Consider the following 63,446-nt stretch of genomic DNA (forward strand, 5'->3'; position numbering starts at 1 on the left):
CAGTGGAGCTCCGATACGCGAAAGTGCCTTAATCAAGTCATTTACGCGTAGTCCAATTGAAAATGCTCAAGTACGGCGCATAGGGTCTGACATAAGGATTCCAAAGGTGTTTCTTACCCACATGTAGGCAACTAGGTTTATAAACAAAACTTTTGTCTAACATTCACTGGGGATAGACATGCAATTCAGGTTAAGAAGAAATCCTCTTCTTGGTGACACATTGCGTTTACTAAAATCCTTAGGCCCAAAATGGGGCAATGTGAACCAGCAAATATGCATAAAGTAATGATAAAACAAAAAAGTGCAAAAGACACCAAGAAAACTGGAGACCATTCCAAGTATGACTCAACATTTTCTCATCCTTAATCTGATCAATGCATTAAAGCAAATCTGGGGCAAAAGGTTTTTCATGGATTCAGTACCTAGTGTCATGAAGGAAATTATTTGAGAAACTAAGTTTATTAAGCAACATAAGACATGCATTTAACAATTAAATGGCGGAAGCATGCTTGTATTTACTTTAAAACAAAACTTAAACCATGAAATCCAAAGCCTAGTAGTGGTGGTGAACCATGACTCAATTCAAATCACAAAAGAGTTGAGAAACTTTTATACCTTTGAAGCATCGCTTTGCTTAGCAATTCATGGGCCTTCATTCCTTTGTCTCCATGCTCATTGGCTCCATGGGTGTGGATGGAGGAACTTGTTTCTTGGATCCATGACTTCTTGGATTTGGGTGGAGGAATTGGATTCTCCTCGACTGGTATAAATACATTAGAGTTCATTTCTAGTAACATAATAATTGCACACTTATTCTCTTACCCACTGCTTGAGTCTCTTAATATTGCTTACTAACTTGATTGTCGAAGAGTTTTTAGCCAAGACCACCTTTAGTCCTTGGCTGCTTACTGTTGTTTGTTGTTTTAAAGGTTAAATGAGTTTGTACATCTCCTCCACATACGGTGGTGCGCAAATTTGGTTCTAATTGAGTCTTTTAATATTTTTTTTGGTTCCAGTTAAACATTTTTTATTTAAAAACAAAATAAATAAATCATGGTCATGTCGAGACATCTTTTAGATGTAAATAGAATTTTTCTATAATTTATTCTAGGGTAAATTACATAGTAGCCCCTCAGGTTTGAAGTCTATTACAACCTCATACAACAACTTTAAAACATTTCACTTTCATACCTCCAGTACCATTTTATTTCAAAATAACACCTTCGTTAGATTTTCCATCCATTAGTCTGTTAAATGCTGACGTGGCTGCCACATTTGTGCTGATGTGGCTGCCACGTGGCAAAAAAAACCTAAATCTTCTAAATGTTAAAATTAAAAAAAAATTAAAAAAAAACTAGAAAAACCCCATATACTGAGTGCAAAACCTCTCCATCTCTTCCCCTCATTTGTCCCTGCACGCCTCCTCCTTCATCTCCGCAAGGACGTCATCCCAGTTCCTCTGCCAGCCCAGAAGCCATCCACGTCTTCCAATACGATTGCGTCCACGATCCGACGACTCACATTTCTCCTCGCTTCCCTTACCGTGGGGTCCGAGTCCAGCTTCAACAGCAGCCGCATCAGGGACTCGTTCATCCTCAGCTTCTCGCGCTCGCTTGTCCTGACGGAATCAACAGTTTCTTGCCGTTGGATCAGGCCCTGGAACTCGTCGGCCTCGGAGTGGACGGCTGCGATTGTTTTGAAGTGGGTGCGGATGAGGTGGGCCCGGTAGGCCGATTGAATTTTGATGGCTGCGGTGGATTGCGGTAAGTGAAGGGTGATGGGAATTGGGGCATTCGAGGACTGGATGGGAATTTCGGTGGTGGCGGGAGGGGTCTGCAACTGTGAGAAGGTTTCATCATCTTTGGCTAAGCCCTGGTGAATTTGAGTGAGTGAAAAAGGGTGGGGGTGTGTAGAGAAGGAAAGAGGGTGGGTGCGGAGGGAGGGAGGGAGGGTCGCGGGTGGGGGTGTTCTGGGTTTCTGGTTTTGGGGTGGGGGACGCAGGTGGGGTAGGGTAGGGTGGGGGAGGGGTTATCATTTATGGATTGCAGGGAAGAAGATGAAGATGGGGGATATGGGTTTAGGGGTTGCGGGGAGAATAGAGGATTTTGGGAGTTGCAGAAGGGTGGGGGGAAGGAAGGGAGACAAAGGAAGGGTTTTTCTAGTTTTTTTTTAATTTTAATATTTAGAAGATTTAGGTTTTTTTTGCCACGTGGCAGCCACATCAGCACAAATGTGGGCAGTCACGTCAGCATTTAACAGACTAATGGATGGAAAATCTAACGGAGGTGTTATTTTGAAATAAAATGGTACTGGATGTATGAAAGTGAAATGTTTTAAAGTTGTTGTATGAGGTTGTAATAGACCACAAACCTGAGGGGCTACTATGTAATTTACCCTTTATTCTAAATAAAAAAATAATATTTTTTAACCAAAACTAGGTTGAGCCAAATTGAACTTATTCGGGCCAAGCCATGATTTAAAACTTTATAAAGCTCAAGCCTTGACTGCCCACAAGCGCAACAAAAAGCTGGGCACCAAAGCACTAGCTCATCGGGTCGTAGCCAACCCACCTCAAGCAATGGCACATGAAAGATTAGCGCTAACTAAGAAAAACCTTGGGTGTTGGCATAGATTAAAAGAAGTCAAACAAAACCAAAAGAATAGAAGTAACACGTGGTGTATCAGCTCAAGTTCTAAATACATGAAAAAAATCTTCCAAGTATTGAGAGGGAACCATGGAGTCCTATGATCGCCCATCATGTCTTATGTGGCACTATCAAAACCAATCAAAGTGAGCCTCTTATCCAGGACAGAAAGGCTACCAATCAGAAGCCACGTGTCAAATACTCATTTAAACTCACAGATTTCACCGAATGAGATTATATCCCTAAAAGAAAATTTTTATTTGAACCCTTGTAACCTTTTTCTATACCCAACTTACTCTTTCCACCCATATTACTTTTAATTAAACTATCAATATCTCTTTAAATTCAAATTTACTACCTAAACTACCCTCACAAACCTAATTCAATTTATAAATTTATCTCTACACCCATTTTAAAAATACAAATCCAAAATTTGCAAATAGAAGTCCATTTCAAGTTAGGACTACGAAAAAGTAGACAAATTCATTATCTACGCAATATGATCGTCCTTGCAATCATTTTATGATAGGGTCACCAATCAATAATATTTCAACTTCTGTTTCACTAAACTAAATCGTGAAACTATAAGAACCATGCATTGGGTTTTTTTGGAGAGAGCTCATCAAAGTTGAAATCAAACCACCTACTGAAGTACAGCCTTTTTCTCCATGGATATGACATAGGGTAATTCAAGTTATTTTGTAATTGTATGGGATACAACAGATTTACTTGAATTTAGTAATGTCTGAAAAAGTGCTTGTTTGATTTAATGTGTGTTCATATCTTTCCTCAGAGTTTAATCAATAATCATTTTTCACAGCTTCAGACCTTGAAGACTAGTGCAGATCCCGAACGCCCTGTACGGTTGATCAACACTTACTTGCGTGAGGTTGACACAATCTTATCCAATTGATAGGGGAAAAGTACCCCTCTATCCATACGAGAAGCAGATGATGTTTCAATGATTGCCAGTTTCATGGCTTGAATGAATCTTGTCTCATCCTTAATATTGTATCGAAAGAACCATGCACTAGAAGGCCGGATGAAACCATTACATGGATTATTTGGATGAAACAAGGTGATGGTAGGCTTTAGTTATAGAGTGTGGGTTTATTGATAAGTTTTAGTTTTATTGTTAATTTCATTTCGTACTTGATGGTAATTATACAATAGAGTAAAAAAAAAATTAAAATTGAAGTTTAAGTTAGGTGTAGAAAACGGTTATATGAGTTCAAATAAAAATTTTCATCCAAAATCCAGTTATATGGTCCGAAAGATAACTCGCTCACTCAACTCACTCACTCACTCAAGCCCAAATTCAATTCTCGTTTCTACTATTAAGTTGTTACCCTTAGTAATTCAGGCACCCTCATTCGAGCATAAACCATTACCAAATCATTTGAAGTACATTTTCTTGGGAGACCAAGAGACTTTGCCAGTCATAGTCTCTTCTATACTCACGGCAGGAGAGGAGGAGAAATTGGTTAGGGTATTGAAGGAGTACAAAACGGCCATTGGATGGTGATGTGAAAATTATGTTGACACACAAATTAAAACCTCTTGTTGACAATTGTAGTATGGATAAGTAGGGATCGTTCTAGGCCGGGGATTAGGAGGGATTGCTAAATCACTTGAAAACTGACTCAAATACGTAAAAACAAGTTTAAAACACTAAACTAGACTCAAAGAATGCAAAACTATACTTTAAAACACTAAAACAAACCAAAAGACTCAAAACAGCAAATAAACACTCAAAACTGTCTTAAAAACACTTTCTGGGCAGTTTTGAACACTAAGGAAGAAATTGGTTTTAACTTGACTCAAGACACTTAAAAACACAAACTAAATTGATTTCTAACTAATATGACTCAACAAAGTAAAGGGGGATTGATTTTGGACGAATTTAAAAACAAAACAAAACTTTGTAAACTAGAACAGATTTTAAAACGAATTTGGTGAAAGTGAATGGATGGAAGGCTAGCTAAGGGGTTCATCTCCACACATGTTATACTTGCATTCAAAACGATTTCCAATTGCTTTTCAATAACCCATGAATTCTCAACGCCCCAAGTTAATTAGGTCCGCTTAAATTAACCTTCAGATTTTCCTAACGTTATTGAATTGGATGATTGCATACGACAACCCAAAGCATTCCCCACAAGTCCCCTACATGATTGCATAATAGAGATACAAGCAAGAATCATTAAGTTCTATGAAAACCATAAGCATTGACGAAACACTTGTTACTATGATTGCATGAAACTTATGCCAAGAATTTACTTAACGCGATTGAGATCATCAACCTTTACTACTTATGAATATAAGTCCATAACGATTAGGTGAAATTTCCTTATATCCTAGCATTCAATTTATGCATGATAATTAAGCGTGCACTCTCAACCAACACACACAAATCAATGTAATTCACATAGATAAGTAAATTGAATTCACAACTTATGAAACGCAATTAGAAGTAATCAAATCATATCGCAAGCATAAACATGTATTTCGAATCCCCCCTAGCCAAGGGGGGGTTTAGTTCCTCATACACACAAAACAAAGATAAATAAATTTAGACATTGAGAACAAACGAAAGAAAACACCTAGATGCTCCAACTTGGACAGCAAGTGCATCCACGAAATCCTCCTTCCTCCTTGCTGCGGCACTTGGACTTTTAACAGGTTCTTTGGGTTATTAAATGGTGTAGAATGGATGGGGGATGTATGGTGGTGTTTAGGGTTGATGGGTGGTGAGGCTAGGGATGATTTTTGGCAGAAAATATGGAATATGGTGGTGGAAAGGTGCTGCAAAGAGAGCCTCTTTGTTTCTGACGTGAATGATGTATATCGGAGGTGGTACTTCGGCCAAAAGGGTTTAATGAGTATATATAGGCACTTCAAAACCCTAGCAATCAGATTAGGGTTTCTAGAAACCCTAATCCACCAGAAATTAGGTTAAAACAATCAGATTTTTAATGGGAATAAAGCCTAAGGTGCGGCTGGTTTGCTAGGGTTAGAGATGGGCCTTTTAGAATGCCTTGCAAGGCAAGGAAATCAGGTATTCTAGAACCCTAGGTGCGGCAAGGATTAGGGTGATCAGATTAGGCAATGGGCTAGGGTTTAGGTGCGGCAAAGGGTGAAGATCCACAAAGAATTAGGGTTTAGGTCCACTTAGTTTTAGAAAGGGATTTGTATAACCCAAATCCACAAGGAAAGGGCCTAATAAGTCAGAATTCAAGAGAGAATGGGCTAGGAAGGTGCGGCTCAAGTCTAAGAGGTAAGGATAGGTCATCCAAAAGCCCAAAGCCAAGAATAGAAACTCTCGAAAATGGAAACCTCCAAGAATAGAAACTTCCAACTTTAGAAACTTTGGTTTCCCATTCCGAATTCTTTGTTCTTCACTTTCATTTCTTCATTTCTTAAGCTCCTTTGACCTTCAAACTCGTCCATTCCTTATGCTCCATAAGCATACACAACATTCCAGCTCAATTTTGCTCTAAAATGATCCATTTTGCACTTCTTTGCATACTTTGTCTCTAAAACCTGAAATGGCACGAAAATGACTTTAAACACTGAAATAACTAAAGAAAAACAACATAAATGCACAAGAACAAGCCCACTAAGTCGCATAAATCTGCTCCTATCAGATGGACCTTGGCCAATATAAAAGGAATAAGTCCTACAACATGCATGCATCGCATACTTTTGGAGGAGGGGGCTAAACCATCTCGAGAGGCTCAACGCTGACTCAACCCTCCAATGATGGAAGTTGTGAAGTAGGAGATTATCAAGCATCTTGATTGTAGAGTGATCTACCTAATTTCGGAGAGTCGTTGGGTTTCATCGGTTCAAGTTGTTCCAAAGAAATCGGGAGTCACTGTGGTGAAGAATGTAGAAAACGAACTTGTGCCCACCCATATCGAAACAAGTTGGAGAGTTTGCATCGATTATAGGAAGCTCAACGCCACCACAAGAAAGGATCACTTCCCCTGCCATTCATTGATCAAATGCTTTAAAGGTTAGCTAGTCATTCATTTTATTGCTTTCTTGATGGTTATTCAGATATAACCAGATTGTTATAGCTCCGGATGATCAAGAAAAGACCATTTTTACTTGTCCATTTAGTACCTTTGCTTATCGTCGAATGCCATTCGATTTATGCAATGCACCAACCACGTTTCAAAGATGCATGGTAAGTATCTTTTCAAATTTTGTTGAGAATATTATTGAAGTCTTCATGGACGATTTTATTGTTTTTGGTGATTTGTTTGATGATTGTTTAGCTAATCTCACATTAATCTTGAAACGATGCATCGGAACTAGCCTTGTTTTAAATTGGGAAAATTGTCACTTTATGTTAAAACAAGGCATAGTTTTAGGTCACATAGTTTCAAAAAAAGGAATTGAGGTTGATAAATCGAAAATAAATCTTGTATGCTACTTACCCTCTCCCACTTCGGTGAGAGAGGTTCGGTCTTTTCTTGGACATGCAAGATTCTATAGACAATTCATCAAAGATTTCTTGAAGATCTCCACACCCCTATGCTGACTCCTACAGAAGGATGTGCCATTTAAGTTCGACGATGAATGTGAGAAGGCCTTCAATCACCTCAAAAAGATGCTAACTTCGGCCCCCATCATAGTTCTACCAGATTGGAGTCTTCCTTTTGAGCTTATGTGTGATGCCTCAGATTATGCAATAGGGGCTGTTTTGGGCCAAATGAAGGACAAGCAGCCGCATGTCATCTATTATGCATCTCAGACCTTGGATGACGCTCAATTGAACTACTCCACCACTGAAAAATAACTCTTTGTTGTTGTGTTTGCTTTAGATAAGTTTCGTTCTTATTTACTTGGAACTAAAGTCATCATTTATTTTGATCATGCAGCTTTGAAATATTTACTCACAAAGAAAGAGGCCAAACCAAGGCTTATTCACTGGATGCTTCTTCTCCAAGAGTTCGATATCAAAATCCGAGACAGGAAATGAAGTGAAAACGTGGTGGCTGACCACTTGAGTCGTTTGGTACACGATGAGGAGCCATTACCCATCCCAGAAGCATTCCCAGACGAGCAACTACTGTCCATTGAGGTAAGTGAGCCATGGTATGCCGATTTAGTGAATTATTTGGTGTCTAAACAAGTTCCAAGCACCTTAAACAAGCACCAACATGACAAACTTAAAAAGGATGCACGGTTTTATGTGTGGGATGACCCATACTTATGGAAATATTGCCCTAATCAGATTCTTCGTAGGTGCGTGCATGATTCTGAGTTTAATTCAATTTTAACTTTATGTCACACTTATGCATGTGGGGGTCATTTTGGCACTTAAAGTTCTAGAATGTGGATTTTATTGGCCTACTATATTTAAGGATGCTAGAACTTTTTGCATAACCTGTGATTGTTATCAAAGGACATGGAATATAGGTCCAAGAGACCAAATGCCGCAAGCCCCAATCTATTCTGTCAAAATTTTTTATGTTTGGGGTATCAATTTCATGGGTCTTTTTCCTTCATCTCATGGTTTCAATTATATTTTACTTGCGGTTGATTATGTATTGAAATGGGTGGAAGCAAACGCCACCTGTACTAATGATTCCAAAGTGGTTGCAGATTTTGTCAAAACTAACATATTTGCCAGATTTGGGATGCCAAGAGTACTTATAAATGATGGGGGTTCCCATTTTTGCAATCGAACCATTGAGGCACTGCTCAAGAAGTATAACGTCATGCATAAGGTTTCAACACCTTATCATCCTCAATCAAGTGGGCAAGCTGAGGTTTCTAATTGAGAAATCAAGCAGATTTTGGAGAAGACAGTTGGGCCAACTCGAAAAGATTGGAGCTTGCGTTTGAATGATGCACTGTGGGCGTATTGTACAACCTACAAAACGTGCCATCTTCCAGTTGAGTTGGAGCACAAAGCGCATTAGGCAGTCAAAACGTTCAATATGGACATAGATGCGGCTAGCATTCATAGGAAGCTTCAATTGAATGAGCTTGAGGAGATTAGGAACGAGGCTTATGAGAACGCTCATATTTACAAGGAGAAAACGAAGGCATTCAATGACAAGATGATTCGAAGAAAAACATTTTTTATGGGGCAGAAAGTGTTGCTTTTCAACTCCCGCCTTTGATTTTTTCCAGGTAAGTTGCATTCTAAATGGGTTGGTCCTTTTGTTGTTACTAATGTCTTTCCTTATGGTGCAGTCCAAATTCAAAGTTTAAAGACAAGACATGAATTCAAAGTGAATGAACACCGTTTGAAGCCCTACTACGAGAATTTCGAGGAGCATGTCATGGAGGAAATACCCCTCCATGTCGTGAACCCTAATGGAGCCTAAAAGGAGGTATCGTCTGGCTGGAAGACGTTAAAGCAAGCGCTTATTGGGAGGCAACCCATGCGTTCAAATAAAGAAGACCTAGGAATCTCCGGCTCCAAAACCAATTTTGCATTCCTTAACCCTACTCTTTATTGCTTTTACTTTTCCATAATTGTCATGTATGTTAGTTGTGTTGTTTGATTGCTTGCGTGTGAGTTTATGTTTGAAACATTGAGGACAATGTTTGGTTTAAGTGTGGGGGGGGTAAACAAAGTGTTTTTCATGAATGTTCATTGGATTTCACCACCTAGCACTTCTAGAGTTGTTACTCACTATTTTTAAGTGTTTTTATTGTGTTTTGAAGTGTTTTAGTGTGTTTTGAAAGAAAAATACGAAAATTTGAAAGAAAAAAAAAAGTTTGAAAAACCCAAAAAGAGTCGTTTTTGTGTGTTTGTGTCTTAGGGTACCTTCCAACACAATAATGAGGATTGGGTTTTTAATTGCATGACTGTTAAAGAAAATTACAAACATGGGTGGAAGTTTGATATGCTCTTTGGTTAATACTTGGTTGTAGTTGTCATTAACGAATTCACATGTAATCACAAAGGAAAAAAAATTAGTTTTTGTAACATGCTTAAAGGAAGGAACTCGAACTAACGCTACCACCCTGAGAGACTTGAGCCTATTCCTTGTTTGGAGAGTTATTAATCTGTGATATTCTTGTTTTCTAAAGTCGTTGCATGATCTCATTATTTCTTTGTTTGGTTGCCACTTGGAATGCTTTTTCATCATTTAGTTCTAAATACTAGAACTGATTGCCGTTTCATTCAAACCTTAAAATTGATTGCATAACAAGGACAAGATGAAGTTGTTTAGTTACCAGAGCCAAAAAACCTTATTCCCTTGCATATGTTTTGTAGGTTTAACCCCTTTGAGCCTTATTTAGCCTATTTTCTTTGTTAGCCTACATTATCCCTACCTAGCCTAGAATAGGACTATCCATACCCTTGTTCTTAAAGAATAGTGAAGCATGACTTGTTGGGAATTCCTTTTTATCGACGTTATGCAGGAAAAACAAGTGTGGGGGAAGGTTTTTCATTGGAAATCTATAAGGGTGTACGTTTTGTGTGCCAAAGAGAATGGCACGAGAAGAAAAAGAAAAAAAGAAGACGTTGAAAGAAAAAAAAAAGAGAAAAAGTTGAGAAAAGAAAGAAAAAGAATTCAAAATAAGTGAGAATGAGCTCACAAGTATTGGTTGTTAAAGGAAAGGTTCGAAAGTTTGAATCTGACCCTAAGTGTTTTGTGAATCTCCCATGGGTGTTTAAAGTTGGTTTCTGCAATCAAAAGTTGAATTCTAAGTGTTGATTTTATTACTTTGCTTACTATCACTTTAAGAACCTTTGCTTATCCTTGACTATTCTTTGTTAGCCAATACCTTAGCCCTGTTACAACCCTTAGACTTCAATCTTGATTGTTGTGTGTTCAATATGTGGAGTTTGAAATTGGTACGAGCATATGAAATCCCTGGTTCTCGCGTCTAAGTAGTGGCATTCCATTCATGAGATCATATATACTTGCATTAATAATTCCAAAAAATGCCTTCTTTGATTATAGCATATGTGAGTGCTAGTCTACATGTTTACATCAATCTTCTCACATATACTTAGTATAGGGAGTGTAGTCAGAAAATCTGTGTGAAAATAGAAAGTATATCCAGTGAGGAATTGAGGGAATTCTCTAAGGCATGTTACTACATTCAAAATGTTGTTTTAATTGATTAAATGCGAGCTAGTGAGTGGTGACTGCAATTAAGTATGAGCTCGGGGGTAAGGATAGCAAAAATTTATATGCGTAGTGATTTTTAACGTGTCATGTTTCATTGGAAATCCTTGAGGCGATCGTTGGAATGTTTAGGTTATGTTTTGTTTGTTTTGTTTTGCTCAAGGACTAGCAAAAGCTAAGTGTGAGGGAATTTGATAGGAGCATATTTATGCGACTTAGTTAGCTGTTTCCTTGCATTTACATAGTTAGTTTCTACTTTTTAGAGTGTTTTAAGCCATTTCGTGTGTTTGTAGGTTCAAATGGAAAAAGTGGCAAGAAAAGGCAATTTTCATTTTAGAGCAGTTTTGGGCTTGGAATGGACAGCATATGAATGGAACATAATGGATGGACGTTTTTGAAGTTTAAAGAGGGTAGGAATGTGCTACAAATCAGGAGGAATCAAATCAAGACTTGGAAGATAAGGAATCAGCTAAAAAGAAGGAACATTATCCAAACTAACCTTATCTTATCCTATCCTATCCTAATCTTATCCTACCTTATTTCCAGCTACAAGGGGAATTCCTTTTCATATTAAACCACATGTTATCTGGTTCTAGAACCCCTAAGATTGTGTCGAACCACCTTATCCCTTTCCCCCTAAGAATCTGCCGCACCCTAGATCCTTGTCCCTGTTGGTTTGTGATGTGCAATCCCTTTCCAACACAACCTTTGGAGTGCCAAATCCTTCTCCAAAACTACCTTGTGCCTTGTGCCCTAGCCCTATAAATACACCACAATGCCGCACCATTCAGGACCATCACACACAAGAGCCTAAAATCAGAAAAACAAATTTGTGTTACAGCTTTGCAAGGAAGGAGAAGAAGAAGCTTGGAGCCGTGCCTTCCATTCAAGACCTTTGGATTGTTGGAGCGTTTCTAGGTGTATTCTATCTTTTATTTTCAATGTTTAATTTTAATTGTCTTTATTTAATTGCAAACATGTGGAACTAATTTTGTTTTAGTTAGAAGTGAATTCAAAGCCATGAACATATGTGTGATATGAATTGATTACATTCAGTTATTGTTTCATAAATCGTGAATGCAATTTACTTATCTGTTTGATTGATAACTTATTCTTGTATGTTTATTAAGGAGGCCTACTTAGTTTGCATGCAGGGATTTGATGCTAAAATATAAGGGAATTTCACCTAATAGTTATGAACTTATATTTACAAGTAGTGGAGGTTGCTAATCACGATCGCATTAAGTAAATTCCTAGCAGGAGTATCATGTAGTTCATAGTAACGAATGCCATGTCAATGCTTATGATTTTCACATAACTTAATGATCTTTGATATGTATCTCTATTATGCAGTTCATGTTGGGAACTTGATAAGAATAATTTGGTTGCGTCGCTGAGTCCAACTCAATGAATTTAGGAAAATCTGATGGTTAATTTGTGCAGGTCACGGTTAACTTTGGGCATTGTCATTCATGGTTTATAGGAAGAATAATTGGAAATTGATTTGTATGCATATGTGTCATGTGTGGAGAATGACCCTCTAGCTAGCCTTTCACCCCCCTTTAATTCACCCAATTCCGTACCCTTTAGTTTGTTTACGCAAGTTTGTTTGTTTAAGTCTTAAATTCGTCAAAACAACCCCCTATTTAGTATTCTGAGTCTTTTTAGTTTAATTTTCGTCCAAACATCCCTTTAGTTCTTGTTTCGAGTCAATTTAACTTAGTTTTCTGTTTTTTAGTCTAGTTTAGTGATTTAGAGTTTAATTTGTGTAGATTAACATCCCTCCTAATCACCGGCTTAGAACGATCCCTATTTACTCATACTACAACCGTCTAAAAAGGGTTTAATTTGTGTGCTATTGTATATCACATCAATAATTTGTAATTAAATTAATTTTATAGTTAGGGTTCATTTGAATCAAAGATTCAAAAGGGGAACTGGGTTAGGGTTCTTTTGAATCAAAGATTCAATTTAAAGTCTTGGATGTGAAATCGAAGTTGAATCCATTGAATCTTTAATATGGGACGAGATGAAACTATGTTTATTTCTGTTGTAACCACTGAGCATAGGTCATAGTGAATGGGCTGGAATAACATTAGCACTTTCTTCGAGTGTTCTGCATACCACATTATATATTGATAGCAAAAACAAGAATTTTTTAATGCAGTTTTTCTTACTCATAGGACAATGAAAACTCTGAAGTTAAGCAGCTTATTCCACTTAAGAACTTTTTCCTCTCTTTCTTCCTTGTTTTGCAAATTGTCTGTTATTGATTTTCTGTTTTCATTGTTCTTTTGTTCTTTCTTGTTTTGGAGCACTGTTGCGTATGAGTTCTTTTGTTCTGTTTTCATTTATTTTCTGTTTTGTTGTTCTCTAGTCAGTAGTCAGGTGTAGTTCTAGGTTGCAGCAGAAAACCGGTGGATTAAAGTAATTTTATGCAAGAGGCTTGAAAGTCGTCTTTCAATTATGGTTAAATTCCACATGCCAATCTGACAAAACAAACTCATTAATATTATGGCATTGAAATTCAAAGTTAGGACATTACTTTGGTAAGTATTAATATTAATCAAAGTTAGGACATTACTTTATTAATTACTATTAATATTAGGGTACCAAATTTATAGGTTGAAGTTGAACTGAACCGCCCCAACTAGGGTTGAAATAAAATGGCATAATTACATATGGTCAGAGAGGCTTTCTTTAATGCTTGTGTTGTGTGTTGTAGATTATGTGCATTCCATTCCTTTAAGATAATGAGCATTTCATGTTTTATTTCAGTCAAGATATAAAGAATCCAGCAAGCATAGTGGGATTGGTCACTCTTCTACAGGGAACTCCCCTGAGAAGCCGGAGGACGAGGCAATAGAAATTGACTCAGAAAATGAAATAGACGTTGAAGGTGACCTTGAAAATGACAGTGAAGAATATGAGGGCGAAGATGAAAAAGTATGTAACTAATAGGAACATATTTATGCGACTTAGTTAGCTTGTTCTTATGCATTTATGTTGTTATTTCTTAGTTAATTTAGTATTTCAAGCCATTTTTGTATGTTTGTAGGTTTAAAGAGCTAAAGTGGCAAGAAAGTGCATTTTAGTGCCTGTTGGAGCAGTTTTGGGCTTGGAATGAATATCACATGCATGGAGCAAGGTGATGGATGAAATTGAAGACCAAAAGAGGCTAGGATTATGCTAAAGTTATAAAGAAGTCAATTCAAGAAAAGAAAGTCAAATATCAAAGCTAGAAAGAAGGAATGTTAGCCAAGTTACCTTATTTGGTTCTAACCTTTCGTAATCCTAATTCACCTAAGTTCCAACTACAAAGGGGTGTCCTAAATACTTTGGGACCCTTAATTACATGTTCTAGAAACCCTAATCTCAATCAAGGAGGAATGCCGCACCTCTCCTTTTCCTTTCACTTCCTTGCCGCACAAAGGAGATCATTCCCTTTCCTATTTTCTGCCATAAAGCACTTTCCCTTTCCCTAAACATCCTTGCCGCATATCCCCTTACCTTTTCCTTAGGATTTTGACTTTAATTCCTATTTCCCTTTATGTTTTGGTTTAATTTCTATTAACCAAAATAAGTTAGGGTTTTAATTTCCTAAAACCTTAAATATGACCTTTTTGTTGGAAATATGCCCTGAAAGTCAATCTTTGGAAGAAACCTTTCAGGACAAATGAATCGATGTATGGATGACTCTTATACATCAAATGGCAAAGACACGAATTAGGATTATCTCAATAAACAATATATGTCCTAAATAGTGTATCCATGGACAATGGATCGATTGAAGAAGTAATCTAATGATGTTAGACTACAGAGACCTTCTTCACATAACCATTATGTCCAAAAGGTTCCTAGTCATTGGATTGTCGGAGGGAAACTGACAATGCTTAAACCGGTACATACTGTGTCCGCTTCAAATGGAAGGATGGAAAGTCTCATCCCATTCGTGTTGTGACACTAAGACAAGTATGTAGGTGCTCATTAAGGGAATGAGTTCACTGAACACAATCGAACGAGAGTACTTGCATGGAGGTCTACTCACATGTCAAGCAAGTAACTCTAATGGTTGGAATAATGTAAGTAGTCCTTTGACCTGAGGCATCGTCGTTGTCTTGTGGCTAAGTACTTAATCTTTGATTATGTCAAAGTCACCCCATTCGCGGATGTCCACGGCATAATTGGGGTTAAGCCACTTAGTCATGAAGGCAAGTGAATGCCCAACAAGGAATCTCTAATCCTCGATTAGAGAGGAAGAATACTCTAAGATATGATTCGGGAATCTTCGGCCGAAGTATCGAGCGTAATAAAGGAAAGCGTTCCTATACGACTCAATAGAATCACATAAGAAGGAATAATCACATTAGGGGTTTGACATAATATATCCATACCCTAGTAATGTGATTGAGAGTATTGTTTTAGAGAATGATCGAATTACATTGTAATTCCAACTGAATAGGTTCTCCGAACAACTTCTACATTAGCTTGGGTAGCTATGACATATGGTTAGATGTCACTCATAGCTTGTGAGTTCTTCTAAATGATTAAATGTAGTCATCAAAGAAGAAAGGTGAATTAAAATGAAGTTTTAATTCACTAAGTGATTGAATTAAATATAATCAATTGGATTGAAGCCAATCACCTCACTGCCTTGCTAATTAGAACCTAAAATGATTGTACACCGATACACTCTTGTAGTGAGTAATTAATGGATGAAGGAAATAATTAATTGGATTAATTAAGTGTTGTGATTAATTTAGAAAGTCTAAAGAAATCATAAAAGCGATAAAAGATCGTTTTGGGCTTAAAGAAACGTTCGGGTTTAATTGGCCCATTGGGCTTTTATTCAAGCATAGGATGACTTGAAATAATAAAAGCCCAAAGGCCAAACCAAACACTAAAGGGCCGGCCACTTAAAGGGTTTGTGAGAGATATTTAGTCAAGTTGTTGACTAGGTTTCTTTTTGTCTATATAAGGAACTTTATAGCACAAAGTTCATTAGGGTTTTTGTGTGTTTTTGAACAACAAAGAGGCAAAAGAAAATAGCTCTCTAAAACCACAAAGGCTGGCCACCTAGAGGGTGAATTTACTAACAATCTTTCACCCTTTGGTTACTCCTCCATCCATCTCACTACACTAGTGGGTGTGGATCTTTAGAGGTCTTCTCCTTTGGAGACTTAAGGAGAACCTTGGAGCACTCTTACTAACAAAGTGGATGAGGCAAGGAAGGAGGCTAGGCTCAAGGACTTCAAGGAACAAAGGGCTTGGAGGTGGTCCATCCTTGGTCTCAAGTCTAGATCAAGAGGTATAAGACTAAACTTTCACTTTGTTCTTTTCTAAAATGTTTTGATGCATTATATATAAACCTATGAACCTTGAAGGGGATTTGCATGACTATAGCTTCCGTTGCTCATGTATATAAATTTTGAATTGTATATGCATGCTAGTCATTTAGAAATCCCACATGTTAAGCTCATAATTTTCCATTCACTTTTTGCCGCACACAAGGGGGGTCATGCACCATTCATCATCAACCATTCCATACACCATCAGAAACCATCTCCATACACCCTTGCCGCAGCCTTCCATTCATCCACTCACCACCATACATATTTTCAGCCATTCTTCCATACTAACCACCCCCCAAACCATCAACCACACCTTGTGCCGTAGCAAAGAAGAAGAAGGAGAGCCCTTGGACGTGATTGTCATTCAAGTTAGAGTTGCTGGAATGTTTTAGATGTAATCTTTCTTTTGTTTCTAATGTATAAATCTGTTTATCTTTGTTTTGTGAACATGAAAGGCTAAACCCCTTTTGGCTAGGGGGCTATTCAAAACCATGATTATACTTGCATTATGAATTGATTACCTTCAGTTGTTATTTCATAAGTTGTGAATTCAATTTGCTTAACCGTTTAATTAATAACTTATTCTTGTATGTTTATTAAGAGTGCACGCTTAGTTTTCATGCAGGGATTTGAAACTAAAATATAAGGAGTTTCACCTAATAGTTACAAACTTATATTTTCAAGTAGTGGAGGTCGCTTATAAACGATCGCATTAAGTGAATTCTTGGCAGGAGTATCATGCTCATCATAGTTACAAATGCCTCGTCAATGCTTATAGTTTTCATGAAGCTTAATGATCTTTGATTGTACCTTTATTGTGCTTTTCACGTATGGGACTTTTAGAGAATGTTTTGAATTGTTGTATGTGCTTTCCCATCCAATTCAATAACTTAAAGAGAACTTGAAGGTTAAAAAAGTGTTGTCACGGTTAACCTGGGGTATTGAGCTTCATGGTCTATTGAAAGAAACAATTGGAAATCAATTTGAATGCAAGTGTGTCATGTGTGGAGAATAACCCTCTAGCTAGCCCATCATCAATCTAATTCAACTAATTTCGTGCAAATCTGTCTAGTTCTAGTTCTTGCTTTGTTTTACTTTATTTTCGTCCAAAACCAAATCCCCATTTACTTTAGAGTGTCTAATTAGTTAGAATCTGTTTAGTTTGTGTTTTTAAGTGTTTTGAGTCAAGTTAAAACCAATTTTCGTCCAAAGTCATTCCTAGTGTCTAGTTTGAGTCTATTTAGTTGTTTTAAGCTGTTTTGAGTTATTCTAGTTAGTTTTGAGTCTTTTCAATTTGTTTTGAGTTCTTTGAGTCTAGTTAAGTATTTTTAGCCTAGTTTTATATATTTGAGTCAATTTAGAGTGTTTTAGCAATCTCTCCTAATCACCGGTTTAAGAACGATCCCTACTTACTTATATACTACAATTGTCAAAAGAGGGTTTAATTTGTGTGTTAAGTTAATTTTCGCATCAGTAACTCTGATTCAAGAAAACGTAGCTGGGTTTGCGATCATTTTACAACATATTATGTGACAAAAAAACAATCTAAAATCAATGAAAAGGGGGAGGAATATTTGGCCGTAAGGATTTAAAGTTTAAACCCATTGATGCATTGGATGTTGTCTCAATTTTAGTAGTTGTCATTTGTTGCAGTTTTGGTACATGTTAGTTGCTTTTTTTTGCTGCTGTTTTACTGCAGTATTAGACGATATGGAGTGACTGATGCTGCATATAGATATTAGGCGATATGGGATGACTGATGCTGCCAGATTTTATGTTTCCTCTTTCCATGGGATTCTCTATTAAGTCTAATCCCTTAATTTGAGGAATATTGACATATATATGCTACCAGATTTTATGTTTCCTCTTTTTTTGTAGTTTTGCCACTGTTTGTTGCTACAGTTCTGCAGCATTGTTGTTGCTGTTTTTGGCTTTACTGCATATTCATTAATTAATATATGAGGAAAATAAGATCGTTTTATGCACAAATAAGTGTATATTTTAAATTGTACATTTTTTTCTCAAAAATCGAACCGAAACCGTTTGAAACCGCATTGAACCGAACTAAACGGTTTGGTTTCATTTCGGTTTTGGCTTCAAAACCGCACCGTAAAAAATTTCGGTTTCAATTTCGGTTGCAGTTTCACTCGAAACCGCACCGAACCGCACCGCGCCCAGCCCTAACTCTAGTCCCGATTCTTTTGCTTATCGGTAAGCAAGGAATGAATGTGTTGTGTTTTGCTTTGCTCTGCGTTGTTACAGAATCACTCAATTTCCGAATAACTTATCAACTAGATTTCTTCTACCCCTTGCAGGTGTATGTGACAGTGTACCTCAACGATTGCCAGCGGACAGCTTTCTACGAAGGCATCGGCCTCAACACTAAAGAATTTGATATGCACGTTATCACTAAGGTCAGCCTGCAATTCGGTTCCATATTGGCATTATCCAATATCTGCTGTTTCTGATGATCATTTTCTTTCTGTTTCGCTACGCAGACAAATCGCACCACAGCATGAATATTCCCAGCTGTGCTTGATGTTGAAAACCCAGAATTCAAAAGGAAACTGGACCGCATGGTGGAAATTAGCTGATTGCCGTCGGGGAGAGTGACGATATTTCCTTGGTGAAAAACTTGAAAAGGATACCGATTGTTGCTGCTTTGGCATCGGAGCTTCTTGCCGCTTACTTGATGCCTCCCATTGAGTCCAGCTCTGTGGATTTTGCAGACTTTGAAACCCAGCTAGTCCACTGAGTTTTTGTACGGCCTTCCTTCCGTCTCAAGAGTCAAAACCAAGATGATATTGTTCATGTTTTGTTATGATACAACCCATTGTTTCAGTGCATTTGCTTCATAACCTTTCATTTTCATTTGTAAAAATGGCTACATGACCTTTCATTGATATTCCTCTTATTTTATATTTTAGCAGAAAACCTAACTGAACCAATTTTCATTGACGTTACTACGTGAAGTAAATCAAACGGAGGAAAAAAAAAGTTTAAAACCTATTTGCTAGTATTTTTAGTCTCATCGCCCAGAAAGGAACATGAGAATTACATTCCGAAACTAGTAATATTTTTGTCAAACCGAAACAACTCATCTGCTAATTTTCAGCTTGCATTTCTAAACCTTATTTATCTGCTGCGTCAGTTGGGTTGGTTTTTTGAGCTCAGTGTTTGTGTACCAGCTACATTTCCATATTCATCCCATTCACTGGGGCGCTAGACGGCTGGCTATGGTCCCGATTAATCCCTAAGTGTTTGAAAATTAAGATAGTATGCCTAGACTTGCTTAGGCATGAGCCTAGCCCGCCTAAGTAGCAACTCTCATTCAAACAGAAAATCGATAACTTTCATTTTGCATTTTATTTTGTCAATAAAATATAAGAGACTTGTTAAATACTTTGATAAACATTCATTATATGCTTCTACCCATGTTTGCAATATGTTGTAATACTTTATCATCTATGTCATTTTATTTTGCAATTGATGTATCACAATACAATTATGTGTTTTTTTTAAGTATAAACACACTTATTTACACAATATATACAATTTACTTAAATCTGCTTAGCTTGCCTGGCTGCCTAGGCACTAGGCCCCAATTGGCCACCCGACAAGCGCCTAGGTCTTTAGAACCTTTGACCTTATTTTTCCCCAAGGAGAAAACTAGGGCGACGCTCAACTTGCCACTAGAATAGAAGGGTCTTGGAGTTTTTTAAAACGGCTGGGAATGAAATTAGGTTACAGGCAGGGGAGGGGAGTAGGGGGAGATAATCCGAGTCCCTTAGTAAGCACTTGTTTTGATGCGGTTTTCAAAAGTCAATACCGAAACCAAATCGTTTCCCTACACTGCGGTTCGATTTCAAACCGAAACCGTTTCAAAACTGCAAAACCGAACCGTTCAGTGCAGTTCGATTTGGTTTCGGTTTTCTGTTCCAAACCTCAAAGCACATAGGATGATAACTCGAAACAAATGGTTCTAACATAGTTTATCAAAATCATTATCACAACACAAGGGAAACGTAACAAACCACAGTATCCTCCAACGTAACTCGGGAGCAAGTCAATCCAGATCGTCTTAAAATGATTATGTCCCAATACCCTACAATGCGAACATAATCGGAAAACCAGCAAATTTCCAAGTCATAAGGAGGGCAAATGAAATTCAAAAAAGTCACAACTATTGAACATTAAATTGCTATGTACACCATCCCTTGCAGGTTTCTGCATTATTGTAAACAGCAAGACATTTTACAACAATCATGAACCGGGATTTTATAACAGGACATTGTAACTGTATGAACTCTCCTTTGCCAAAATCTTCATATCGACCAACTAGTGTAACTACATTAAGAAACAACTAACCGTGTACTCATTCTCTGACTGCCGTAACTACTGAAACAAAAGACCCTTCACGAGATGCAATAGCCCTAGAACAGAATGTTGTAGCCAAACCTGTTATTAAGGGACGAAGGTCAAGTAGAAAATAGAATAAGAATGATAATCCAAAAGGAGAACAAATAACACCAAAAATTATACTAAACATGACAGCATGTGCACAAAGTTAAGAGATGTTGAGGGAATAACATAGGAGATCGTTTTTGTCCACTATGTTGTCAATGGCATTTTGAAGAGTATTTCGTATCACACAGCACCTAAAACCAGCATCGATAAGAACACATGATTTTGTGGCATTTGATAAAACTTCAATTAGAAATTGTCCACAGTCCACATTGCATTACCCTTCCATTTGATAATCGCGTATCTTTTCTTTACGCTGAGAATAGAGCATCTGGATTCAATAGAAAGATCAACTATTTTATGGTTTCTCGGCATACTTTTTGTTATTGATATAGAAGAACCAGTTAACTCTCGTGCAAGTAGACAACTAGAATAATCATTTTTTTTACACCAAAATACTCACTTAGAGGTCAAAAGTATAAGAATCCTGGCCACCCACAAAAAAAATAAATAAATAATTAATTAATTAAAATGATGCAATATGGAAATCGAATGAAAGGTCCAAACCTTTATGCTTGTAAAACAGGTGATGTTGTTTTAGGATTTTTTATTTCCGCAATCAGTTTCCTCATTTGCTCCATCAAAGTAAGTGGTGCTATGGACTGATGCTCGCAATTCATCTTCCAGAGGTGTGCTTCGCACAGAATATTTCACTGCATCCCTTGTAGCAACACTTTCTGTAATTTTATCTCCATCTGCCGAGTATTGCACAGATTCTTTTACTTCTCGCTGATTGGGAAAAAGGGGGTCAAAAGCAGGCCCGCGTTGTTCCCCTGCATCCTTCAAATCATCCTCCAAATCATCATAGTCAAAATTCCGCAAAATGTTTGGAAGTGATAAACCATTGTCCTCCGCATGCCTAGTTCCCATTTCAATATCTATTTTCTCCTTTGAGCTCATAGTACCTTCCCTGTGAGTTGGAGTCCCAGATCCTGCAATCATCTGTTCATCCATCTCAATGAATGATCGGAATCTATTCATTGAAGGAGGGATTTTGGTGAAAAAAACTTCATTGACATTCCAAATCATTCCTTTGTTATACGGGTTCTCCTTCTTATCATATCGGTACCGGAAGTTTTCATATGTTGTCTGTAACAAAACATGAATCACAGTACTAAGCATATTCCAAATAAACTAAACAAAAATTGCACAAAATAATTCACTCCATGATGCCAGTAGACTACACTTTGTTATTACAATGGTAACCACACAAGCAATTTGCCCTCAGACACAGATTCAAAGATACCGACGGAACAAAAGAAATAAATAAATTGTTGAAATTTTTTGTTTCATTCCATCAATCAGAAAGAAAATTTTTGTTAGATAATAATTCCCTACTCATTGAAACTATGTTCTATGATTATTCATCATTATTTTAAAACTAAGTTTTGACATGCATCTTTGGCCCAAATGCCATCAGCTAATTTTTCCGTAGGTAAGAAATCTTAAGAGTGACAGAAAACCACTCAGGTTATATAATTTGCATCTTTAGTTTCAGAAAGTTACCTGGTTTGTGCATATCAAGTAGGAATGGAAGATTGTAAGGCCACCAACAAACCAGATAGCGATAAAACAGTACCCTAAAAGGATATCTGAAACGATATCTTTGGAAAAAGCTTTTGGAAGACTGCCATGTTGAACTATGTTTATCCAAGAGAAGACAAAAACATATATGCACAGTATGGTTGAGGTTGATATGAACATGAAGAAGAATGGATAGTTACGCTGCAACCAAACATAGAAGAGGACGGTTACTTTCTTAGCAGACAAAAGAATCAATTATTATGTAACGATTTGAGCACCGAATAAATTGCAACCATCCGACTTGATAATCCATACAAGTTTATTCCATTATAATTGCTTCAAAACAAATTACTTGTGGTTCACATGCTTGCAATATTCATGTTAAACATTGGACGGCTGACTTAGAGAGCTCAAGGTCATTGTCAAAAAAAGAAAGAGTTGGGCCATTTACAGGTGATACTATGGCCTCGTTCATTTGGAAGTTCTTTTAAAATGACTGAAAGCTCTTTTAGAGAAAATGTTTTTGGGTTCAGAAAACACTTTGAAGTGCTTCCTGCAAGAAGCACTGTTACTTTTAGTAAGGATTGGTCCCAAAAACATTTTCATCAAAAGCGCTTTCAGCCATTTTAAAAGCACTTCCAAACGAGCCTTATATCCAGTAACTTACATATAAAATACCATTATGTTCGAAAGAGCAACTCACTGGCAAAAGTATCAAAGGGCTGAGTAATGCATCCCAAAGCAAAGATATAGTATATGTAAGAATTCCACATATCTTACCTTCAATATAATAACTTTATAAATGGGATCCCTTTTGGACCTACTCCAACGTTTAGAAACAACTATTTTCTAAAGATACAGGAAATCCCATGCCCTGCATAAGGAGACCTAAGTCCTCGTAGCCTAACCCAATGGGCCAACACAATCACGTATATTACAATTATAGTAACTGCCCGATTCTGCATTATGAAAATTTGAGTGTTCGATTTATAAAGGAATCAGAACTATCATATTATTATTCTCATTTTGAACTTCAAGACTGTTAGTAAATAATAGATAAATCTTCTCAGCAAAGTTTCAAGACCATCAAAGTACAACTTTGAAAAGATATATGTAGTGATGTAAGTGCTAATAAATAAGACCCAATATATATTGAGAAGCTCAACCATACAGGTACAAAATCGCAGTTAGATACACAATTTTTCAGCTTGTTCCAACAGAAATTCATGACAGATCATGCCTCTGGTCTTTGATAAATTATATTCACTATATTAAGCCAATCAAGTTCAGAAGAGTTAACAATATACCAATTTCTCATCACAGATGGCATAAACATGGAAAGGTACTCTTTTACCCAGACAAGTTAATAACTTACAATTCCAATGCACTGACCAACCCATGGACAGTGATGATCGAATCTCTGAACGCAATTGTTGCAGATAGAACAGTGAGATACACGGGGAGGACGATAAAGCAAACAAGTATCGCAATACTTCACTTTTACTGTGTGACCATTTACAATCACATCTCTTGTTCGAGGTAGCTTCAAATGAGGAGTTCTTTCATTAACCCACTCCATGGATGGGGTAGCTAGATCAAATACTTCATCTGATTCTGGAGGCCTTGAATTTCGAGGGATTATTCCAGGATCTCTACCAGAAGTCAAGAAGAGAAAGGTTAAATCCTGCACAGAAACGAGTTAAATGTCAGATTGATGTTTAAATGCTAGAAGAATCAGAATTGTAAGAATAGGGTGTTAAACTAGTTTTCATGTGACAAAAATCATTTAGCCATTATCAAGATAATGCTGTCATTGGAATGCAATCCAAGTGCCTGCTGGCTCAGATCCACGACCACAACAAGAAGGAAAGAGATTCCATGCACCAAAAATTTTAACAAGTTAACATCACTGCAATATGCACAAAACTGATATTGTACATCTAATAGAAAAGAAAACACATTCCAAGGCTGATTAGAAAATTGGTCTTCCGTTATCATTTGAGGATTATGTACTTCTTGCTTGTAAGTTCTTTCAAACTTTAGTGCATTGTCTAAGGAAATAATCTTGCATGATGTAATCCATTATAAGATTTGAGCTTAAAATCTAATTAACCATATCCTTGATAACATCTCCAGTGCTCTCTTCCCAAGTGTGACATACTTTCACCCTTCAATAATTGAAGTTTATATTGACTCAGACTGGATTATTAAGGAGCTTTAAGATGGAGGCAGAAAAAACAAGGGTAAAAGTATTGAGCCATTAAATGTCAGCGTGCAGTTTTGATCATATAGATTGCCACTAAAAGAAAAGTCAAAACTCATACTTCCTTCTCAAGACCCAGGTTTCACAGGACAGCCAAATAATGTCATTCCTGGTGAAACGGAGGACAATATAAATAGTCGTTCAGTATTTAGTTTTGATGTTGTAATAATTGCTTTTTCCTTTACTTTCAAGACGGAAGTTATCCTATGGATGCTGCAATTAATTCGAACGCAAGAATTTGAGTTTCAAAAATGACTTGGCCAAATTTGGTAAACTACTAAAGTCGCAAGTTATCTCAAAAGAAATACCAATATAGGCCACACAAATAGCCATATATAACAATGACCTCTCTGGATACAGGAATAACATACCAATTGCTGATAGCAATAAACAAAAATACATAATAAATAATAACAGCCTTACCAATATTGTAAGGACTGAGCCAATAACTAATACAGGAAGCCATAGATTCTCATTCTTGTTCTTCTCATCTTTGATTTTAAGATAAACCTTCAAACAAAATGCAACTGCTGGGCCGGCAATAAGGAGTGTAGACAGAAGAAGAGATGCCACATCAGGACCAAAAATTAATCTCCCGCCACAGAAAAAGTTCTGACAAAACCAGTAAAAATCCCCATCAGTGCAAGTACACCAAACTGGATTGGACTTTTAGCAATATTCCACCAGTCATACTACTGGTATAATGGTATATCAATGGTATATCATAAACCAAAAGAATAGTCCATAAAATTTTCAGTTAGGAAAGTATTTCAAGTCATGATCAATTGTGCCACATCAAGTACCAAACAATAATTTCAATATTATGCAACTTGAAAAGATACGTGCATTCATATATCCACAGATATAAGGGAAAGGAGGAAAATATGCAGCTGATACAATAAATAAAAGTAATTTGTTAGTGTTTAGATTTAAATTTTGTTTTCCTTGTTCTTCACTGATATAGAGGTACAACAAATCAATTTTACAAGCCATATCTTTTTTCTGACTACATTTTTTAAGGCTACTGATGAAGCATATATGACACTACAATCAATCAATCAGCCATATCTTTGATATTTGGAAGGCCTCATTTGGTCTCTAAGACTAAATTGGAATCGATAACCAAACATATTGAAGGTATTTTGAAGAACGAAATGAAAAATTGTGTCCAACTTGAAGGTAGATGATGGATTAATTATTAAGGAAACTTATCCATTAGAATCACCCTAAGACTGGGAGGATTAGAAGGGAGGAGTTTCCTTCATCACTTCAAAATGAAAAACCATTCACCACTACCTTTAATATACCTTGAATTTTATAAGTTATCCGCTCCAAACAATCGTAGAGACCAAACAAAGCCTAAAAGTATAGGATCTCAATACATGGTTACACTCTATAGGTTCTAAAGGTGTTGAGAAATTGGAGGGGGCCAGAGGTTATTCCAGGCTAATTAATAGCTCTGCCCCTGCTACGATACGAAATAATACATTATCAATTTTTCCGTACATATGTAGTTGGTGGGCAAATTCTTGCTCAGAACTCGAAATCACAGTGGCACAAACACATGAATGAAAGAAAGTAAACGCAACCTGATTAACATGAACTCGAAACGCTGGACCTTGACCTAGAAGATACTTATCTGTTCAATCAAGTAAAGCTAGTGTAGCCAGAGAAAGAGATTATCTTAAGGGAAACCAACTGCTGCAACTCAAATATAAAGACGAAAACACACAAAAGAAAGAGGAAATGAAAATCGATCACAAAGGGAATTAACATAAAGTCATAATCTCTTCTTTCAAATTGGAACAAAAGAAGGAACACAAAATGATAAAGCAATTGAATTGATGTTGATCAAAAAGCAGTCAAAAGTGAAAAACAGTGAACCCAAATGAGAGAGAGAGTGAGAGAGAGAGAGAGAGAAACTCACATTGCTTCCTTTCCAAACTTGGTAGAGCCTCTTGGTTTTATTCTGTGCCATACCCAGCTGCCTAAAAATGCTGTATTCTCTCAACTCCAAAACCCTCCCTCTATCACAAACTCCACTTCCTTCCCTGCACTACAAAGTCACCAGCACCAGAAGAGAGAAAACCCACCAAGGAAATCCAATTTCTTCAAACAATCACGGACATGCAAATGAGCAATTGAGGAGTGAGAGAGAGAGAGGGAGGAGAGAGAGGTTTCTGGGTTTGGGATGAAATTCAAAACCAGCTGCCTCTCTGCTCACAACTTTTTTTTTTTTTTGTGGTTTCTGAGACGGATTGTACCAAGAGAGACCAGCAAAGATTCTCTCCCTCCCCCCCCCCCCCTCCCTCCGTATCTTTCTCTCTCTAACTTCTCCTCCCTAACACGCTGCCAACGATGACATCCGGGCGGATCTTCCAATTTTCTCGCGGCTTTTCCGCTCTTAACCAACAATTTTCATTTTCATTTCCTTTTTTTCTCTTTTTTTATTATTATTAATTAAAATTAAGATTAAGTACTTAACATCTCTCAACCTTTTAGTATCAGACTTGGATCCTCTCCTGAGCTAATAGAGAGGATCCTCCTGATCATTAATCATGAGTAGTTGGTCTCATGGATTTTTATCCAACGGCTACAAATAGGGGGTCCTTTTAAAGTTATAATAATTATAGCGTTGGATAAAAATCCAACGGCCCATGATTAGTGGTCGGAGGATCATCTCCATTAGCTCAGGAGAGGATCCAAATCCTTTAGTATCATACTAAATTGATCTTAACTTTTTTTAATATTCCAAACAAATACTCAACTTATTGAAATTATCACATCGTTAAGTTGCAATTAAAAATCTTTTACATTAACTAGGAGTTACTTTGTTTTCAAAATAATTAGGAGGTTATAAAAGTATAGCCTCCACCAACTAACTGTCACCACCACCCCCCATCATGTTATCTCCTCCAAACCCAACGTAAAACCAACAACTCCCACCCTACAACTCAAGCTATCAACATCGAGAAGAACGTTATAGAGGTTGCTGAAATGGTATGTGACTGTCATGATGCAGCCACCACCATTTTCGCTGCTCACGAAGAAGAAATGGAAACTTTATGAGCTGAGAATTAGTGTATGTGGAAAACACATAAGCATAAACAAGCTCCTTGAAACCCTATCTGAATTCTTAACTCCCTCCTTTATTAAAAGATTGCCCTTCTAATGTAATTTTAATTTGGGTCTATTTTCGATTCAATACAATACCCATTTGATCATTGAGTTTCATATTATATAATCTATATTTGAAAGTTAGATTTTGAGGCAACTTGTATTAATGTTGACCATAATATATCTAGTTGGTGGGTTTTCAATATCTATGTTTTAAAAATCAATTGGGACTTAACTGATGTAACATTTTTAATAGGTTGAGTACTTGTTTGGAATGTTTAAAAAAATTGAGACCAATTTAAAAATGACACTAAAAGACTAAGAGTTTTCAGTACTTAATCTTAAAAATTAATAGCTAGTTATTTTGTTTTGTGTTTTGTTAAATTCTGTTCATGTATATTTTTTAATATTATATTCACTGGCTGATTTGGCAAAATCGACAAATACCACGTGTGACGGGTTGCCAATCTAGAGTCCAGTACACAGGAGTCAAATGGAGGTTGCTGAAATGGTATGTAGTTGTCATGATGCGGCCACCACCATCTTCACTGCCCACAAAAAAGAAATTGAAACTTTATGAGCTGAGAATTGGTGTATGTGGAAAACACATGAGCATAAACAAACTCCTTGAAACCCTATCTGAATTCTTAACTCCCTCCTTTATTAGAAGATTGCCCTTCTAATGTAATTTAATTTGGGTCTATTTTCGATTCAATTCAATACCTTCATTGAGTTTCATATTATATAATCTATATTTGAAATTTTGATTTTGAGGCAACTAGTATTAATGTTAACTATAAGATATCTAGTTGGTGGGTTTTCAATATCTATGTTTGAAAAACTAATTGGGACTTAACAGACGTGACATTTTTAATAGGTTGAGTACTTGTCTAGAATGTTTAAAAAAATTAAGATCAATTTAAAATGACACTAAAAAACTAAGAGTTTTCAGTACTTAATCTTAAAAATTAATAGCTAGTTTTTTTTTTTTTTTTTGTATTCTGTTAAATACTTTATATGTATATTTTTAATATTATATTCACTAGTTGTTTTGACAAAATCGAAAAAATACCATGTGTGACAAGTTGCTTATATCCATAGTCCAGTTCACAGGAGTCGAAATAGGATTTGGATTGTCTGCCCTCCTCATTCTATATTATTCACATATTTTTTTATTTTTGTGATCACAGTTAAATCATGTCAACATTTTATATTTTCATTACTTTTTGTCTTATTATTTCTATAAAAAAATCAATATAAAATATTTACGTGGTTTAATCATGATCACAGAAATAAGAGGAGATAAGAAGGAGATGGGACGAGGGGGAGCAGACAATCTAGGTCTGTCGAAACAACGTGCTGTGCTGTCACAACTCACAACCTACTCCATTTTTTTCTATTTTTTTATCCTAGTCGTGCATTGCAATCTTCTTCTTTGTGTGTTTCCCTTTACTTTATTCATTTTTTATAATTTCATTGTTGGTTAGTATTAAATGCTGTCAACATTTTCATTATACCTTTTTGGGTATGTTTCTCATTGACATTTTACATAATCATTTGAGTTGTCTATTTTTTTTATTCTTTTTATGCATCAAATTTGCTAAAAATCAACAAAACAAGAACTTCGCAAGTGGCCTTTACCACAGTAGTAGCTCCTTTGGTATCACGGTGTGAGTTCAAATTCCGTCAGTTTTCTAATCTAACATATAAACTAACAAATTTATCGTTTTATTAAAAAAAAACCAAAATAAGAAATTCTTTAGTTATTTAATGATTATCCAATACATATAAAAACCCTTGTGTTTAACACTGAAATTTTGACAAATGTTAATCGACTTATAAATTAATTTCTGTTATAAACTTCTTATTTAAGTGTGATTGTATAAATCCTAAATTAGATTTGATTATAGTTATTCTTTCCTATTAGGACTTGTATTCCTTGGAGGAGGAGGAGGATTTCTTCCCTCCCTTATTACCATAAATAAAGGCACTATGTATGAGGAATAACACATCATCTATACAACCCTACAAACACATCTCTCTCTTTATATTTTCTCTATGTTGCCAACCCCACTCCTTGTCAATTAAATATAGGACACAACACGTTATCAACACGTTCATACCACTACGCTTAGGAATCTGACGTGGAAGTTTTCTCCATGAAACCAGTTCATTAATATCATCACGCAATCATGTTCTTTCAAAACAATGGTTTTTACCGTTTTCTAATCTAACATATAAACTAACAAATTTATCGTTTTATTAAAAAAAAAACCAAAATAAGAAATTCTTTAGCTATTTAATGATTATCCAATACATATAGAAACCCTTGTGTTTAACACTGAAATTTTGACAAATGTTAATCGACTTATAAATTAATTTATGTTATAAACTTCTTATTTAAGTGTGATTGTATAAATCCTAAATTAGATTTTATTATAGTTATTCTTTCCTATTAGGACTTGTATTCCTTAGAGGAGGAGGATTTCTTCCCTCTCTTATTACCATAAATAAAGGCACTGTGTAGGAGGAATAACACATCCTCTATACAACCCTACAAACACATCTCTCTCTTTATATTTTCTCTATGTTGCCAACCCCTCTCCTTGTCAATTAAATATAGGACACAACACATTATCAACACGTTCATACCACTACGCTTAGGAATCTGACGTGGAAGTTTTCTGCATCAAACCAGTTTATTAATATCATCACGCAATCATGTTCTTTCAAAACAATGGTTTTTACCTCGATATTTTTGCAGCTCTGATAGCATGAACATCACCATAATGCATAACCCAACTTTATGTTTTTCGAATTTTAGATTCTACATAAATTGTGCATGTATTATATCCATAATTGTTGAATTATGTGAATTTGATATTGTCATGAATTGCATCATATATCTGCTCATGCATTAAATTATATGTTTGATATGCATTGAATTAATTGAAAAATAAAATAAAATAGAAACATAATTCTTCTAGGGTTCTTTGAACCCATGACTAGATGTAACATCCCACATCTTCCAAGGAAGTGGATCATGTATGCCTTATATGTATATTTATATCTCTACCTAGCATGAGGCCTTTTGGGGGCTTACTGGCTTCGGGTTCCATCGGAACTCCGAAGTTAAGCGAGTTCACGCGAGAGCAATCCCAGGATGGGTGACCCACTGGGAATTTCTCTTGTGAGTTCCCAGAAACAAAACCGTGAGGGTGTGGTTGAGGCTCAAAGAGGACAATATCGTGCTACGGCGGAGTCGAGCCTAGGATGTGATGGGGGCCCAAGCGGGGATGTGACAATTTGGTATCAGAGTCAATCCCTAGTCAGAAATGTGTCGACGATGACATCGGGCCCCTAAGGTGGGGTGGATTGTAACAGCCCACATCACTCAGGGGAGTGGACCCTATATGCCTTATATGTATATTCCCATCTCTACCAAGCATAAGGCTTTTTGGGAGCTCACTGGCTTCGGGTTCCATCGGAGCTCCGAAATTAAGCGAGTTCACGCGAGAGCAATCCCAGAATGGGTGACCCACTGGAAAGTTCTCGTGTGAGTTCCCAAAAACAAAACCGTGAGGGCGTGGTCGGGGCTTAAAGCGGACAATATCGTGCTACGGCATAGTCAAGCCCGGGATGTGGTGGGGGCCCGGGCCGGGATGTGACACCCAAGCCACGAGACCACCAGAGCCATGGGCTCCAAGTTCAAACCAAAAAACCCCGACGCCTTCCATGGCGTCCCCATCATCGTAGGATGGCCTGCAACCAATCCTTACCCATGGGTCAACGTCCCCGACAACCTACAACTCGTCCCTAACGTTGCTTGATTGAAATTCTTTCGAATCCTATCAAATTTTTCAAAATACCGATTTGAATTTCTAAGGTTTTTTTTCTATTTTTTTTAGTTGAATTTGGAACAATGAGGTCGAATTCCACATAGTGGCTGAACCCCCCTTGTTTTTTGGTTTAATCTTGCACAATTTTCCTTTATGTTTGGATTATTTGTTCATGATTTTTTTTTGGATATTAAGTTTTTTTTAATTACCATCCTTGAATACTTGAATTATTTTGAATGGATATTTATTTTAAGAATTTTTATGCTTGTGACCAATTCAAATAAATTTTTATTTCTAGGTATGACTAGTAGGAAAGTTAGTTGTCTGACATATAATGCAACCATGCACACCGTTTCACGTGAACGCATCTATTTTACTAACTTCATACCTAAGAATGCACCTCTGACAACCATTTCACGCCCATCCAACCTGATCGAAAGATACTGTGACGACCCATCCCTAATTTTCCTATGTAATTTCTCCCCGAGTATGTGTATTGACGATTATGCCTTATTGGCAAGTGACGTGGACTTATTCTTATCGGTTTCCTTTTTATTTCTCGCTATCGCATTTAAATTGTATACGCTAGTACGAGTAGACGTAGATTTTAAAGTGTAAAAATATCTACTTCGGATAGATTTCGATTTCCTTTTACTGTTGGAAATCTAGAAATCTATCCCTTGGATTCCTTTTAAACCCATCCCATGCACTCTCTACATCACTCCACTTTCAGCTATTCCATCCCATATTTTCTGTATGTTCTGTCCCCCCCTCTATCAGAAAAAGCAAAGAAAATTTGAAAACCTCTATCTTCTTCCTCTATCTCCCTCTGCAACTCCATGAGCGAGCTCCAAAGCTCATAGATCGAACAAACAAACTACATCATCATGCTCATCTCAGCCCCACGATCACGACCATACCCTTGGTTCGCGTGTTGACCGAGTTTTGAACGTCCAACTCGGAAGGTCCGACTCGGCGAGTTCGATACTACGGTTTTGAAGCCATGCATGGCTAAGGTAAGCCTTAAGAAACCCTTAGAACCTTCATTTCACTTCTATGGGTTGTTATTGATCCTTTGTTTATGTTTTGAACGTGTGGTTTTACCCAAAAACTCGAGAAGAAGGAGAACCCGAAGTTTTTCGTTCAAGAACCGTGGCCATTTAGTCACTTTCAAACCATTTTTCTGGTCAACCTCGACCACAACTGGACTTTTTCTAGGTACAAACTTGTTCTCTACATTCCTAACTTCAAAATGGCTTTTGAATCACTGAGTTTGGTTAAGTAACGAGTTAGAAATCAACACTGGAAGTTAGGAAGAAAATTTCAGTTTCTGAAAAATTTGTAACCGTGGTCGTTTGGCCACTTTCAGGCCAAATTTCCGAACAACACGGACTAGATTCGAACTTTCTGTAAATTGGGATCGGTAGATCACATTCCTAGCTTTAATTTGGCTTTTGTAGAAGTGAATTTGGTTGAGAATCGAGCTCGTTATAGGCTCTGGAAGTTGGGCCAAAAATCTGCAAAACTGCAGATTTTCGCGAAGAAGGTGAGTACAGTGTACTCGCGGGGGCGCCTGGGCGTGCGTGGACTGCCACTTTGGGCGGCGCGTGGGGGGCGTTCGGACTCCGGCCGATGCGTGGTTGGTACGTGCGCGTGCGTGTTGTCGAGTAGATCGATTTCATATATTTACACCCTAGGTTTGAGCAAACTATGGGCGTTTTATTTAGGTTTCCGTTATGTGCTTTAATTAATGTTATTTATTTATTTCACATATAGGGGAAACTTATTCTGAGGATTTTCGAGGCCAAGCTAGGCTCGGGGACTACGACCTAGTGACGTACTTGTGAATGGGCAGTTGTTTTATACCTATATATATTTATAGTTTCCATAAATGCATATTTATGTTACTTTTACGCCTATTTTGCCTAGTATCATTTTTGTGATATAAATTGTGATAAATGCTGCTATATGGTTGTGATATTACTGTCATGGCATTCATACGTGATTGTGTACATGCTCATCTTGCTGCACCCGGTGTTAGTACTCGCCTAGGGCCAGGGCCAGTCCTTCACGTGTATGTTCACATCCGCACCGTTCGCTCACCTTGGATCCAAGTTTAGGTGCCAGTATTGTCGGGTAGATTGCATTAGGCAATCCGACTTGTATGTGATGTGCTTTTGCACCAGTTTCACATGATCGTAATACTAAAGCATATTGATTACACCCAGTCCTGTTCGTGTCAGAAACCATCTGTTCGAACTTGTGTGTCAGCTTAGATGGATGAGCACTTAGTTATATTGATTATCACATGATTATTATTGTGGCATATGATACATCATTTACTTGGCATATTTCTGGTTATATGGCTGATATACTGGATTTCATACTTACGTAGTATGTTTTGGGGAAACTATACTTGTTTTACGGCAAGGGGTTAGTATATTCAAAGATAAAGGTTTTCATATAAGCATTGTTTTGCTAACCCACTCAACTTTGTTTTTCGCCCCTCCAGAACCTAGATAGCTATACTCACTATGGCACTCGAGGAATCACGGCAGTTCTGACATTTCCTTCTGTTTAGACATATGAACTTATCACTACTATGTAATAAGTGTACTTTGGTTGTCTTGACTACTCTTTCGTAGTCTCACTGTCTATTACGCTCTGAATAATTGTAGTGGGTTCAACCCACGAATTGTGCACTCTTTCACTGTTTAGTTCTAATTAGTTTTAATTTTATTCACTTTTTGCATCACTTACCCTTATGGTTACGTCACCTCACGGTGACGGCCAGCATGCTTCGACCTTTCCAGGTCGGGGTGTGTCAGATACGGTAAGGCATGTATAATGTTGTCCAATGGTACAATTTTGACCATTGTTGAGGCACTTTATTCTCCGTGTTTCAGAAGAACGTTGCTGAGTTTCAAGGACAATAGAAATAATAATTACCACGATGAAACCTATGTAGAAAATGACACACCCCGACCACAATTGAGGCATGTTAGCCATCATGTGAGGGTGACGTAACCATGTGTGCTATGCAGAAGTGAACGTGATATAAAAATATGGATAAATAAATAAAAAAACTAACTAACTAATGTACACTAGACTAGCATATCAATGCGAGTGAAAGTGTAACACCCCGTCCCGAATTAATTTTTTTTATTTGGGAAATAATGTTATTACTTTTGATAGTCCCAAACTAAACTCCACTTTATTTAGCAAATTTTAAATAACAAATCTTTATTTAAATAACTCATTCACATACAAAACCATCAATGTTAATTAAAGATTAAAACGTATAGTTACCTTGCCAAATTTTTGTACTAAAATTTATTTCCAGTATGATTCCTAAATATTATTATTTGAACAACCACATAATTATAATCTCAAGATATTTCCATTTCCTTTCAATTGACCAAGTTCTCAAAATAAGAATAATTCTCAATTAAAGTAAAATTCTCGATTATTTAAGGCTGCATCTAACACTGTTAGACTGCCTACGTACCCTGGAGTGGGTCAAGCCTTTCGTAGTTCACATACTCCAAAATCGTATTAATATTCAAACCGTAGCAATTTGATCTCAAAAACATAATTAAAATAACGACATTCACATAAAACACAATTATCGGCTCCTGATGCGAAAATTAACTTAACACACAAATTTAACCATCTTTTAACAATTGTAGTATAAGTATAAGTATGGATCGTTCTGGACCGGGGATTAGGAGGGCTTGCTAATAACCTCTAAACTGACTCAAAAACAAAAAACTAAACTTAAAAACACTTAACAAGACTCAAAGCAAACTTAAAATACTCAAAACATCTTAAAACAACTAAATAAACTTAAACTAGACACTAGGAATGACTTTGGATGAAAATTGACTTTTACTTGAATCAAAACATTTAAAAACACAAATTAAAACAAATTCTAACTAGTTAGACACACTAAAGTAAAGGGGGATTGAGTTTTGGACGAAGTTGAAACAAACAAACAAGTATGAAAAACTAGACAGATTGTAAAACATATTTGAGAAATAAGATGATGGATGGGGTAGCTAGAGGCTTTTTCTCCACACATGATATGTATGCAAATAACTCGATTTTCAATTACTACTTCATTGAATTATGAACGACAATGCTCCAAATTAACCGTGACATCACTAGTTAACTCTCAGATTTTCCTTGTTTTATTGGATTGGATGACATCAGTCGACAACCCAAAACATTCTTCAAAAGTTCCCTACATGACATCATAATAGAGATACAATCAAAGATCATTACGTTTAATGAAAATCATAAGCATTGACAAAGCACTTGCAACTATGACATCATGTCACTCATGCTAGGAATTGAACTTAACGCGATCGTTTATAAGCGACCTTCACTACATGTGAATATAAGTTTGTAACGATTATGTGAAACTTCCTTATATTCTAGCAACGGATTTATGCATGCCAATTAAGTGTCGATCCTTCATTAACAAATACAAATAAGTTATCAATCAAATAGTTAAGCCAATTGCATTCACGATTCAAGAGTTCATAACTGGAATTTATCAAATCATATTACACACATAATCATGGCTTTGAAATCACCCCTAGCTAAGAGGGGTTTCGCCACTCATATTCACAACAAAACGAAAGAAAATGAATTTAAACATTGGAAACAAAAGAAAGAAAACACCTAAACGCTCAAACAATCCAAGTTGGACAACAAGCATGTCCAAGCACTTTCCTTCCCTTCCTTTGCTATGGCACAAGGTGTTGGTGAGTGTTTGAAGGTTTGTTTGTATGGAGGAATGGATGTAAAGATGAATGGATGTGTTTGGATGAAGGTTGTATTGAAATGGGGATGAATGATTTAACTAAGTATGAACTAAATTTATGTTACACACACTTCCTTTTATAGAGGAAGTGCATGGCAATGGAGGGGAACATGGAGTGGTGTAGCAATTGAGTGCAATGATGCATGGAATCTGAAATGATGGAGGGAACAAGGAATGATGTAGCAATTGAGTGCAATGATTCAATGTAATGATGCATGAAATCTGAAATGATGGTGGGAACAAGGAATGGTGTAGCAATTGAGTGCAATGAGTGGTGTTTGAAATGATTCAAAGGTGAAAGTGAAGTGATGATGCAAAGCATGGGGGTAAAATGGAGTGGTGTTGCAGTAAGGGAACATGAATGATTGTGCACATGGTAGAGAAAGGAAATGGAGGTGGAATGATGCAACAAATGAGTCAATGGAGGGAACATGGATGATGATGCATGGCATAGGAATCCGAAGGGAGTGCAATGGTGGTGCATGGCAATGACGGAAAGGTGAATGGTGGAGTAACACCCCTTTGTGGCTTAGCTCTTTGTCCTTTTTACATTAATTCTTCTTTCTCTTTAACACATTCCTAGCCTCTTTAGTCTTCAATTTTGTCCATCCACCTTGCTCTATGCATGTGCTATTCATTTCAAGCCCAAAACTGCTCCAAAATGCACCAAAATGCATCTTATTACTTCATAAGGCCTATGGACCTACAAACACACGAAAATAGCTTAAAATACATAATCAACTTAAGAAATAACAACATAAATGCATGAGAACAAGCTAACTCAGTCGCATAAATATGCTCCTATCAGCTCCTTGGCCGTGCGCTGCCGCACCCACCGCAGGGGGTGGTGGTCGGTCGCCCCGACTAGCCGGAAAATTCAATTATTTCGAAAAATTCTCAAAAATTACAGAAATGAAGATCTCAAAGAGTAGAGAAAACTTCATACCTGTGGCCAAGTCCAATTTGGTCTAGAAATGCTCCAATTTGGCCTAAACCTGCCGGAACTCTAGAAATGGGTATCCTTAATTCGACTTCAAACAAACTCCAACGCCTCAACCATTGCTTGGGGTTTGTTCATGGGGTTTAATAGGAGTCTACTGGTAGTGGAAATTTAATCAATTCATTTCAAATTTGGTTGAATTTAAGCAAGGTATGTCGCGGCACCCTTGGGTGTGTTCTTCCAAATTTCAAGACCAAACTTCATGATTTTTTTAGGGTAATAGGGAGAGGGAAGGTCGTGGAGGGGTTTCCAAATGGTTGATTGACCCAATTCACCGGAAAAATGGGTGAAATTCCGTCGGAAATAGGTGTAGTGCCGAACCGGGTAGGGTCGCCAGGGCCCGAGTCCCGATTCCCCGTGTCCCCTTTCTCTCCTTTCCCTCCCGATTCTCTCTCCCCATTGGTCCCTCAATCATCTCCCCCTTTCCTTATTGGCTCCTCTCTCCCTTCTTTCCCTCCTTTATAAACCATCTCCACCACCCATCTTTTCTGTCTTTAAATCTCGGCGACACACGTGGCCTTCCAGATTTTTCTTTAAAAATCTGGAATTATCTTGAACTCAACTATTTTACTAAATTGCCTCCACCTTTAAACGTTAATAACTTCTTCGATAAAACGCCGTTTCACGAACAGTTTGCGCCTACGCGTTCGTTAGATCGAGCTCTATTCAAAAATATAAATTGTGACCTCAAAAGGTCTATAAATTTTAAATAATTAATTTCCAAGCTTTAAACCTCGTAATTAGTTTAATTTAAAAACTAATCTCAAACAATTTAATATAATTTCTCGAAAAATAACAAAAAATCTCAGTAATACCAATACGTATATTATCATAATGTCTAGAATCAAAACTTTACAATTTTCCAAATTTTATTTTCGTACCCATAAATCGATTTACTTTCGATTTTCTTCACATATTAATAATTATGAATATATAATTCATATATTTAAATTTTCAGGGTATTACAGGAAGTGTTTAGAGTGTAGGTACACATAATTAGAGCGTAGGTATCAGAATGTAGTCCAGAAGTCTAATTACTAATTATACAGATCATAAAAGAAACCCTACACTGATGAATGTCTATCAAAACCGTTGTGGAGTCCTCGTGAGCCACCAGCAAGAACTTCTATCTAGAACCTAGAGGGGAGCAAAACAGAAAGTATGAGTGGGGAAAAACAAAGTTTTTCAAAACAATTTATCTTTCCAAAAGTAATAACTCCTCATCGTAAAACCCGTATAATTTCCCAGAAAATAGTACTACGTATGTATATAAGAACCATGCTCAAGAGTAGCAAAACCCACATGTATGCCATGTCAATCATCTCCACAATGCATAAGTAAGCTAAGTGAAATGAATCAATATAAAATGATATATCGGCCAGAGTCACCTAACATGACATGTACGGCTGAGTTTATAACTTATCAGTCAAGTCCTGTACACGAGTTGGAACCACCTAATGTGGTTTGTACGACATACTAGGTGTAAATAAATACACTCAAGTGCTACGATTACGTGAAGGCTGTGTGAAGTATCGCAAGTCACCTACGAGTCGGAACCACCTAAGGTGGTCTGTACGACAAGCTAGCACCTACCTTGGATCCAATGTGAGTGTGTGGTACAGGAGGTGAACGATCACGTGAAGGCTAGGCCCTGGCCTTGGGCGGAACACTAACACCGGGGTGCAGGACAATGAATTCTACGCACAACAATTCATCACTAACTACTATGCAATATAACCAACAATGTGTACTCACCTGAACTTACCTTGGCATCCGCAATAGCATGCAATATTATGCAAAATCTACCCTAAATCATATGCTAAAATATAAAGCAAATATGACATGGCATTTTATAACGTAAAAATCATTTAAAACTATTTCTGGGAAAACGTAAAACATATATACATATATATAGAAAATCAAAAGCCCACTCACTAGTATGTAGTTGGGTTGTAACCCTCGAGTCTTGCCTGACTGCGCTCGTCCTCCAGAAACGTCTCACCTATATGTGAAACAACTATTTTAACGTCAATTTTAAGCACATAACTAAACCGTGTAATAATTTCTCATACGTTGTTCAATTTGGGTGTTTGAATATACCATCGTGGCCTACTCAACACCACGAGCATCCCCATATTTTTGGAAAATTTTTCCGACGTCCCACGCACCGGCCATCCGCAAGCACGTGCCTAGCACACGGACAAAATATTTAACGCCGTTAAAGAATATTCCGCTAAATAATTGAACATACTGTTAAAGATACCTGACGTCGTTAAGCATATTCTGTCAAAGTTGACGGAATATTCTTCTTTCTTCTCTGATGGTTTGCCAGATTCCATCGCCGGTCGCTGCTATGTCGTCGGAAACAAGAAAAATTTCAAATCTTAATATCTCACTCAAATCTCAACCAAATTTCACAAATTTTACATGGATTTGAAGCCCTGAACGAGTAAAACATGTTCTTACCACTTTTAAGTCCTAAAACCGATGAAAAATAGTCAGGAAATCCTTCGATAATCTGGCCAAGTCTGCAACTCGATAACCCTAAGTGTCCTGACGTTTAAACCATTCTAAAATCGTCCCAAAATGCTAGAGGAGTTGTATGAGGACTAGCACGAGTATTAAATCCTTAGATAAACCCCACGATCACGTCGAAGTAGTTTAGCTCATCGCCAGAGTTTATGAAATCTCGAATTTTCGAAGTTAAATCACCCAAACAAAGGTATCACCAGACTCTAGAGGTCGAGAGAAGTAGAAATCTGGAAACATCAAGCTCGATCCGTAGAGTTTTGGTTTAGTTTGAGGATGAATGCTTTCGGTTGTACGGACGGAGAAGAAGGTTCGAGAGAATGGGAGAAAGAAGGTGTGCATATGTGGTGTATGTGTGTGTGTCACGAGATTGGGCAATTTTAAATTGCCTTAAATCCGAATTGGGTTGAAATGTTTTGGGTTTATACAATTAGGCCCAATCCAATTTCCTTTAATCTTTCGTAGCATTTCCACTACGAACCCAACTCGGCCCTAAATCACGTCAATGTTCCCGTGACCACGCATATAATTTAATTATGTCAACGGAAAATAATTGAAAATTATCTACGTACATCCACGTCACAAGGCCCACGAGGGAAAAATAGTCATTCCCATGCATTCGAGGATAAAATATATTTTAGTTCAAGACGGGCTGTGACATCCTGTAAGTCTTATATGTATATTCTCATCTCTACCTAGCACGAGGCCTTTTGGGAGCTCATTGGCTTCGGGTTCCATCGGAACTCCGAAATTAAGCGAGTTTGCGCTAGAGCAATTCCATGATGGGTGACCCACTAGGAAGTTCTTGTGTGAGTTCCCAGAAATAAAACCGTGAGGGTGTGGTCGGGGCCCAAAACGGATAATATAGTTCTACGGTGGAGTCGAGCCTAGGATGTGGTGGGGGCCCAGGCTGGGATGTGACATAAAATGGAGTTGAATTTCTGTGCATCACTTCTTACGAATATAGCCAGAAGTGTATTCTAGAGAAGATGGAACATATCCTGAGTGGTCTGTATTCTAGAGAAGATGGATCATATCCCAAGGGACATGCATGAAATTACACTTTGGCATGATTGTTTGGGACACCTAGGATGAACAATGATACGCCGTATCCTCAAATCATTACACGGGCATCCATTAACCCGAAGTTTAGGTTCGATTCAAGGAATCGCATGTCAAACCTGCTTAATGGGAAAACTTATTATTAAGCCTCCTTATGACAAGATTCACTCGAATCCTCCTATTTGTCTACAAAGGATTTAGAGGGACATTTGTGGACCGATTCACCCTCTTTCTATACGGACCATTTAGATATTTTATGATTTTGGTTTACATTTCCACACGTTGGTCACACATGTGCTTGTTGTCGACAATGAACGCTGCATTCTTCAAACTATTGACTCAGGTTATCAAGCTCAGGGCTCACGACCCTGATTATCCAATCAAATCTATTTGATTAGATAATGCTGGATAATTCACATCGAAAACTTTTGATGACTATTGCATGTCGGTTGTGGTTAAAGTTGAACATCAAGTACCCCATGTTCACACCTAAAACAGCCTGGTAAAGGCATTCATGAAGCGCTTACAAATGATTACTCAATCGTTGGTCAGACATACCAAGCTCCCAATCGCCGCTTGGGGTCATGCAATATTGCACATAACCATGTTGGTCTGCCTGATGCTTGTTGCAACCCAACCATATAACGCCCTTCAGTTGGTTGCCGGATATGAACTCGATATATCACATCTGCGCGTTTTTAGTTGTGCAGTCTATGTGCCGATTTCGCCACTCTTACATACAAAAATAGGGCCTTAACGAAGGATTGGAATCTATGTCAGATATGATTACCCTTCAATCATTCGTTACTTAGAACCTTTAATAGGCGATCTGTTTACTGCTCTTTCGTGGATTGTCACTTCTACGAAACAACCTTCCCGTCATTAGGGGGAGATAAGAACGTCAACATTCCTAAGAACAACGCGAATTATCATGGATGACTCCCACTTGTCTCATTTAGATCCCTGCACCACTAATTCTGAAACTAAAATGCAATGCATATTAGATATGCAGAGTGTAGCTCAGAGCATGCCATATGCTTTCACCGACTAGCGCGAGTGACAAGATCACATATTTCTAGCTACGAATGTGCCTGCAAAGATGGATGTACCAAATGTACGACAAACTTCCCTCTTGGAGGCCCTAGACGCCACTTTGGTCGATCCACATACATTAGCAGCTAGCTAATCATCTGCCTCTACACAAAAGTGTGGCAGACTTCTTGGTTCAAAGGATTCACACCATCGGAAGAGGAAACCCACGACACAGATCCCTGAAGAGCCTACCGTGTCGCCTACTCATTCTATCAAACTCATGAGGAAATTATAGATTACGGAAGCGTCCTTAAAGAAACGAATCCACGTCATGAGAATTGTGAGATTTCGGTCTATTATGCTAGCTTGGATGATGTTTGGTATAGAAATGAGATGATTGTCGACGATGCATTAGCATATGCAATAACTATTAAGATCATGTTGAGCGATTCAATAATCACCATTCCTCTGTCCCTTAGCTTCGCCCAAAACAAAATTAATTTGCAGAATTCTTATAATTTCAAAATCCAGTTGAAGGAAAGATTTCATTTGGGTTTTTTTATTTAAATGGGTTAGAAATGATGGAATCTAGCAGCAGTGATTGAAGGGAGTGGTGGAATTGTTGTTGTTCCCCTCCCCTTCCTCATATTCAAATTTGCAATTTACGCAAGAACAAAAAATGAGTTTTTCTTCTTCAACAAACCAGTCATTAGTCTGATACTGCACCAACCGCCCGATTAATTTAGTCAGTAGATGCAGTAATTATCCTATTCGACTGAAATAGTCAGTACAGTCCGAGTTGCCAAATGAGACCTAAATGAGGATAACGTGCATACATGGGCTGACCTAAACCTAATATGTAAGGCCCAATCACTGTTCATCTTAAAAATGAGCCGTATAAAGCCCGGCCCTACGATTTTCTGTACTTTTTTTGGGGTAAATTACATAGAAACCCCTCAAGTGTGAGGGTTTATTACAATCTCATACAACATCTTTAAAATATTTCACTTTCATACCTCAGGTATTATTTTATTTCAAAATAACATCTCCGTTATATTTTCCATCCAATGGTCTGTTAAATGCTGACGTGGCTGCCACATTTGTGTTGATGTGGCTGCCACGTGGCAATTTTTTTTTTTTTATACATTAACAATATTATAATATTAACTCTATTTAAAAATTAAAAAAAAAACACCAGGAAAACCCGAACCCAGCCCCCTTCCTTCCCCCAAATCCCTTCCCCCAGAATAAGAAGAAACTAAACCTGTCCCCCGCCGCGACCCACCTGCTCTTCCCCCCCCCGCGACGACGCAACTGCTCTCCCCCCTCAATGACCCACCTGTTCCCCCCTCGTGACGACCCACTTGCTCTCCCCCCCGGCGACGATGCACCTGCTGTCCCCCTCTCCCCATCGCGACGACCCACTTGCTGTCCCCCCCCGGGCGACGACCCACCGGTCTTCCTCTACCACGACGACCCACCTTCGACGATGAGCTCGCGACCCCCGCAGGCGACTGTTGCAGGTATTTGGGTTGTGGGTTGTGATTTTCAAGCAGTGGGTTGTAGGGGTTTCTAAGAAAATTAGTGAAAAAAAGCAGATAAATGATTAAAGGTGGGGGCTTTGAGGTGGGAGAGGTGGAGGGGGATATGGGTTTTGGGGGAAGGAGACACGTGGAGGCAGAGGGTGGCGGGGGAAGAGGCGGGAGAGGGGTGGAATTCGAAGTTCAAACCCTAGAGAGGGAGAGGGAATGAGGAAATTGAAGAAAGGGTGACAAGGAGTGTGTTGGGGTTGGTGTGGAGGGAGAAAAAAAGTGGGAGAGATGGGTAAGAGGGTGGGGACGGACGGACGGGAAGGAAGAGATGGGTAAGGGGGTGGGGGTGAGATGTGGGGAAGGGGATATGGGTCCAGGTTTTCTGATTTTTTTATTTTTTTTTTGTTAAATAGGCTTAATATTATAATATTGTTAATGCATAAAAAATAATTTTTTTTGCCATGTGGCAGGCACATCAGCACAAATGTGGCAGCCACGTCAACATTTAACAGACCATTGGATGAAAAATCTAACAAAGGTGTTGTTTTGAAATAAAATAGTTCGTGAGGTATGAAAGTGAAATGTTTTAAAGATGTTGTATGAGATTGTAATAGATCTCAAACCTAAGAGGTTTTTATGTAATTTACTCTTTTTTTTTTGGTTTAGATTTGTTCAGGTTTGGATTAGCAAATAGCAAAAGTGTGGAGTGTTTTATTTATTTATTATTTCTTGAGTGGGAAGCCGGTGTCTCTTTATTTTGTAGCTGTTTGTTTCTCAGTCGAGCACTCAACAAACAACAATAAACAGCAGAAAAATAAAAAAGAAGAAGAAGAAGATGAGCAGCATCGGAACAGGTTACGATCTCTCCGTCACCACATTCTCCCCCGACGGCCGCGTCTTCCAGATCGAGTACGCCGCCAAAGCCGTCGACAACTCCGGGTACCTACCTTTCCTCTCCAAACCCTATTTTCTTCCCCGCGGCAATCCAAATTCTCAATCTCCAGCATTTTTCGCCATCTGATTTGGGGTTAAGGGTTTTTTAATTGGAAATTTATGTGTTGCAGGACTGTTATTGGGATCAAATGTAAGGACGGCGTTGTTATGGTAAACCGTTTTTTCTTTTTCTTATTTATTATTTATTTAAAAAATATTTGATATTATAATTTTTTTGAAATTCTTGCTCTCATACGCTCGGATATTCAAACTTAGGGGTTTTTCTTTATTTAAATTGATTTATTTTGAATTTCAGGGTGTGGAAAAGCTCATAGCGTCGAAGATGATGCTGCCCGGTTCCAATAGAAGGATTCATTCAGTCCATCGCCACTCCGGGATGGTATTTACTTGGATTCTTTATAGATTTTTGCTGTTTTGTTTAATACCCAGTTCTACCAAATGCTCAGGAAGCTCACTTATGGTTAATTTGTTAACTTTTTGGTTTTTAACATATCTTTTACTGCTAATTAAGGATGTCAGGATTTTGTTGTGGTCATGATCGTTTGAATGTTCGATTATATGTTCCATGGACATATATAAGGTGAGGGAGATTCCATAATCTTCATAAGAAATTTGAATTAACTACTGAGTTATGAAGGAAATGGAGGGTGTGAGGAAGGAGCAATACTACTTGTAACTGTTGAATCAATATTATCCTTCATTTTTATATATAAAGTTACAGAAATCTTTTATTACATGTTAAAATAGTTCAGTTTTGCTGTTGGGTTATCTGAAAGTTCGGTTGCTCTGGCCTCTAACTGCGTTTTGAATAGAAAGAGGTGTTTCTCTTGCGGCTTAAAAATATGAGAGATCTATCTCCTAAACTTAAAGCAATCCTGGTGCTCAAAGAGTGATTTATTTTCACAAATTTACAGACCCTTTTTTTCTTCAACCAAACAGGAGTTAGCACCTGAATATCTCTGACTTACCCTCCATATCTTAATGTATATATGCTCATCATTGGGATTGTATTTGAAAACGAGTAGCATATTGACTGCTGCTTAGTTTCAAATGCCATTGGGAACAGAAAAGTCACAGTTTGAATCTGCAAGACTGGGCTAGCCTGAATCTTGCACCATTCGTGCATTTCCTTTTAAGATTTCCTTATTATGCTTTCGTCAAACTGGTGATATGTTTTTCTAAACAGCATGTGAATTTGTATAACTAATTCCAAACTATAATTTGATGCATCCTTAATTCCTTAGCTTATTGGCGGATATGTTGAGATATTCAATGAATGTATGATATACACAGATTTTCAAACATTTTGGTGCCAGATCTCGATTTTTTGACATCCTAAGAGTTTTGTCTGAGAATTTTGGTGGCTTAAGTATATCCAATCAATCTTACCATCAGAGAACTGACTTTCAAAAGTAGTGTTTGATGCATTTTGTGATATTTACCAATTGCAGGCAGTGGCAGGATTAGCTGCGGATGGTAGGCAAATTGTTGCTAGGACCAAGTCTGAAGCTACCAACTATGAAAGGTTTGCCTTTTCCTTTGGATTTCATGTATGAAACAAACAAGAAAACATAGAAGGTCTTGGTTCTTTGGAACGTCTAAACATTTTCTTTCTCCCTCTCTATCACTCGTGGATTTGTGTTAATCCATCCTTCCTTTACTATCCTTACATTTTCTCTTTCAGTTTGTCACACTAGTATAATTTGAATGAGCAGGTCTGTTAGTCTGGATTTGTATTTAAATATGTTAGTCTGGATTTGTATTTAAATATCAACTTAAAGTTGGTCTGATCGATTATGAGTATATATAGTCTTACTTTGGCAGGTAGTTTAATGAGTCAATAGAAAGGCCTAAAATATTTTGTTTGAATCCCACTTGCATGCTATACGCACACAGTGTAATCTTTACAACTGCTGGCACCTTTATAAAATGAAAATAATTTCTGGTCCCTCACTTGGTGGCTATTATCTATTTTACATACACTTGTATTTTCAGGAGTCAGGACTTGTTTATTCTTGTTTAACGCCTGTTAATAATGGACATTAAGAGGTCAATTTTGTTAATATCCGCTCGAGTTATCTAGACAGTTTGGTTGGTGAACAAGTTCTGTAAATGTTGCATCATAATTGTTTGCATGTGCATGATTGGTCTTTGTACTTTTAGTTTATTTGTCCTTATTTTTATGATTCTTCCTGCAGTGTGTATGGTGAACAGATTCCTGTTAAGGAACTTGCTGAACGTGTTGCTAGTTATGTGCATTTGTGTACACTATATTGGTGGCTCAGGTTTGTTGAGAACTCACTATTCATGTTGTCATTTCAAAGGTTCTTTTCATGTCTTCTTATTATCTGTGAATGTTATATTGCAGACCTTTTGGATGTGGGATAATCCTTGGTGGTTATGACAGAGATGGGCCGCAATTATACATGGTTGAACCATCTGGTGTTTCTTATGTAGGTTTACTTTTGTATCTGGTTGTCATTGCTATAAGAATAGTTTTTATCCTTGAACATTTTCATTATGTTTTTTCTTTGGTTTTTTGTATTAATCTTTGCTTGTGCATATCATCTAGAGGTATTTTGGTGCTGCAATTGGAAAAGGCAGGCAGGCTGCTAAGACGTAAGTTGAGAGTTTGATTTCTAAATTTTTTCTGACAGATATCGTAGTATTATAAACTTTTTTTCTTTGTGTGAAAATTTTCCTATTAATATGGGCTCAATTTGGTCCATCTTGGTCACTCTGAAAGCTTGTGAACAAAATAGGGTAGAACTAGGCTGGAAGAGATTTTAGGTTTAAGGAACATTTGAGAATATAGGCTGTCTATAAACCTTGCATCAAACAAGAATTGAACTACCAAACTGTAAGCCTTGAATCAAATAGTCAAAGACCAAACCAAAATCAATCTACCAGGTTGTATAGAGCCTATACTAACAACAAGGATTCTCAGAGCATGTGTCTTTTACATTTTAACAAAGACATTAATGTCAATTTTTTTCTGACTTTAATACGTTTTAATTATATTTTATTGTGCTGAGAAATTTGAATGGTGATACTTATATATCCATATCATGTGATGACAGAGAGATTGAAAAGTTGAAGCTTTCGGAGTTGACTTGTCGGCAAGGCGTTATTGAAGTAGCCAAGATGTGAGTGACATATACAATGAATATTTTGCTCTGCACGTTTTAAGTTGATAATAATGATGATGACATCTAGCTATAGACTTTTAGACATGGAGTTATTTTGTTACAAGGTCATTAAATAATGGTTAGTTTAAAGTGTACTGTTCCATTTATAGGCCTAAACCAGTATGCGTCCTTTCTTTTTATTGTACTGTAACAAATGAGAGTTGCTACAACAGCTATTCGAACTGTGCCTTCTTAACGGAATAATTACTGGACAAACTATAATAGAAAAGAAAAAGGAAAGAAGACTTAATTGTGAACTAAGCAAAGGCAGTTGCCTTTGTGCAAGTTTGGTGTCTGTGTAAGATTAAACGATAGTTGAGCAGATGAGGACTGCACATGGGCAGAACTGCTCTTGGACTCTATGCCCTGTAGCTGGGAAGATTTTGGACAAAAATTTATATGTTACCCATATGGAAGGTAATATGGGGTAAGAGATAGATCCACAAAAGTCTACATGGTGGGGAATTTGTGGGGTTAGAGATACATCTTTACAAGTCTATTGTAAAAGTTAATGATTTTGCACCTCAAGGCCCTTTTCTTCCTTGGGTTTAAGGTTTCTGCAGTTCTTAATTGTGGGCTTTGTTCTGGTCCTATTGCTGTTGTTTTTTATTTTCTGCTTCCTTTTGGCTTAGCCATGTTGTGGTGCAGCATTCCCATCTCAACTCTCAAGTAATCTTATTAATCTCTAAAGAGAATTCATTTTTATCTTCCACCAAAAATAAAAAAGTTATTAGCCAGATGTATCTCACTCATTATTTCACAGTGCATCTAGTTGTCAATGTTTTGATATGACGGGTGAAATACAACTCCTCAAGTTGGATCCTCAAAGAGGCAGTGGCATGTTGCATAATTGTTATGAATATTAGTTTGTATTTCTTTGATCATATATTTATTTTAATGGGTCATTTGTTTTTTTGTTTCTGACATTTGGTTGTTTCAAATGCTTCATGAGTTAGCCCTGATTTATATCCTGAACTAATGTGCTTGTTGTAAAAAGTGATCTAATAGTAAACTTGTTCATGTTATATCACCCCCACATTGCATAACAAATATTGTAGCATTCATGTATTTATAAATCTCTAGTGATGCTCAATCTGAACTTTCTACTAACTTAAATATTCAATGATGCACAACAGCATTTATGGAATTCATGATGAGGCAAAGGACAAGGAGTTTGAGTTAGAAATGAGCTGGGTCTGTGATGAATCAAACCGTCTGCATCAGAAGGTATCTGATTTTCTTTCCGAGTTCAAGACACCTGCAAATTTCAAACTAATTTACGACATGGCTTTTATTTTTATTTGCCACATATGCTTCTCATACCATCCTTTTGACATTTTGTGTTTTCAGAAGTTTTTTTGTTTTAATTCTTTTTTGTTTCATTTTCTATTTTCCTTTTAATTGTTTGTTACACACCATTCTTTGTGAATTCTAAGCATGAGTCCATAGCTGTTCTTAAGGATCCACCGATCAGTTGAGTGGCCCATGACTCCATGACCAATAACCTATATCTCAGTTGGATGATGTAGAATTGTACATTTCAATTGCGGGTCTCACAAATGCTAACGTTTGGAACAAAAATTGAGAACATTTTTGGAGCCTGAGTTGATTCTCTTTATTTGTATGACCAATTTTCATCTTGATTTATTTATGCAAAAGATTTTCATTATGATCTAAGACTTAATTTGAATCAATGTTCTAAAAAAACCCCAAGGCGTGCCTAAGCAGCTTTGGAGGTGGGCTGGGGTGAAAACGCCTCTTGCCAGTGGGAGTAGGCAAAAACTCGCCTAGACGTGATCGAGGTGTGCCTTAGGGCAAACTGGTCATTTTTATTTTATTTTATAAAACTTCTTGTCAGTCTTCTTCGTTCGACACTCGAGTCCTCGACAGCCTCGTGTTCTTCTTCTCTGTGAATTGCTGAAACCCTCCCTTCTCTTCTCGCGATACCACCAACTGAGCAGCACTGCCACCACTCAGTGAAGAGGGAAAGTGAGAGTGAGGGAGAGTGTACCATGGGAAAGAGAGTGGGTGGGGGCTGCATGTAGACCATATTAGTATTGTAAATAAAGTGGATATTAACGAGGGAAAGAGACTGTTCGTTGTCAATTTTTTTGTTTGTTTTTATTTCGATGTATGTGGAGCATATTTGGATGAATGATTTTTTATTTTTAATGTTTTTGAGTTAAACTTGTTTATGACTTGTGCACTTTTGAATGACAAAGGATGTTTGTTTTGCAAAGTATTATATTTTATATCTATAATATATATACGTATATATTATAAAATTTAGGTCCCATGAGGCTTCATCTCACGCCTCAAGGCTTTCACATAGCCGGGGCTATTCATGAAACGTCTCGCCTATGCTTTCGCTTTTTAAAACATTGATTTGAATACAATCCTCTTTTGAGTGCTGCTATTTGTACTACATATATTGACCACCTTGCTGGCCACCTTTCAAATGAAGGTAGTTAGGACCGACATTGGTGGGACCCACGTACCTCTGTTTGGTGGTAAGAAAAATGTGGTGCTTCTCGTTTGAAGGCCTAGTTGCTGTTTTTAGTCTCTTTCCCCATTAAAACGCAAGTCATCTCAACCAGTACATGATTTAGAGTTTGTGGTGTTTGAGTTGTGTGTGATTCCTAGCTAGAAGTGCTTACTGATTCACCGAACTTGTGTGCTATATACCTCCACATTTTTCTTTTATCAAATTTGATGATTTAGCACGGAAGGTTCTGATGCATTTAAATTGAGGGCCTACTGACGCTCCGGTTAGAAGATGAGATTACGGGATAGAAGTTCAAGACCGAAGGGGTAGAGGAAGACCCAAGAAGATTTTGGAAGAGACTCTAAGAAAAGACTAAGAGTACTTGGATCTAATGGAAGATAGGGCATAGAACCGAGCGTAATGGCGTTCTAAGATTCATACAATCGACCCCACTTAGTGGGAAAATGTTTTGTTGTTGTTGTTGTTCTTTGTTTCCGTTAGCTACTTCATACTGTTATAATTTTTTTTGCCTTCGTTGTTTTTGTTGGTTGTGTTCCCTTTTTGGTAGTTATATTTGAAAGGCTGTGTTGCCATACTGTAGATTGATGATTTTGTTATTGGTTATTCAGGTTCCGGATGAGCTTCTAGAGGAAGCAAAGGCAGCGGCTAAAGCAGCATTGGAAGAAATGGATGCAGATTAAGAAGCCGATGAAATAATGTGTTGGTATTCTGAAACCCTACTAGAAGAACATCAACAGAAAAGGGTTAATGAGATAAGATTGATGGATTTTCATTAGCCAACTTGGGCTGCTGCAGTATTTCTTGTACGTTAAAATGTTCAATTTACCGACGTTGTGGTGCAAACCACATCTGTAGGATGTTTGAGAAACAGAGTCTCACTTACATTATTATGCACATTCTCCTTTTGAACTGCTGAAGTAATTCTGTTATTTCACTTGTGAGTTTGCTAAAACTTTTGCTGGCGTTCAAGTTTTGTTTCTAAACATATTTTGGGATTTTTCCGTAAACGAATGGGAATTTTGTTTTTTTTTTTTTGGTGACACTTTTTTACAAGAATCATATCTATCAAAATTATAACATGAAAATAGTGTTACAAATGAAATGCAAGCCTTTAGACGCCATTCAAGTTCACAGCTACTTGCGGACCCTAACCAATCAAATTACGTGGAAAGGAACAGGGGTGGCCATAAAACCTGTGGAATCGAGAAACCGATTCAAATTGCAAAAAACCATATTGACAAAAAAAAAAAGTCAATTTATGTTCAAGAATTGGACCGAACCGTTCATACTAGTTTTGCTTCTAGTTTTCACCTTAGTAGAACCGCTTATAATTGAACCGAACTATAAATATAAATAATTATTTAAATTTATCAGTTATATACATGTGTCATTAGATGAGTAGTCAAAACCAAATTGGTTTCACTTAGCGCGGCTGCATAGGTGCATTTCCGAATTAGGCTTCACTTCTCAATTCGGTTCCATTTCACTTTCACCTAGTGAGGCCTCATCCTTGGATTATTTTCAGGGAGCTTTCATGAATAGTCTGATTTAAATACTAGATTACAAAGAGCAAGTAGTACACACTAAGACAATTCCGTTAGTAAAAAATTTGTTGTTACACGGAGAAACAAAGGACGCAACATGGGAATTAGATACCGAGATGCGTATGAAGTACACATACTTCTCTAATTCCGGTAAGTTTAAATTTCAATGACCAAATTTTTGTTTTAGGAGAGTAAAGTGTGAAGACCCTCATTTAAATTACTGTTAAATAATATGATTATTTTTTTAAGCATGTGTAACTTGTTTTAATTGTTAATTAACTAGGCTTTAATTTAAAGGAAAACTAATGAAAAGGGCTTGAAAACTTTGAGTTTTAATGATAAGGACAAAATAAAGGGTAAAGTGAATAGTACCATGATTGATTTTTTAGTGTAAAAATATAGTTTTTCGTTAAAGTAAACAGTATGAGGTGCTTTTCGTTAAAGTTCCCTTAATTTAATTTACCGTACAATCTGTTTATGTTAGTATTGAGTTTTTATTAGATTATTAATATTAGTTAAAGCACAATTGAAAAAGAAAAACAGAGAAAGGGAATGCCCACTTGGACAATTAGTTGTCTCGTGCTCTGCAACCAAAACCCCAATCTATATTATATTTTCATTTTTTTTAAATGCTCTCCCTCTCTCTCTCTCTCGACTATTCCCTTTGTAACATCCACACAGAGAGACAACCGACGAGCTGAAGAAAAGGAGAAAACCCATCGTCGCGAGCTCAGGTTGCGAAAGTTCTAAGCGAATCAGGAGGTATTAGGTATTCATTGCAGTTGTCCGGATCTGTCAATATAATTTTGTGATTTAGGTTTTTGTGATGGTTTGTTTATCTTTATCAAGATGGATGAATAGGAAATGAAATGGCCAGTGATCTTGGGTTCTTGTGGATGCTTCCTTGTCTTAATTTTCTTGTTCATCTGTTCTTTATGAATTGATCCTAAGAAAAGACTTAGAGCACTTGGATCTAACAGAGAAAATGATACAGAACCAAACGTAATGGCGTTCTGGGATTTATATAGCTGACCCCACTTAGTGGGAAAATGATTTGTTGTTGTTGTTGTAGTATCTTTTCTTTATGAATTAATTGCATTTTCATATAAAGGTTATAGCCTTTGACATGCATGATATGTACCAAAATATTGGGTGGGAGGAAATGAGGAGTGATTATCACCCCATTTGGACAAGTTTGTTTTTTATGTATAGATAATGTTTTGGTATTCTTGTTCATCATAGCAACACTATCAAGTTTTTTCGGATTGTTAATATGCATTTGAAATTTGGTTTTTCTTTTTCGCTGAATAGAATTTCTAGTGGAAGTAGTGAAATTCAACGAAGGCGTGTTCATGTGAAACTTTTAAGTGTCCATTCGAGAGGACCGGTTGAGTTTTTAGAAAGAGAAAGATGCTGAAAAGCACATTGGACAGAATTGTGAGGAGTCATCGTAATGTTACTTCTAGTTGCAGTATCAGTATCAGTAGCATCAGCGGAGTTCCCAAAGAGAAGGTAGATTGCGTGGTAATAGGGGCAGGTGTGGTGGGATTGGCAGTGGCGAGAGAGCTTGCTTTAAAGGGCAGAGAGGTGTTGGTGTTAGATTCAGCTCCCACCTTCGGCACTTCCACCAGCTCCCGCAACAGCGAGGTCATCCATGCCGGCATCTACTACCCGACCCATTCCCTCAAGGTACCCACAAAATCAAATATAAAAGTCATAAACTTTAATGTCAAGAAATTCCCAATTCTTAATTTGAATGTTGAAAGCACAATATATCCTTTAACTTTTTAATGCATTTGGCAGGCGAAGTTTTGTGTTAGGGGAAGATATTTACTGTACAAATATTGCTCTGAACACAATATTCCTCATAAACAAATTGGTAAACTCATAGTTGCAACTGGGTCTTCTGAGATTCCCAATTTGCATAATCTAATGCATCGCGGGATTCAAAATGGAGTTGATGGTTTGGTAATGATGGAGGGTTCAGAAGCCATGAGAATGGAACCTGAATTGGCATGTTTGAAAGCCTTACTATCACCGCTTTCTGGGATTGTGGATACACATTCGCTCATGCTATCTTTGGTGGTATTTCCATTCTCTTCTTTCTCATTTCCTATATTAGTTGCACTAGGATCAACTCAAGTACATGCTTCAGATAAAATTTCGGGATCTTTAATCGAATATTGGATTTTATACGATGTAGTATCTATCACCGTTAATCCCCATATGGGTGCAGGGAGAAGCTGAAAATCATGGCACAACCTTCTCCTATAATACTACTGTTATTGGTGGCCATATTCAACAAAATCATCCATGCCTTCATGTTTCTGGAACCAAAACCCTTGAAAATTGGAATAGAAAGTTTCCATTGCAACCAGAGATGATACTTATTCCTAAACTCGTTGTGAACTCTGCCGGCTTAAGTGCCCCTGCCCTTGCAAAGCGATTTGATGGCCTCCGAACTGAACATATTCCTCCTTCCCGTTTGGCTCGTGGATGCTACTTCACTTTATCAAATACTACAATCTGTCCGTTCAGACACTTGATTTATCCTCTACCAGAGGATGGTGGACTTGGTGTGCATGTTACCCTGGATTTAAATGGTCAGGTCAAGTTTGGCCCTGATGTAGAATGGATTGATGGTGTTGATGATGTTTCAAGCTTCCTGAATAAGTACCATTTCTTTATCCCTGTTGTCCACTCTATTATATTATGTAGTACTGTCTACATTGTCCATTATGTTTATTGGTTTAAGTGGTCGCAACTCAGTCCAAAAATTTCTATCCATGCTTGTACAGAAGAGCATATTCCTTAAGCCTTTTTATTTATTTATATTTGTATGCATAAATTATGTTGCCTTCCTATGTTGAAACAAATTCTGGTGTCTTGCATAAGTTAGGCTTCATTAGAGCATGCATTTGGTACTAATGTTGTCGCCTCAGACAATGATCAAATGGAGGTCCTAGTCACTTATTTTCTGGTGAACCGTAAATTGTAATGTCAATATTCTTTAGGGAGTTTTTTTAGGATATATCGTTGCTTATATACGTTCCCATGTTTGTTCGGATGCTTAATACTTCTAGGCTAAAATCTTAATGACCTGATTGAGGTGCATCTGATGTTGAGTGTGATGTTGTACAATCTTAAAGTGTGATGTTGGACAATCTTAAAAACATGACAAGGCGTTGGTCACAGGTTTGACTATTCTGTATGTACGAATCGCAAAGAGCTATTTTACCCAGAGATAAGGAAGTACTACCCAAATCTAAAGGATGGGTCTCTTGAGCCAGGCTATGCAGGGATTCGACCGAAGCTTTCAGGTCCTCGACAGTCTCCAGTTGATTTTCAGATACAGGTAGTTTCTTGGATATTTTTCCTACGCCTGAACCTGAAATCTTGGATATATACACTACACAACCAGAAGTGCATGGTACTGATTTTTCTGTTGAGCCAATCAATTTCTTTTTTGCCCAAGATCTTGTGATAAACTAATAAAACCATCTCACTGCTGTCACAGCACCTAGCACAAATTGGCCTGTGAAAATCTCTGGTTTTAGTTTCTAAAACTCAATGTAGTGTGGGGAGCTGTCTTGTCATATTTTTATATGGTTGAAATGTGTTAAAGACACTATCTTACACTTGTAGGTGCTATGTTTGCTATATAGATGAAGAGGTTCAGTAGAGTACAACATTGATAGTTCTGATGATATATCATTTTACGGCTATGTAGGGGGAGGATGTTCATGGGATAACTGGTCTCGTCAACCTTTTTGGAATAGAGTCGCCCGGTTTAACTTCAAGCATGGGAATTGCAGAGCACGTAGCAACGAGATTCTTCAGGGGGTAAGGAACCCTGTCTGAAGAGGCTAAATCTGTTACAACCAGATCCCTCGGCTCTTCTCAGCTCCTTCCTCCCGTCTCTCCCTCTTTCCTCCTCATTCCTTTGTAATACAAAGTTTGTATCTACTTTTACCATTTTTAAGCACTTGTGATATGTAATTATTCTCTAGTTTCTAAAGTGTAGTGGTTTGGATTTATTGTAGTTACGTAAAACAATCCTATTTATGCAGTTGGTGCGTGTTCAATAACCGCTGGTTTCCCTACCCTAACAACTAATTAGATGTTACTTAGTATTACGGTCTTGTAGTATTCATCTTTACCTATAAGTGAGAGGTCTTAGGTTCAATTCTTACTAAAGGTGAATTTGAATCACACTATAGTCAGTCTATTGTCATGCTTAGTTCACTCCCTTAGGGGAGTGTTTGTTTTCCCTCACTAAAATTCACTGGACTGGATTGGACTAACCCTTAGTCCAGTCTCGTGTTTGTTTCATGTAGGGCCTAGGTTTAATGATACTAGCTCTCACTTGCTTCGATTAAAGGAGGGACTAGCAGGTCTTAGCTAAACCCCACAAAAAACCAAGGGATTGCTAATCCCATCTCCAAAAACGATCGCACATTGCGAATCCGCAAGCATGCTTCTGGGCAACTCCATTTGTCAACCCATTTCCCAAATCTAAAACCTAGCCTCACCACTGCCTAAATCCCAACACAAAATTCAACAAAAAAATGCAAAACGTTAACAACAACAATCCTAATGGAAAATTTTGTCCTTATTCTCGAAAATTCCCAGAAAGTTTTCCTTTTTCCCATAAAATTTTAGAGAAATGGATAGAGAAGGGGAGAAAGTAGCTTTGGGACAAAGAGAAATGGAGAGACAAAGAGGGAGGAGATAGTAGTTTTGGGGACGATTTTGCACAAGAAAAATGATTTTGAAGGTTGTGGTTTTGCAGGACAAATGATGGAGAAAATGAGTGTTATGGGGGATGAAACTAAAGGAAGAAAAGAACTCTCCAGAGAGTCTAGAGAGAGGTTGGATAAAAAATTAACGAAACTAAAGAGTATTCTAGACACAGAAGAAAGGGATATACCCCAAAATTGGACAATTTCTTAATCTTGTAATAGAAATAGGACAAACCGGCCATGCACATGCCATACACACCATGCACAAAACCGAAATTACTAAAATGCCTACATATAAATACTGAAAATCCTCAACTTATTTCATCACTGTTCTCATTTGTTGGAGAGGGATGTCGAGAGCTCTGTGAGCTCTAGGTTTCTAGGTTGAGCTGAAATCTTTAAGCTCCAAGTTCAAATAGAGGGAAGTCGAGAGTGAAGCTTCGAAGTGAGGGTTTCTCGTTTGCATCAATATTTCATCCTTAAAGATATGATTTTTGTACCAAATTTTGCATTTTGGCCGAAAAGTTCCATTCTTTCCGGCCAGTGAAGTTTCGACAGCCATATTTCCACTGCCATTAGGTTCATCTGTCTGTCTCTCATCTCTTTCTCTCTCAAACTCGGCCATTGTCTCCATTTCTACAACTAGTTACTAGTTTGTTCAATTAGATTTTTTGGATTTGCATAGATGGGAAGTCGAACAAAAGAGGAATGGGGAAGAGAGGGCATGAAATGTGTTTTGCAAATTTTATTTGTTTATGGGTTTTGTTATTTTAGATTTCTGGGTTTCAATCTTAGAGTTTTGCATTTTAATTGATGCTCAATATTTGTTAATTTTGTTATGAACTTGCAAATATTTGTGAATTCGATCTCGAATTGGTGTTTGTTTGAAAAAGTTTGTGAATTAGAAGTGTTAGTACAATATGTAAGAAATTGTACACAGAGTGCATAATTATCTTACTTAAGGCATTTGCATTGGCACAATTATCTTACTTGAGGCAATCTCTTTTCTGTACAGGTTGGATGAATAAAGTAAGAAAATGGAATGTCAACAATAAGTTGATGGATCTTGGTGGTTAAGCCAAGTTTCGAATCATGCGGGAAAAATAATGTTGTGATGTTTCTTCTATTGTGTATGTTTCTGCTTACTTGTACAGTTCGTAGGCATATGATTTGAATGTTTTTTTTTTGTTTCCCAACTATGACAGTAAACATTGTAGTTATTGCTGGTGAGACACTAGAATTGTTAGTCTTTTGTTTACATATGTAATGATACGATTGCCAGTCTTCCATAAGATGTTGTATCTTCCAAAACCAACTTTATGTTATGTTGAATTTGTCCATTTTTTTCACGTTGCAGTTATGTTGTGGTTGCTGCTAATTGTGATAACTTGCAAGTCTGAAGAAGAGAACTTGATGACCTCTTAAGTAAGGCATCACTAAATGGTATTCCGCTGCTGGTAGTACATAACGAGATTCACAAAAGGAAGTTCTATCTAAAGAGGGTTTGTCATAAGAAATGTAAACAAACCTCTTCATACTTTGTAAGGAATACGGTTGCCCATTGTGGCGGTTTACTTTGAACAGATCGATGTTTGTGTTATTTATTACATATAAATATGTTTGTTTTACATTTGAATTGTGTTAGTTTTACACACGAATTGTGTGTTGACCATTGTATTTTGCTCTCTAGGGATTTGAAATCCATCGTCGCTAAGGAAGTTTGTTAGTTCATGATATCCTCTAAGAACTCTAGAAACATTAATGGTCATTGACTGGCTTGTTAAGGATTCGTAGTCAAATATTTGAATTTTTTCTTGTTGGGATTGATGATATCACATATCAAATAGTGGATTTCAACAAAGTTATTGAAATGGCTGTTGTTGTTTGATCAGTTGGGTTTGTCGATATCTAACCATCCATCATCGTCTTCTGTTATGTGGTTGAGGCAAACATATTGGGGTTGTTGCAGCGGCCATATGTCAATGTTTTGGTTTACACGTATACACGTATACACTTTGACTTTGTGAATTGTAAAGTACACACTACTATCGTTACATATGATATGATTATTTTGGTTGAATAATTTGACATTGTGAGTTGTGTAATGTGCAAATTGCAATCTTTTGGATATATGTGATCCTTGTGCATTATGTTGTAATTGTATCCACTATACAAATACCATGACATAAATGGTGTCTTATAAATGGTAGAAGCAACTCGCTGCCCAATCTCCAATTTTATGCATAATATGTGCATATAGTGTATATTTTATGTTCTTGTCATGTGCATATAATATATATTTTATGTGCTTGACATGCGCACTGTATGTACATGACATGTGCATATCCTTTGCATGACGTGTGCACAGTGATATAGTGTTTATGTCATCTACGTTGTATGTACAGTGTATATAGTGTGTATTTACATATTTCGTATTTTTTACATTAAGGTACTTTAGGACATGGAATGCAGTTCAGATAACAAACACATGTAGTCTTGATTGTTTATTATTATATAATAGTTAGCAAATACATTCCACAATATTGTTATCACCATATAATAGTTAACAAAACGAGGTTGTACCACAGTTTTAACTCGGTGTTAAAACCCTTAGTGTCATGTCTTCATGTCTCCACTTGGACATTATGTGTTGTGAATTGTTTGGCTATCTGAGAAGTGGAATGCCTTTTTAGCATGATGTGGATCAAAAGCTGTAGGAATCCGTAGCAGTGCTTTTTTGTCCCAACTTCAATATTGCTTCCAATTTGTGGAAAGAAAAAAATCTTCCTCTTCTTTACCTTATATACAAGGTAACATATCACTAAGTACCCAAACAAAACCCATTACCTTTATAATATATTATTATTATTATTTGAGGGACCTTTCCAGGTTTCCCTCTCTTTGTACATAGTTTTTCGGTTTTGGAGGGAACCCAAGTTGACAATAAAGGTGATGAGACATAAAGGTGAGGTGGTTAAGATCAAGGTCTAAAATATCGATATTATCCCGATATTTCCATCAAAATTTCCGTATTTTTGGACTACCGATATTTCCGATATCATCGATATTTTAGACCTTGATAGGAACTCTATGTGGTACTAAGTCACTCATGTATCTTACCATGCAATGTATAAAGTGTAAAATATTGTACTAATTCATTATATATAAATGATTATGGTGTGTTTAAACTTCTTTCATTAATTACTACATATTTTCTGCACTCACAATGTTTGCCAGCTCGCTATATAATCAACTTAAATCAGTTAAATCCATCATGCAATGCATTTCCTTCCAATTTTTTGTGATAAACTAATAGAAAATTGACTAAATAAACATCCTGCAAAGTTTCAATAAAAATTTCCAATTTTTTCTTACAATTTCCGTGGTTTTTATTCAATTTTTATCGATATCGATAATATCCCGATATTTCCATCGAAATTTCTGTGTTTTTGGACTACCGATATTTCCAATATCATCGATATTTTAGACCTTGGTTAGGATAGTCTCTAGGCCCATAGCTCATTGTTCCAAGGTTTGCCGTGTTCTTGCCATTTTTCCGTCTCTTGTTTATGTGTTAGCAGAAAAAAAATTTCCATTGCCAAACACAAGAAATTTTTCTTTCAACTAAAATTTCATCTCTTCTGGCGACTGAAGGTTCGGCAGGCACATTTGTGCTCGATTTTCGAGGGTACTAAGGTAGAGTGTTTATTTCCAAGTTTCTATATCAATGATTTATGGATATGGTGGGTATGTTCCAATTTCTGTTTGAAGTGTGGCATTCCACAGATTTGACCAATTTTGTCCATGGTGTGCATATGGTGTGTATATGTTGAACATCTTATGTGCATAGGTTGGGCATATATTGTGCATAAGGTGTGTTTGTCTATACTTTAATATCATAATCGCGATTGTTTACTAGTTCTGATGCACCTATGTTATTTGTAATTTCAAGTTTGTGGAACAAAACATGGGGGAAGTACCTGTAATGATTTGTCATAGTGGAAGGTGGGTTACATCCGATAAGAAAAAGAAGTACGTAGGCGATGAAGAGAAATAGTTGTTGTGTCTAAATTTATTAAATTATTGGAGTTTTTGGAGATTGTTTCGAAGATCTCATGTTGTGATGCCGACATGGTTACTCTTGCCTACTCAATTCCAATTGGGTCCCATGCATACAAACTTGTGTTCATTGGGGACAATTGTTGGAAGTGTGCTCACAAAGCCACTCATTGATGTAATAGCTTTTGGAATACTTATTGTGTTAAACTATTATATAATGAAGGGTAAAGCTTATTGTTAATCACTATTTATTGTATTATGTGTTTAAGCAATAAGGGAATCCAAGGAATGTATTTGATCTAAGAGAGAATTGATCTAAGTAAGTTAGCTTAACGAGACATTTCTCTTATGTTCATTCCTAAAACATTCCTAGCCATAGGATTACCAATTGGGCATTGACAATCCGCTAAGGTTAGTATGTGTTATGTTAACTCAAGCGTGAGTATGACTAGTCTCCAATCATTTAGTGTTGGACACTGAGACAAACACATAGGTGCTCAAAAGGTAATCGAGTACACTGAACTATGATCAAAAGAGAGTTCGAACATACATGTCATGTAAGAACTCATAAGTTGCAATATGCAAAGTAGTCTTTTGACCTGAGGCATCATAGATGTCTAATGGTTAGGTCATTGATCTTTGATCATGTTAAAGGCATTCCATCGAGAGTGTCCACAACATTGTTGGGGTCAAGCTATCTAGTCATGTAGGCATATGAATGCACAACAAGGGATCTCTAACCTTCCATGGTGGAGGGAGAATACTCTGAGATATGATCGAGAGTCTTTGGCCAAATCATATTCAATTGAATCATATAGAGAAGTATCACATTGGATAGTAGACATGAAATAAACTATCGCTCAAACAATGTGATTAAAAGTATTGTATTAGAGAATGACCATATTGCATTGTAATTGTAACTGGATAGGTGCACCAACCACTTCTACTTAGCTTGGGTAGCCATGACATACTGCTAGGTGTCACTCATGGTTTGTGGAAGCCCTGAAGAATAGCAAACGCTAATCTTCATCAAAAGGAGAATTGAAATGTAGTTTCGATTAACAATCGATCGTTAAGAGTAACAATCGCCCACTGCCTCACTAATTGGAACCTAATGGATCGTACATCGAGTAAGGATGAAAGTGAAGAAATATAAATAAGATGGGTAAACAATTAAATGGTTTAATTGAGAATGGTCAAGATTAGTTAATTAATTATACAAAAAGGTTCGTATTGGGCTTTCAAGTTAGTTTCGGGTCTTGGGGCCCAAAAGGATTTTGGTCCACAAGGTCCATTAAGTTTAAGTTGTGTGACAACTAAAACTAAATGGAAATTAACCCAAATACAAAGTCAAAACCGGCCATAGGGTGAGTGGTAGCAAACTTGGGTTAATTGCAAGTTTGCCACTCACATGTGAGGTGGTATAAAGGCATCTTTATAGCCATTCTCTCACTAGGGTTTTCTTGAGGCAAAGAAGAGAAACTTTTTCTCCTTTTTCTCTATAGAGGCCGGCCTTCCTAGGGGAGTTTACTAGCATCTAACTTCCTCTAGGTAGTCCATTGCATCTTCCCACCATCATCTTTGGTGTGGAGACCTACAGGTACCAAACCTTTGGTACTTTTGGAGTTCCTTTCCTCACATCCTCAAGGAGCAAGAGGAGCATCACAAGGAAGATCTAAGGAGCTAGGAGATGACTTGAAGGCCCTCCACTTGGGTGAATCCCTTGTGTAAACAAGGGTGAGCTTCAAGGGTAATGAATCTCAAAATCCTTTCTTCTCTTTAATGTTGTAAAGAGTCTTGTGGTTCACTATTCACTAGGCTTTGAAAGTCATGGATTTTAGAATTGTTTTTTAATGCATGCCTACTAAAGTGTTAATAGTTTGCTTATGTGTTCAAATGTTCTCACATGTTTTTAGCTAGGACAAAATTTTTCCTTCAAGTGGTATCAAAGCCTAGGTCTAGTATATGGTGAATCCTTTTGGGTTTTGTGTTTTTCATGGTTTGTGATTTAAATGTTGTAAATGTTACAAGTGTTGTTCTTGCTTTTTGAATATAAATTTTGCTTGAAAATTTAGCATCTCAAATGTTATAGATGTAGTTCATTTAAGCATGAGTATTGGAGCTAAAATTTGGTGCCATGTATGTGAGGAAATTCGGCCATATCCAAAAGGTGGATTTTTGGGTTCATGTTTGTCTTGTAAAAGTGTTTTAAAGTGACTTTTGGAACCCCTAAGTACCCTAGGATGTTAACCCTGTTTTGAGTAGTGAAATTTTGAGTTTTATTAAGTGAAAACATTCATGGAGCTCTTATGAGTTTTCATATGTGTTCTTCAATGTTCTTGATGTTCTTACTAAGAACAAAAATGTTTGGTGTCTTGATTCAATGTGTTTGTTGCTTTCATAAAGTTTTGGTTTGTTATTGATTGGTGATGGATGATTTGTGTTTTTAATTGTTTGATAAATGCTACACCTTACCTATATCTTACAACCAATACCAATCAAACTTTTCAACCATGCCAATCAACTTTTCAACCCATACATTTCACTTTTTCAACACACTTTAAGATTTTGAATTTTCAACAAAAACCAACACTCACTCACACAACCAAAACCGGCCACCCCTATAATGGGGGTACGTTTGGGGCTTTTATGCAATTACATAAAGTTTTGACACTTTTGTGTATTTGCACTTTGACCCAAAAGTTTACGTCTTTACGTAAAGGCACAAAATCACTAAAGGACAAATTGTTTTGCTCCTTTAATGAAGTTTTTGGGTTCTAGTTGTAATTACATGAAGTTGTGGACTCTTGTGTTTTTACAAAGTGACCCCAAAAGTTTTGTGTTTTGCTTAGTGGCCCAATAGTTGAGGTCATTGCTTTTTTGGCCCAAATTATGATGAGAACAAAATGGTTTTGTCTCTTTAATGAGAATTGGATTTTCATTTCATTTAGTTCCATTTAAATCAATTCTATGAATCCGAAAACCAATTGTTTAAGTTGATTTCTTAGTTAATGTGATTGATTAAGAAAATGGTGATTATGAACCAAATGCCTTGATAATTGTGCTATGTGATTGGCCACTTTACATTACGAATGTTTG

General features: G+C 37.1%; 3 protein-coding genes, 1 long non-coding RNA gene and 1 pseudogene across 7 annotated transcripts; 3 read left to right on the top strand and 2 right to left on the bottom strand.

Annotated features, from left to right (window-relative positions):
• Window positions 1-1,118: 1,118 nt before the first annotated feature.
• Window positions 1,119-3,623, bottom strand: LOC126599027 (BAG family molecular chaperone regulator 5, mitochondrial-like; annotated as a pseudogene).
• Window positions 3,624-18,333: 14,710 nt separating this feature from the next.
• Window positions 18,334-19,025, top strand: LOC126600323 (uncharacterized). The gene is made up of 2 exons (XR_007615422.1): window positions 18,334-18,518; window positions 18,603-19,025. It is a non-coding gene; the product is annotated as an uncharacterized LOC126600323 (long non-coding RNA).
• Window positions 19,026-20,067: 1,042 nt separating this feature from the next.
• Window positions 20,068-26,843, bottom strand: LOC126600322 (probable protein S-acyltransferase 4). 2 transcript variants are annotated; one of them, XR_007615421.1, is made up of 7 exons: window positions 26,343-26,843; window positions 24,839-25,027; window positions 23,528-23,836; window positions 22,135-22,353; window positions 21,136-21,717; window positions 20,473-20,562; window positions 20,068-20,209 (listed from the first exon to the last, which is right to left on the bottom strand). XR_007615421.1 is itself a non-coding variant. In XM_050266905.1 (6 exons), the coding sequence occupies exons 1-5, from the start codon at window positions 26,391-26,393 to the stop codon at window positions 21,166-21,168; spliced, it is 1,320 nt and encodes a 439-aa protein (XP_050122862.1). In that variant the 5' UTR covers window positions 26,394-26,843; the 3' UTR covers window positions 20,272-20,562; window positions 21,136-21,165. The 2 variants fall into 2 exon arrangements, 1 of the variants encoding a protein (XP_050122862.1); XM_050266905.1 differs by lacking the exon at window positions 20,068-20,209 and having other exon boundaries at window positions 20,272-20,562.
• A 17,229-nt stretch (window positions 26,844-44,072) lies between these two features.
• On the top strand, window positions 44,073-50,936 carry LOC126599760 (proteasome subunit alpha type-3). The gene is made up of 10 exons (XM_050266199.1): window positions 44,073-44,293; window positions 44,419-44,458; window positions 44,604-44,687; window positions 45,760-45,833; window positions 46,507-46,593; window positions 46,677-46,761; window positions 46,881-46,927; window positions 47,389-47,454; window positions 48,633-48,723; window positions 50,611-50,936. The coding sequence occupies exons 1-10, from the start codon at window positions 44,190-44,192 to the stop codon at window positions 50,680-50,682; spliced, it is 750 nt and encodes a 249-aa protein (XP_050122156.1). The 5' UTR covers window positions 44,073-44,189; the 3' UTR covers window positions 50,683-50,936.
• Window positions 50,937-52,136: 1,200 nt separating this feature from the next.
• Window positions 52,137-55,634, top strand: LOC126599758 (L-2-hydroxyglutarate dehydrogenase, mitochondrial-like). 3 transcript variants are annotated; one of them, XM_050266195.1, is made up of 6 exons: window positions 52,137-52,315; window positions 52,858-53,235; window positions 53,350-53,631; window positions 53,750-54,219; window positions 54,742-54,901; window positions 55,277-55,634. In XM_050266195.1, exons 2-6 carry the CDS (start codon window positions 52,957-52,959, stop codon window positions 55,391-55,393), a joined length of 1,308 nt encoding a protein of 435 aa, XP_050122152.1. In that variant the 5' UTR covers window positions 52,137-52,315; window positions 52,858-52,956; the 3' UTR covers window positions 55,394-55,634. The 3 variants fall into 3 exon arrangements, with proteins under 3 accessions (XP_050122152.1, XP_050122153.1, XP_050122154.1); XM_050266196.1 differs by having other exon boundaries at window positions 52,137-52,308; XM_050266197.1 differs by having other exon boundaries at window positions 52,141-52,315; window positions 53,783-54,219.
• Window positions 55,635-63,446: the final 7,812 nt, after the last annotated feature.

Source organism: Malus sylvestris, chromosome 14 (assembly GCF_916048215.2).
Source record: "Malus sylvestris chromosome 14, drMalSylv7.2, whole genome shotgun sequence".
Taxonomy (NCBI): Eukaryota; Viridiplantae; Streptophyta; class Magnoliopsida; order Rosales; family Rosaceae; genus Malus; species Malus sylvestris.

Coding starts and splice junctions, on each gene's coding strand:
- LOC126599758 (XM_050266195.1), top strand. CDS start 52,957: ATGCTGAAAAGCACATTGGACAGAATTGTGAGGAGTCATCGTAATGTT. Junction 53,632..53,749: donor CGCTCATGCTATCTTTGGTG/GTATTTCCATTC, acceptor TATACGATGTAG/TATCTATCACCGTTAATCCC. Junction 54,220..54,741: donor GTTTCAAGCTTCCTGAATAA/GTACCATTTCTT, acceptor CGTTGGTCACAG/GTTTGACTATTCTGTATGTA.
- LOC126599760 (XM_050266199.1), top strand. CDS start 44,190: ATGAGCAGCATCGGAACAGGTTACGATCTCTCCGTCACCACATTCTCC. Junction 46,762..46,880: donor AACCATCTGGTGTTTCTTAT/GTAGGTTTACTT, acceptor CATATCATCTAG/AGGTATTTTGGTGCTGCAAT. Junction 48,724..50,610: donor CAAACCGTCTGCATCAGAAG/GTATCTGATTTT, acceptor TTGGTTATTCAG/GTTCCGGATGAGCTTCTAGA.
- LOC126600322 (XM_050266905.1), bottom strand. CDS start 26,393: ATGGCACAGAATAAAACCAAGAGGCTCTACCAAGTTTGGAAAGGAAGC. Junction 25,028..26,342: donor AAGTTTGGAAAGGAAGCAAT/GTGAGTTTCTCT, acceptor TGGTTTTGTCAG/AACTTTTTCTGTGGCGGGAG. Junction 21,718..22,134: donor ACTTGATATGCACAAACCAG/GTAACTTTCTGA, acceptor GTTTTGTTACAG/ACAACATATGAAAACTTCCG.